This window comes from Pristiophorus japonicus, chromosome 10 (assembly GCF_044704955.1).
Source record: "Pristiophorus japonicus isolate sPriJap1 chromosome 10, sPriJap1.hap1, whole genome shotgun sequence".
NCBI lineage: Eukaryota > Metazoa > Chordata > Chondrichthyes > Pristiophoridae > Pristiophorus > Pristiophorus japonicus.
In genome coordinates, this window is record NC_091986.1 from 128,780,339 (window position 1) to 128,852,427 (window position 72,089).

General features: G+C 45.5%; 1 protein-coding gene across 2 annotated transcripts; it reads left to right on the forward strand.

Moving 5' to 3' along the window:
- Positions 1-13,524: 13,524 nt before the first annotated feature.
- LOC139275087 (neuromedin-S-like) lies at positions 13,525-37,991 on the forward strand. Of its 2 annotated transcripts, XM_070892075.1 has the most exons (10): positions 13,525-13,642; positions 16,249-16,304; positions 16,439-16,489; positions 16,678-16,737; positions 16,883-16,912; positions 17,004-17,051; positions 17,496-17,570; positions 35,645-35,680; positions 35,913-35,968; positions 37,906-37,991. In XM_070892075.1, the coding sequence occupies exons 1-9, from the start codon at positions 13,609-13,611 to the stop codon at positions 35,949-35,951; spliced, it is 429 nt and encodes a 142-aa protein (XP_070748176.1). In that variant the 5' UTR covers positions 13,525-13,608; the 3' UTR covers positions 35,952-35,968; positions 37,906-37,991. The 2 variants fall into 2 exon arrangements, with proteins under 2 accessions (XP_070748176.1, XP_070748177.1); XM_070892076.1 differs by lacking the exon at positions 17,496-17,570.
- Positions 37,992-72,089: the final 34,098 nt, after the last annotated feature.

Consider the following 72,089-nt stretch of genomic DNA (forward strand, 5'->3'; position numbering starts at 1 on the left):
CATCTAGTTTTAGGATTGTGTGATGCCATTAATTGATCTGATCTATCAAAACGCGAACGTTTATGAGAAAGTGGCGGATGCTTCATACGAGAGCAACAAAATATACTCATTTAAAATAAATTATACTTATTTTTAAAGCTGACTAGACCCTAAAACAGTTGTCGAAAACTTTAAATATATGTTTATAAGCTCTTTTAACTTCGTAACTGTTAGGTATTACCAATAATAATCCGTACACAATATTAGTTATTGACGGGGGAAATACTAACATTGACTAAAAGTGAGGGTGGGGGCTAAATTCAATAGCCCCTCGAAAATGAGCACGATTAACCCGCACCAGTTGCTTCCGATGCAGGTAACACGCCAACTTTGTGCTGCCTGGAGATGAACACGTTTGCAGGGTGCAGCCAGTGCTAACTATGCTGTTGATGGCACGCCTCAGCAGGGGGCCTAAAATCATACCTTGTTAGCACTACTTAAAGCTAGCCTGCAATGCTTAAAGCTAGTCTGCGCCACTTAACATGGAGGTGTTGGGAGACACAGTTGAAGAGATTCTAGCCTGGGAAAGAATGAGGAATGGCACAACAGGGGAGAGAGCTGCACTGGAGCCCTTTTTTAGAGGAGGTGGAAAGGAGAGATGTGCTGTATCTTCTCTGGTTTCAGCCCTGCTGCTGGCCACAGGGGACCAGGAGGCCCTCTAGACACACACACACAAAGCAGTGGGAGCAGATAGCTGTGGCAGCCATTGCCAAGAGTCAAGCCCTGAGGACCAAGATGCAGTGCTGCAAGAAGGTCAATGATCTCACACGAGTGGTCAAGGTCAGTGAATGCATCTTCAAATGCCATATCCTACCAGCTGCACCACTAGCCTCAGACACTGCTTAATGCACTATACTGCTAGCACTCACCTACCAACAATCTCTATTAATCAGGACTCGTACCGAACAGGCATAGCTTCACCACACCCTCACACACTTAGCACTGCTACAAGCCTCACACCCACATTGCACAGCTTGAACACGCTGCCACCTAATCAACCATGACAGCCACATCACCCAAACAGTTTGCACCACATTCACTGACAGACTTTGCTCTCTCTTGCTGGACAAGGTGGTACACAACCGGAGGAAGCAGGAGCTAATAGTCGGGGAACTAGTGTGCCTGCATGTCCTTGCACCGATGGAGATGCTGGTGCTTGTCATCATTGGAGCAGCCATTGCTGAGGCTGTGGCCAGCAGCAGGGCTGAAACCATAGAAGATGATGGTATCCTCATACCTAATCCTCCTTCTCACAACCCACTACCTCCCCCCCTGCCCCCCCATCCCACATAGAGGCTGGATCTGCATGTGTTGAGACACCAGGCACCTGCCCTGAATCTGATTTTGAGGGGCTGAGAATAGAACGAGGGAAAATAAAATGGGCAACAATATTGGCAAACAACGATGTAGAATAGCAAAGGGAAACATTTAAAATGGTGTTCAACAGAGTTCAGGAAAAATATATCCCGCTAAAAGGAAAGAACAAACTAAACACTAATTAGACTCCATGGTTGAATAAAGCCATAAGGGAACAATTGAGGTAAGGAAAGAGGTATACATAGACTGCAGGAGAGAGCATGATAAGCAATAATATGAAGAGATTAGGAGAGAAGTCAAAAAAACAATTAGGAAGGCAAAGAGGAACTATGAAAATTAACTTATTAAGGAGCATAAAACAAAATAGTAAAATATTTTACAGGCACATCAAATAAGAAAAGGAAGGTTGGGATGGGAATAGGACCATTAAGAGATAAACAGGATAATACGACAGATATAGAAAGATGGCAGAAATATTATTTAAAAATTATTTCACTTCTGTATTTAGGGAGATAAAACAGGTGGACATCACATTACATAAGTGCATTTAAAATTAAAAAAAGGGGATATATTGAAAAATAAATGAATCAAACTCAAAGGATAAAACCTCTGGTCCGGATGCATTACATCCACGTATTTTAAAATAATCTAAGGAAGAGAGCGCAGAGGCATTACTACACATTTTATAATTCATTCAAAAAAGGTGTAGTGTCAGAGGAATGGTGGATAGCTAACATAATGCCTATATTTAAGAAGTGATGATAGAATATCTCTAGGGAATTATAGACCAGTCAGCTAAATATCGGCGGTAGAAAAAAAATAATGGAATCCCTACTGAAGGAGAAAATAGAAGAACATCTAGAAACCAAAACCATAATATTGAATTTTTTGAAGAGCTAACAGAGAGTAGACAATGGTAATGCAGTAGATGTAATTTATCCAGATTTTCAAAACGACTTCGATAAGGTATCCCATAATAGACTGATGAACAAGTAACAGAATGGATAGCTAGCTGGCTTCAAGACAGAAAGCAGAGAGTAGGGGTAAAAGGTAGCTATTCACAGTGGCAGAAGGTGGATTGTGGTGTTCCACAAGGATCAGTTTTTGACCACTGCTGTTCACAATTTACATTAACGATTTAGACTTTGCAATCAAAAATGCAATTTCTAAATTTGTGGATGACACCAAATTGGGGGATAGTCAACACTGAGGACGACTGCAACAAATTACAGGAGGACATTAATAAACTTGCAGGACGGGCATAGAATTGGCAAATGAAGTTTAACACCGATAAATGTGAGGTATTGCATTTTGGTAGGAAGTATGGGGGAGTTACTTATTACTTGAAGGGTGTGAGTCTAGGTGGGGTAGAGGAACAAAGGGATCTCGAAGTACAAATACACAAATCGCTAAAAGCTGTGACCATAAAAAAGAAAACCAAGCACTATGGTTTATTTCCACAGATATAGAACTGAAAAGGAGGGAAGTTATGCTAAAACTGTATCGAACCTTGGTTATACTACACTTCGAATACTGAGTACAGTTCTGGTCGCCATATTATAAAAAGGTTATAGAGGCACTGGAGAGGGTACAGAGACGATTTACAAGGATGATACCACAAATGCGAGGGTATACATATCAGGAAAGGATCAATAGGCTGGATCTCTCTTCTCTTGAAAAAAGAAGGCTGAGGGATGACCTAAAAGAGGTCTTTAAAATTATGAAATGTTTCGATACGGTGGATGGAGAGAAAATGCACCAAAAATTGCGGCCTCGCCGGGTGCGTACGATGTGCACATACACCCGAAGAGGCCTCGCAAATGTCGGTTCTCGGTCGCATGCGCCGACAACCAGCTTTTGCGACCTGTCAAATTTTCTTTTGACAGTTCCAACCCATCCCCATAGGAAGGACATCTGCGGGGCAGAGATTGGACTATTTACTCAACTATTGCCCAACGAATGTCCTTCAGGCTCTAGCGCCTAGTAAAAGCAGGAGTATAGCCTGCTTTTACAAGCTTAAGAGTTTTAAAACATAGAAAAGTTAAATGTAATCCTCATTTTTATATTAATAATCCTGTATATAAAGGTAAGTTTATTTTTAACCCTATTAAAACACATTAAAACAAATTTTAAAAATATAGAATAGTTTTTCTAAAACATTTAATTTAATTACATTTAATTTCAATTAATTTTAAATATGTGAGGTGTATTTTGTCTATTGTGTTTTTCTTGTTTTTGGGCAGTATTCTCATTCATAGTAATGAGAGCTCGAACAAACAGAGCTCCCATTATTATCAATGAGAATACTAGATCGTGATTGGTGGTCCACGCCCATGTGATTCCAGGATACGAATACATACCTGGAAGACATCCTCCTGTACGCTGCACGCTGTCCGCAATCCTACATTCCTCCGGGACCACCAGATATTTTCGTGAAATAATTTCGGGTTGCAGGTGTTTGTTCGAAGGAAGCCTCCGACCGCAATTTGAGCCCAATGTTTCAACTTGTGGGGAAGTGTATAACTCAGGCCATCAATATAAGATAGTCACCAAGAAATCCAATAGGGAATTCAGAAGAAACTTCTTTACCCAAAGAGTGATGAGAATGTGGAACTTGCTACCATGGGGAGTGGTTGAAGTAAATAGTATAGATGCATTTAAGGGGAGGCTCGACAAGCATATGAGGGAGAAAGGAATAGAGGGTATGCTGATAGATTTAGATGAAGAAAGATGGGAAGAGGCTCGAGTAGAGCATAAACGCCGGCATAGACTGGATGGGCCGAATGGCCTGTTTCTGCGCCGTATATCCTATGTAAAGGCCAATGTCTCAGATTCCATTGCAGCACAAGCAGAAGCCACCCAATGTCTGGGTGCTGCAGTGGAAGCTCCGATGTCTGTCATGCAAGCTCTGCTTGTTGCCACGCAAGCTCAGATGGCGGCCATAATGGTTGTGGATACCAAAGCGGCTTACAGCAGCCCAGCAATCATTCCTCCAACAGATTACTAGGAATGCTGAGTCGCCGTCCTAGGGGAGTAGCAGTGGTTCCATGCAGCACGAACCTGTTGTCCTCTCTCAGGATGACAGTATTCGTCCTCCCACCAACCTGCTGCCATCCTTGAAAAAAATGGTGCAGTCCAAGAGCCAGGCCAAGACCATCTGCAGTCTTCCCCCATTGAAAATCGGCAGCCTTCCACCAGCCATGCTGCAGTCACCTGGGTAGCACTGCACATGAGCACCAGGACAGGCAAAGGCACATGGAAGACAGGCACTAAGAGAATGCAAAAGATAATTAGTTTACGTTTATATGCAATATTGCACACTTTGATTTATAAATTTGATTTGGAATCTTTATTTTGTGTTGGCTTTTATTTTTGCATTGTGGCCAAGTGGACTCTGTGATGGTCAGTGGCAGAGGGAAGTTAAGGTGGGACTGTTGGCGAATGGGGAATTGGGCTGGCATTTACTGGTATTGAAGTCGGATGAGTTGTTCACACAGCCCAGCCAGAAAGATGCTGTCTAGGTTGCCTCCTCCCTTGCTCTTCCTCCTCCTGCTCCTCAGCTGCTCGCCATATAGCTGGTGGCAAGGTCTGTGCCCTCATAATGGCGAGGTTCTGCAACATGCAGCAGACCTTCACAAATCTCGATACCTGTTCTGCTGCGTACTGCAGGGCTCCTTCAGAGTAGTCCAGGTAGCGGAAGCATTGTTTCAGCATGTCAATAGTCTGCTCTATCATGTTTTGTGTGCCAGCATAGCTTTCATTGTATGCATGCGGCCCACATGTTGCATGAGTTGCACACCAGAGTCATCAGCCATGTAGTCAGCAGATAGCCCTTGTTGGCCAGTAGCCACCCTTTGGTTTGCCGGGGTTGCTCAAATGCAGATGGCACAGTGGACTGCCGCAGAATGAAGGCATGACCAATGTTACCTGCAATTTTTTTTCCATCCACGGAACTTTTAACTGTCTGCGCAGCCCATTCAAATTTTCGGGCATGTGTGGTTATTCCCGTTGAAAATCCGCGAGTGGCTTATGCGGGACTGCCAGACTGCTGAGTGGCCGGGCAGCTAAACACGAACGTGGATCATGACTGCTGCCAGGATACCAGCCATTGATCTGCATGATTTGCTGCCTATGGTCACACACCAGCTGGACGTTAGGGAGTGGAATCCTTTTTGATTGTGGTACATCAGAGTTGACTCTGGGTCAATTGAGGTCGGGCCACTGCAGCCGGCGTGTACGTTCTGCCCTGTACATTTCTGCTCCAAACCGACGTTACTTTATGCACAGTACTGGCCGAAACTTCTTTGTTCTGCGAAATCTGCTTGGTGTTGTCGCTGGTGGACATAAATGCCTGGGCTATCGTTGTAGCTTTACTCAGATTCGGAGTTTTTACAGTCAACAGTTTGTGAAGGATTGTCTCATGTCCGATGCCCAGTACAAAAAAGTCTCTGAGCATTTGTTCTAGGAATCCCTCAAACTCGCAATGTCCTGCGAGGCACCTTAGTTCGGCGACAAAGCTCGCCACTTCTTGGCATTTCAATCACTGATACGTGTAGAACCAATATCTTGCCATCAAAACACTTTCTTTAGGATTTAAGTGCTCCCGGACCAGCACACAGTTCTTTGTATGATTTCTCTGTTGGTTTTGCTGGGGCCAGGAGATTCTTCATGAGGCCATAGGTTGTTGCCCCACAGACAGTTAGGGGGATCGCCCTTCTTTTGGTTGCGTTCTCGTCCCCTTCCAGCTCGTTGGCCACGAAGTATTGGTCGAGTCTCTCCACGAAGGCCTCCCAATCGTCCCCCTCTGAGAACTTCTCCAGGATGCCGACTGTTCTTTGCATTTTCGCGCAGTTGTTCGTTACCTCGTCACCAATTGTTACACTCATAATAAATGGTCAGACTGATTAGTGTGTGTAATGAGCAAGTGTGACCTTAGCTCCTTAAGGTTCCAGAGTGCAGGTATCTCATGAGTGGCCTGTTTATATACTGTGCTCCCAAGGGATGCTGGGATCCCTTGGGACTCCAACAGGTAGGCCCTCTGGTGGACAGGTGTGATGCAGGTTACAAGGAGTTAACTACATAACAATTTGGAGTTCAGCCTCCGAGTGTGCGCAGACGCAAGTGTCATCTGCATACTGTAATTCAATGATGGAGGATGGGACGACCATGTGTTCTAATCCTCTTAATATAAAGGCCAGCATTCCATTAGTCTTTTTAATCACTTTCTGTACATGTCCATGACATTTTAATGATTTATGTACATGGACCCGCAAGTCTCTTTGAACCTCCACTGTTTCTAGCTTTTCATTACGCTCACACTGCTGCCATACAATCTCACATGGCTGCACTTTGGCCAATGTCAGGGGCCTACAAACTGTCACATCATTCCCTCACTCTATTCTTGCGCACAGCTGTAAGAGTGCTGAGGTGCTATCCCAGGAGAGTGGCATTTATTCCATAAGCGAGGCTCCTGTTGTCTTCTCTCAGGATGATAGCATGCCTACTCCACCACTAGCCACTTGGCCAGTGCCCTTGAGTGCCACACACCAGCTGAGCCAAATTAACCTGGCCCATGCCAAGATACTACAATCTGCAGCTGGGCCCTCAAAATACAGAGGCGCTCGAGATTATCCGCCATAGCCATCTGAAGTGTCCTTGATAGAAGCACCGCAGTCTTCCACCTTTTTAAGCTGTAGCCATTGAGGCTAGGTACTAAGATAGATAAATGAGTACACAAGTACACTAAGATGTTTCACAAGGGTGATTCTTAATTATTCTTGTTAACTATTATGCATAAATGGAATAGAGTTGTTGGAGAATTATTTTTCTGCATACGACATTGGTGTTAATACTTAACCATAATCAGCTGAGAAATACACTTTGTGAATACCTGCTGGTCTCTTTTGAATTCACTTCTGCTTTTTTCTATTGTACCTAGCAATGTTGGATGCCCGTTTTATACAGCTGTGATTGGTGCTCAGCATAAATTGGGTAGTAACAATGGAAAATGAGATACATTACATCACTACTTCATTATCTCTCATTTAAATGTGGCTTCTGATTTATGGTGGAAGCTAAAGTGGATGGAGATCCAGCATTACAGATACTCACATTTCCAGGCCTCATCCATCTGAATACTATTGAAAAATCATAGGAAAATTCAGATAGATACTGCCTGTTGTATATGAACTATGCTTAATCTCTAATATTTTAAACAATTTGTGCAATGAGAAAGGGTTAATTAATAACCTTGTAGCAAAGGGGCCTTTAGGGAAGAATGACCATTGATATGAAAAAATGTTATATTGAGTTTGAAAGAGATTTAGTAACCTCCACTCTGAGGGACTGCCTAAGAAGAAAGTTAAATCTGAAACTAGGGTCTTAAATCAAAACAAAGCAAACTACGTAGGTATGAGGGGCGAGTTGGCTAAGCTAGATTGGGAAAATACATTTAAAAGGTGTGATGGTGGACAATCAATGTCCAACATTTAAAGAATTCAAACATAATTTACAACAAACAACAAACATACATTCCTTTGAGGCACAAATACCCCACAGGAAAAGTCACTCTATCATCATCATCATAGGCAGTCCCTCAAAACGAAGATGACTTGCTTCCATGCCAAAAAACGGATGAGTTCACAGGTGTTTCAATGAAGGACCTAATATTCCAGGTCCCGAACTACATCTTGAAGAATGGAAGATGCCGATGCGTGGATTTTTTTAATATGTGGTGGCCGTTGCACACCAGTCACCACACAGGCTTGACAGAGCAAGATCTTGGTCCAGTGGCAAGGGTTATCCAAGACGACTGGAGACCAGCTCTGCTGTACGGACCTAGTGTGTACACATAGTGTGGGCTGTCCCGTGCTGTCCCTCAGCCCCTGGCCCCGAACTCACGCCTCTCCTGGGCCCTGATCACGTCCCTCTACTGTCTCTCGTCGCTCCTTTGCCTCGACCTCGCCGCTCCTTCGCCCCGACCTCACCGCTCCTGCTGTATCTGCCCATGCTCCGATCACCAACCATTTATATAGCGACTTGCATTTATATAGCGCCTTTCACAACCACCGGATGTCTCAAAGCACTTTACAGCCAATGAAGTACTTTTGAAGTGTAGTCACTGTTGTAATGTGCTAATTACTGAGCGCTTAAAAATGGGACTCTCAACTGCAGAACTACATGAGCTATTATGTATGTTTTTTTTTTAATTTGCCGGTTTTTTTTCATTTGCAAGGCTTCTGGTTCATTGTCGGGAGTCATTCCGTAAAATAAATCACACCCCAAGGTGAATTCTGTGGGGGTTCTCCCAGTCTCCCGCCATAACTCCAGCAGCAGATTGGCGGAACGCCCAAGGGAAAAGGTTACTAACATGCTAAACGATACCTGGGTTGACTTGCTGCCTTGTCCTGACCAACATGGCTCCCTCCACGAAAAGCATTTAGCTTGTTGGATCTTGTTGCAGCGTTTGCCTCCAGGATACTCAGCACTTCAAATTGAGTCATTGCATGTGGAGGGATTTCAAATGTACGCACCAGGTGAAAATTGGATGGGCGGGCAGGCATTTAAAATGCTTACCCGCTGAAATGCCGATTTTTACGGCCGCCTCTGGACAGGTGGCTAAAAGCTTAATTCACATGTTAAATGGAGTCTGATGATGTAATTGGGCCTTGACAGCGATTGAACTTTGGCCTGCCAGGTGAAGGGCAACGTGCAGAGTGGTGAAGCTGGAGAGGCCCTCTGGGTAAGTTTTATCCTTTTCTTTATGGGGCCAGATGGATCAAGATTGCTCCTCTGAGCCCCACAGGTTTAGGTCTCCCCTGCCACGGACTCTGTACCCTTCTCTATTGTGAGACTCCCCTTCCCCACACTTCCCTTACTGCTGGCGGGTAGCAATTGGCTGCCCAATTTTCCGGAGACAGGCAGATACTTCTCATTGTTCCTGGCGGAAAGTGGGCTGGTGGCACATTGATGAGACTAAGGAGTGATGTATAAAAATGGCAATTTTTATTTTGATAAGCTATGATTAAAGCACTAATGTGTTCATTACATATTTGACTGACCATTTATTTTGCAAACTAAATAATTTTTACATACCTTATATTTGACAACATTTTGGGACTCAGTTATTTCAAGCACTCAGTAACATTACGTTAATGACTTCATAAGGAAATCTCATGAAATTACCTGCAACTTTATCTAGAATACTAACACAAGAAGCAGAAAATGACCAACGATCAACAGTGTTTTTCAGCTGCAAAAATGTATTTGTTGCATCTCTTCTGCTTTCCTTACGTATAGTCATTCATACCTTATGCTAGTCTTACAGTGAAGTCCAGGCCTAAAAATTGGAGTGCACAGTGCCCATTTTACAGGAGTAAAATGGATGCCTAAGGATCCAATATGGTGAGTGGCGTGCAAGTGCTCATTCCGTGTTGGAAGTGTGGTGCCCTGCATATTGGTAAAGACTCTTCCGTAGGTGTCGAAACAGTCATTAGGCCCCTTGCATATTCAAATAGGGGGCTTACCACCTGTTTGAGGCCCTTCTTGCACATTTTGTTTATGACCATCATGCAAGTTGCAGTTAGTTTCTTCAGGCATGAGATAGCCAAACCTGCAGTCCTTACAGGGACTGCTGGAGCCTGCCAGTTAAGTTAATGTAAGTTTGAACATTTTTACTGTTGTGTATGAATAAAAAGTCTGACTAGATCCTGTGAGCTCAAAGTAAAGTGTGATCTTAGTCTTTTATTGCAGATCTCCAGAGTGCCTCTCCAGCCTGTGAGGCCTCAAGTACAGGTGCTCCCAAGGGATTGTGGGATCCCTTGGGACTCCAGAGGGTGAGCCCTCTGGTGGTTACACAAGATATTTACAGGCTTACATATATAACATTGACTTACTTTGCATTAGTGCTCTACATTAAATCCACAGGTTACTAATGGCCACCGCTCTCTCCGTCCTGCTTCCCACCCCTCCCCACCCCACCCTTCTGATTGCCTCGCCAACTCCCCAGGACACTCGTAAGAACCTTGCCTGCTGTCTGTGCTGACTGCCCTCTGCAACCACCTCCGCCCCCCCCCCCCCCCCCCCAACCAGCCGCCCGGGCTGCCTCTGGGGTTGCCCAAAAGCAAATGAGGCCGGCAGACCATTTTGTCATTAGGCCACAATATGTGTTGCACCAGGATCGCAGCCCTATTCCAGCATGGTCCAATTAGTCTTTTATGGTATTGTCATTTTGTGGATTATCTGGGAGGCAGAAAAGGAGATTGGAGTGACGTAGAGAGGGTTGTTAGCTTCTCTCAAGTGGAAATCATCACCTCGATGCTGAAAAAGATCATCAAAGGGCATTGGGATGGAGTGCCAAGAATTACTACTTCAGCTGGAATTAGACATGTGGGGAGATACTCAAAATAGGACAAGGACTTAGCAGATGCTTTCATTGTAACACAACTATTATATTTATCTTGGTATTTTAGTAGTATTCAAATTTTCTTCAGTTATTATATTTTATCTTGGCAAGAATCTGGAATATGTTGGATCTGACAATTGAACATACCATCATTAAGTAATTAAGGATAAAGGAAACCTCTACACACCTATTTTATGAAAATTGGTTTAAGGGTTAAATGGCCCAGCTCTGTGTGCATTTATTTGGTCTTTGACTGCTTTGCCACAATTGTTTTAATAGAATTCAAATCTATATATTTTTCCCTTATTGAGGTTCCTCCCACACCATGCACCTTCACCGATAGAGAATGCAGATACAGGACCTCCTCCAGTGACCAAGGAGAAAGCAGCACAGCAAGACAGGCAAAGTGGTCCAACTGTGGCTAACAAGAGAAGTTAAAGATAGTATTAGATCAAAGGAAGAGGCTAATAATGTTGCCAAAAAGAGCAGTAAGCCTGAGGATTGGGAGGATTTTAGAATTCAACAAAGGAGAACCAAGAAATTGAAAAAGAAAGGGAAAATAGAATGAGAGTAAGCTAGCGAGAGACATAAAAACAGACTGTAAAAATGTATGTAAAATGGAAAAGATTAGCAAAAGTAAATGTGGGTCCCTTACAGGCTGAGACAGGAGAAATTATAATGGGAATAAGGACATGGCAGAGAAATTAAACAAATACTTTGTATCTGTCTTCACGGAAGAAGACGCAAAAAACCTCCCAGAAATAGTGGCGAACCAAGGGTCTATCAAGGATGAGGAACTGAAAGAAATTTGGTATTAGTCAAACAATAGTACTGGAGAAATTAATGGATTTTGAAAGAGGTTGGTACAGAGATAGTGGATGCATTGTGTGGTGTATGTAGCACTCAAATCACTGACTCCACATGGTCTGGTGTTGTAGTAACTGCTGTGACCTTGGTCCTTTATTGTGTAACTCCAGAGTGTGGTGGGCAGCCTTATATACGCTGTCTTGCAGGTACTTTCAGGTCTCCCACCACAGCGCCCTCTGTGGCGCACCATTGTACTTATACATTTAATGTACCTGGACAATACATAACATTTCACTCCTCCCCCCGCACCCCCCCCCCAGTTCCAAGAGCCATTGTCAGTAACCTCGGCCCTGTTCGTCCTGGTTGATTTGTGAGTGTGAGTCCATGACCATCCACTTCCCTCTTCTCCCCCATGTAAAGATTATGCTTGCGATCCGGTGCAAGCATGTGATATTAGCAGTCCTTACATGGGTGATGAAGTCACGAGTATAACCTCCAACAGAAAGCAGGTATACATAGACAGTGCATTTGTATGGTACATATATTGTATGGTACAGATGTTATGTCAAAAGGTTGCAGGTACACTGAACAGTTATTTAATCCCAGCTCACTGGATGAGGTACGGTGGCATTATGTAGCCCCTTTTTGCCCGAGGTAAAGGGCTGCGCTGAGACAGGGTATCGCAACTCGTGCGTTGCCTCTGTTCTCAGTAGTCGCCTTAGCGGCTCATATGCAGCCGCTGAACCATTGCATGAATCACGTAAAATCAAAAATCGCCTTGGTCCATTAGGCATGTTAGTCACGGACCCCTTAATCCTTTTACTTGTACCTCGTGGTATTAACTCTTTTCATAAATCATTCATATCCATCATTTTAAACACAGTACCCATATAGCATCAAAATATTAACTCTTATCCTAAATGATGTCATCATACAAATCACATTACTCAATTAGACTCGCTCTTGCCTTACAAAAGTCTCTTTGTGGGGACCGCCAACAGTGTAAGGCCCTTTTAAGGCTCCCGGGTGCATTTCCCTTTTAAGACGCCATCTTGTGGTTCCCACAAGGTTTCCACTGGGTGCTGCCATTTTAGTTGCTCTGCTTGCCTTTATTCTGCTGAACTCTGCTGCTCTTGAGCTCGCTGGCATGGCGTTTTAGGAAGAACTAGAAGGGGTAAAGAAGGAAGAAAGAAGAAAAACGGCCAAGAACGATTGAATCTTGAATCGTGGCAGAGATGGTTCTGTAGATTCGATTAGTCATAGTCCCTGTGGCCTCAGTAACTGCTGCCTAATCCGCCCCTCTGGCTCTTGTGCCCACCCGAGTAGCTGTCGCGTTCTCCCGGGTCATACCTGCCGCCGCTGTAACCTCCGGCGCCGCTGTAGCCTCCTTTCCTGCCGTTCCGGCCGCCGCCGTCCCGGCCTCCACAGTAGCCGCGTGGGACCCCCCCCGATTTGTCGTCCGTCGATGGATTTCCCGATCAACGCCTGCTCTTCCAGGGTCTGTTCATCTGAGGCTGAGGCTGCAGGATTGCTTGAGGTCAGGAGTTCTGGGCTGCTGTTGTCTGTGTGTGGATTTAGACTGCCGATGAACGGCTTCTTTCTCCTCCCGCTCAGTCGGCGCTGCTCTTTGGGAACCCGGGGAACAGCAGTCTGTGGAGGAATGAAGTCTTCCCAGCTCCCATGGACCTTCCCCATCCATCTCCTGCCGAGAAGCGTCGGCCCATCGCCTGCAATGACCCACAAAGGTAAACCGTGCGTCTCGCCCCCGTGAGATACCTGCACATCCGCTCTGCCGAGAACAGGTATCAGTTCCCTGGTGTAGGTGCGCAGCTTCATCGTGATCGGGACCAGCTTGTGTCGTGCAGCTGGGTTGACCCACAGTTTCTCAAACGTTCTCTGACTCATCAACGACGGACCCGATCCAGTGTCCACTTCCATACTCACTGGGACTCCGTTAATCTTGACTTACACTGGGGCCGAATCGTCGGTACACTTATACAGTCCAAACAACGCCTCATCTTCTTCTGCCTGCTCCTCGCTGGATGGTGGATCCTCTACCATCTCCTCAGCCACACGGTGAGTCAGGTTTCTTTTGCACATACGCTGAAGGTGGCCTTTCGTGTGGCAGGTATTGCACGTATACTCCGCAAACCTGCACTGGTGAACCCCATGGCTTCCTCCGCAGCACCAGCATGGTGCTACTCGACGGGCTCTGAGTTCCAAGACCCCGAGGTCCATGCTCCCTGCCCTGGGCAGAGCCACATTCTGCAGTTTTGTCCGTGGCGGGCACTATCCTGTGGACAGTGCCTGCCAGGTTTGAGACTGTGTGGATCATCTGCTTGGTGCTGCACATCGAGGTCATAAATGCCCTGCTGATGGTGATGGCTTGCTTCAGGGTAACTGTGGGTTCAGTGGATAGCAGCTTGTGAAGGAGACCCTCATGGCCAATCCCCATAACAAAAACATCTCGCAACGCGTCATCAAGGTGTGTGCCAAAATCACACGGCACCGCGAGTCTCCTGAGGTCCGCAGCATTATTGGTGACATCCTGGCCCTCAGGTCTGCAGTGGTGGTAGAATTTGTGCCGGGCCGTGAGGATGCTCTCCTTCGGTTTCAGTTGGTCACGAATGAGTGCGATCAGCTCCTCATATGACTTATCCCTGGTGCTCGCGGGTGCCAGCAAATCCCTGACGAGACAGTAAACCTCATCACCACAACTGGAAAGCAATATCGCCTTACGCTTCTCTCTGTGTGTCCGTGTGCCCTGTCAGGTCGCTTGCTGTGAAGTAGTTTCCGTAAAGGCCTCCCAATCATTGCCCACCGTAAAATCCTTTAGCGAGCCCAGAGTCGCCATGGTTGCATGAAGTCCGTCCGTGTCCTTGTCGCCAATGTGGTGTATGTAGCACTCAAATCACTGACTCCACACGGTCTGGTGTTGTAGTAACTGCTGTGATCTTAGTCCTTTATTGTGTAACTCCAGAGTGTCTCTCACGTGTGGTGGGCAGCCTTTTATACTCTGTCTTGCAGGTACTTTCAGGTCTCCCACCACAGCGCCCTCTGTGGCACACCATTGTACTTATACATTTAATGTACCTGGACAATACATAACACATTGGTTGTCATGTTCCAAGATTCTAGAACAGTTCCTGCAGATTGGAAGTTAGCTCATGTAACCCCGCTATTTAAGAAAGGTAGGGAGAGAGAAATGGGGAACTGCAGACCAGTCAGCCTGACATTAGTAGTAGGGAAAATGCTAGAATCTATTACTAAGGATGTGGTAACAGGGCGCTAAGAAAATAATAATCGGATTGGGCACAGTAACATAGGGAAATCATATTTGACAAATCTGTTAAGTTTTTTGAGGTTGTAACTAGTAGATTAGATAAGGGAGAACCAGTGGATGTAGTGTATTTGGATTTCCAGAAGGCATTTGATAAGGTGCCACACAAGAGGTTATGGGATTTGGGGGTACTATACCAGTATGGATTGAGGATTAGATAATGGACAGAAAACAGAGTCGGAATAAATGGATCATTTTTGAGTTGGCAGGCTGTAACAAGTGGGGTGTCGCAAGGATTGGTGCTTAGGCCCCAGCTATTCACAATCTCTATCAATGGTTTGGATGAGGGGACCAAATGTAATATATCCAAGTTGCTGATGATACAAAGCTTGGTGGGAATTTAAGTTTGTGAGGAGGATGCATAGAAGCATCAAGGGGATATAAACAGGCTAACTGGGCAAGAACATGGCAAATGGAATATAATATGAAGTTATCCACTTTGGATAGGAAAAATAGAAAAGCAGAGTATTTTTTAAATGATGAGAGATTGAAAAATGTTAGTGTTCAGAGGGACTTGGGTGTCCTTGTGCTCGAATCACTGAAAGTTAACATGCAGGTATAGCAAGTAATTAAGACAGCAAATGGTATGTTGGCCTTTATTACAACAGGATTTGAGTATGAGTAAAGACATCTTACTGCAATTATATAGGGCCCTGGTGAGATTGCACCTGGAGTGTTGTGTACAGTTTTGGTCTCCTTATCTAAGGAAGGAGATACTTGCCATTGATGGGGGTGCAATGAAGATTCACCAGATGGATTCCTGGGATGTGAGGATTGTCCTATGAGGAGAGATTGAGTAGGCAGGCCTATATTCTCTAGAGTTTAGAAGAATGAGAAGTGATCTCAGTGAAACATACAACATTCTTACAGGGTAGATGCAGCGAGGATGTTTCCTCTGGCTGTGGAGTCTAGAACAAGGGGTCACAGTCTCAGAATAAGGTGGTGGCCATTTAGGACTGAGATGAGGAGAAACATTTTCACTGAGGGTGGTGAATCTTTGGAATTCTCTATTCCAGAGAGCTGTGGAGGCTCAGTTTTTGAGTATATTCAAGAGAGATTGCTAGATTTTTGAATATTACGGGAATCAAGGGATATGGGCATAGTGTAGGAAAGTGGAGTTGAGGTAGAAGATCAGCCATGATCTTATTGAATAGCGAAGCGGGCTCAAGGGACCGAATGGCCTACTCCTGCTACTAATTCTTTTGTTATTTTCTTTACTAACTTGATTACACACTATCTCCATATCCACTTCCCATGCTCCTATGTGTTAATGTTATATTTATATTTAATGCATGTTTTTTGGTCATTTGCATCTGTCACACTTATTTGTCCCTGTTGGCAGGTTCCCCACATCACTTCCAAGACTATTCTGAAGAATGGGACAATAAGAGTGCAGAGGTAATATTAATGACTTAAATAAACGTTTCCTGAATGTTATTGTTGATACCGCCTAACTTCAGCAATAAATTACATTCTCCAGGGCTGTGCAACATCATTTAAATGTAATTGTGATCTTGCTTTCTCTAATACAGAATTTGGGTTTGTGTTTCACTCACTGGAGAGCACTTCAGACGCAGCCTCAGGTAAAATAACAATCTTTCTTTCTCCCTTGAAGAGATAGGTGGAAAACTAATATATTTATGTCTGAGCTGTTTGATAAATTATTTCCAGGAGATATTTTAATTGCGATAAAATAAGATTGTTCTATTTCTTGTTAGTACAGTCCATAATGTGTTTGTTAATTCAGATATATGAAATGTTTATATTTCAGCTCACTAACTTTGTTAAGGAGTTTTGCAATGCCATCCTACAAAATGTGCCAAGAGCTGAGGTGAGTGAGTATTTGGCATTAATCTATTGAAGTTATTTTATAGGTTTTCCTTCAAATTTGGATTAATTCTAATTTTTTAATTTTAAAAATCAAATATGTTACTGTTACAAATTCACTTACCAAATGTTGCATCATTATACCCTAGGGTGGTGATAGTGTGGGTATGTATAAAAGAGTAAGTATATTTTATTTTACTTGCAGATTAAAATTATTAAATTTGTTTGTCTCATTGTACATTAGTGAAGTCCTGTTTTTCTCTGATGCAGTTTTTATTTCATTACTCCAAAACGCAAACACCACATCTGAAAAATTCAGTAAGTATTTTCAGTTAACAGGAAACTATCCCAACACACAAATATGTATTGTTATTAATAGTGCTCAGGTTTCTGTGTTCTTGTATTGTCATAACGTTCTTCTAAAAGGAATTAAATCAGTTCATGTTCCAGTGCTACTTTATAATTATCAATAGTAAAGAAACATTTCCTAAATCCGTAACAAAAGAACAAATTCATTCATAAAAGTTTAAGAGCAAACATATTTTCCAGTAGTTTAAAGTTAAAATATTTAACTCCTAAGGCTGGAACTTTGACTGTTAAATAATATTGCTATATTAGATGCCAATAAATCTTAAAGGATCTGTCAATGGGATAAATCTGTTCAGTTTATTATGTGACAAAAAAGATACTGATACCTGGATTGTTTAATGTATTAATAGCCTGTTAATGTTTTCTGGTGTTTATCATATCTTTTTGTTGTAGTTGTCTGCTGTGCACCCCTTATTGCATCTTGCTCCAAAGCTTTCTGAAAGAAGAATGGACATATCTCTCGATTCAGTATGCATCTTTTCTTCCATTTTCTAATTAAACTGTTTACATTACTATGCATGCCTTGACCAACTGTACCCAAACCTGTCCATTGTATTATAAAATGCTGTCACAGGGTTTCTTAAAAAGAACACACCTTCTCTCATAAACTAAAAATGAAAATGTTATTAAATTATATGAAGTTTCTAATATTGCAACAAAGCTACTTTGTAGCGACTATGAACAAGAACAAAGTCCGATTTGACAATGCAGTGAGAGCGTAATGCTCAGTATGCCAACATTCAGAGCGGTCAGCAGTGGTTGAGTAGAGCCGCCTTAATATTTAGTGTTGATTTCAACTTATGAACTTGAGTATGCCTCTAAAGTCAAATAGAAAATGGGAAAAATCTGTACAAATTAAACCTTTTTTGTAAAATATATTTTATAGCCATGAAATCTCTTTACCCTTTAAATAGTTTCTCGACTTCATCTGCCTGCTTTGGACAGTGCTTTGTCGAAGCGCTGTTTCGGCCCCAAACTGCTTATGTCGGCTTTACCCTTCCATGGGACCTCTGACTTTGACCATAGACTCCCGACTATTGTCTCCAATCTATTCCCTGCTAGCTGGAAATATGTGTCCCATTAATTACTCCATTTAAACAGGTCTATGTAACCTGAGCTTTTCCCTGTGTCCATTCACGTACGGACTTTGGCATGCTTTCTCTCCTCTGAATTCACTAGCCTTCTATTCTCCATAATTTCTCCCTCCATATAGGGGGGAGAGGCAGAACAGCCAGAGGTCATGGTCCATATCGGTACCAATGACATAGGTAGAAAGAGGGATGAGGTCCTGCAGGCAGAGTTTAGGGAGCTAGGTTAAAAAGCAGGACCTCAAAGGTAGTAATCTCTGGATTACTGTTAGTGCCATGTGCTAGTGAGTACAGAAATAGGAGAATAGAGAAGATGAATGCATGGCTGGAGAGATGGTGCAGACGAGAGGGCTTTAGATTTCTGAGGCATTGGGAACGTTTCTGGGAGAAGTAGGACCTGTACAAGCCGGACAGGTTGCACCTCAACAGAGCCGGGACCAGTATCCTCACGGGAGGGTTTTCTCGTGCTGTTAGGGAGGATTTAACCTACCTTGGCAGGGGGATGGGAACCAGAGAATAGATTCAGTGGGGAGAGAAGCAAAGGTGGAATTGGGCAGCAGAAAAGTAGAAAGTGAATTTGGAAGACAGAGGGAACGAGAGCTGGAAAATAGACAACAGGGGTGTTTGGCACCACTAAATGGTATATACTTCATTGCAAGGAGTATAGGGAATATGACAGATGAGCTGAGAGCACAGATAGACGCTTGGGAGTACGATATAACTATTACTGAGACATGGCTGAAAGAAGGGCAGGTATGGCAGCTCAACATTCCTGGATACAGGGTTTTCATACGAGATAGCAAGGGGGATAAAAAATGAGGGGTCGCAGTATTAATTAAATAAACAATTACAGCTGTGAGAAGGGATGATATGTTAGAGGGGTTATCAAACGAAGCCATATAGGTTGAATTGAAGAACGAAAAAGGGGCGATCACACTACTGGGAGTGCATTATAGACCCCCAAACAGTCAGAGGGAGATAGAAGAACAAATGTGTGGGCAAATTGCTGCGAAGTGCAAAAACTATAGAGCTGAAATAGTAGGGGATTTCAACTACCCTAATATTAACTGGGAAAAAATTAGGTAAATGGGACAGAGGGTGCAGAATTTCTAAAATGCATTCAGGAGAACTTCTTTACAAGCCCAACAAGGGAGGGGGCAGTTCTGGACTTGGTTTTGGAAATGAAGAGGGACAGGTGGAAGGGGTATCAGTGGGAGAGCATTTTGGTGCTAGTGATCATAATTCAGTAAGATTTAAGGTAGTTATGGAAAAGGACAAAGGTGGACCAGGAAAAAAAGTTCTCGCTTGGGGTAAATCCAATTTTGCTGAGCTGAGGGATTTGGCCAAAGTGGACTGGAAACAGCTTCTTGATGGTAAATCAGAGCAGTGGGAGGCATTCAAGGAGGAGATCCTGAGGGTACAGAGCAAGTATGTTCCTTTTTTTTTTAAAAAGTGTGGGGCGAACAAATCTGGAGCCCCCTAGATGTCAAGGGACATGGTAAGATAAAGAAAAACAGGGAAACTTATGACCGATACCGAGAATTCAATACCGCAGAAACTCCAGAGGAGAATAAAATGTATAGGGATGCAATTAAAAAAGATATCAGGAAAGCAAAGAGACATCATGAAAGAATGTTAGCAAGTAAAATCAGGGGAAACCCAAATACGTTTGAAAATACATTAAGAGCAAGAGGATAACTAGAGAAAGAGTGGAGCCTATTAGAGGCCATAAAGGAAATCTGTGTGGAAGCAGAAATCATGGGTCTGATTTTTAATGAATATTTTCCATCTGTTTTCACAAAAGAGATGGGTGATGCAGATTCTGCAATGAGGGAGGAGTGTGAAATATTAGACAAGATAACCATAGTGAGAGGGGTTTAGCAGCTTTGAAAGTGGATAAATCTTCTGGTCCGGAAGAAATGTATCCCAGGCTGCTACGAGAAGCAAAAGAGGAAATAGCAGAGGCTCTGACCATCACTTTCCAATCCTCTCTGGCTACAGGTGTGGTGCCAGAGGACTGGAGGACTGCTAATGCTGTACCTTTGTTTAAAAAGGGAGAAAGGGATAGACCAAGTAATTACAGGCCAGTCAGCCTAACTTCAGTGGGAGGATAATTATTGGAAAAAATCCTGAGGGGCAGGATAAATCTTCATTTGGAAAGACATGGATTAATCAAGGACAGTCATCATGGATTTGTTACGGGAAGGCAAGTCTCATTCCCTTCATTGAATTTTTCGAGGAGGCAACCAGGAGGATTGATGAAGGCAGTGCCTATGATGTAGTGTTTATGAATTTTATCAAAGCTTTAGATAAGGTCCCATATGGCACACTGGTGAATGGTTCTCTCTCCTCACGTACTGTTACCCTCTCCCTCAAATCTGCCATCATCACCCCTCGCCTCAAAAACAACCCTTGACCCCTCCTTCCTTGCAAATGACAGCCCATCTCCAACCTCCCTTTCCTCAAGTCCTTGAACGTGTTGTCGCCTCCCAAATCCGTGCTCATCTTTCCGGCAACTCTATGTTTGAATCCCTCCAGTCAGGTTTCTGCCACTGCCACAGTACCGAAATGAATCTCGTGAAAGTCACAAATGTGACTGTGACATAGGCAAGCTATCCCTCCTCGTCCTTCTTGACTTGTTGACCACGCCATCCTTCTCCAATGCCTCTCCTCCATCGTGGAACTGCACTTGCCTGGTTCCATTCTTATCTATTTAATCATAGCCAGACAATCACCTGCAATGGCTTCTCTTCCTGCTCCCACATCGTTACCTCTGGTGTCCCCCAAGGATCTGTCATTGGCTCCCTCCTATTTCACATCTATCTGTTGCCCCTTGGCGACATCATCTGAAAACACAGCGCCTATTTCCACATGTACACTGATGACACCCAGCTCTACCTCACTACCACTTCTCTCGACCCCTCCACCATCTCTAAATTGACAGACAGCTTATCCAACATCCAATTCTGGATGAGCAGAAATTTTCTCCAATTAAGTATTGGGAAGACTGAAGACATTGTTTTCGTTCCCCGCCACAAACTCCGTTCCCTGGCCACTGACTCCATCCCACTCCCCAACATCTGTCTGAGGCTGAATGATAGTGTTCGCAACCTCGGTGTCATATTTGACCCTGAAATTTGCTTCCAACCCCATATCCGCAGCATAACTAAGACCGCCTATTTCCACCTCCGTAACATTGCCCGTCTCCACTCTTGCCTCAGGTCATCTGCTGCTGAAACCCTCATGCATGCCTTGTTGGCTCCAGACTTGACTATTCCAATGCACTCCTGGCTGGCCTCCCACATTCTACCTACATAAATATTATGTATGCAATAAAGGTACAAACTGAGTACTGTTTAACTGAACAAGGTACACACTTGGCTCTGCTTTATTACAGCCCAAAGTGCCTGACTCTCAAAATGGCTGGCCTTTTATACCAGAGCAGCACCATGTGTGTGCTGCTCAGTGATCTCCAACAATGACGCCATATGGTGGCTACAAACAGCATGTACATACATGACAATAAACTTGAGGTGATTTAAAACTTGGCTGCCCGTGTCCTACCTCGCACCAAGTCCCGCTCACCCATCACCCCTGTGCTCGCTGGCCTACATTGGATTAACATAGCAACATAGAAACACAGAAAATAGGTGCAGGAGTAGGCCATTCGGCCCTTCGAGTCTGCATCACCATTCAATAAGATCATGGCTGATCATTCACCTCAGTACCCCTTTCCTGCTTTCTCTCCATACCCCTTGATCCCTTTAGCCGTAAGGGCCATATCTAACACCCTCTTGAATATATCCAATGAACTGGCATCAACAACTCTCTGCGGTAGGGAATTCCACAGGTTAACAACTCTCTGAGTGAAGAAGTTTCTCCTCATCTCTGTCCTAAATGGCTTACCCTTTATTCTTAGACTATGTCCCCTGGTTCTGTACTTCCCCAACATCGGGAACATTCTTCCTGCATCTAACTTGTCCAGTCCCGTCAGAATTTTATATGTTTCTGAGATCCCCTCTCATCCTTCTAAACTCCAGTGAATACAGGTCCAGTCGATCCAGTCTCTCCTCATATGTCAGTCCTGCCAACCCTGGAATCAGTCTGGTGAACCTTCGCTGCACTCCCTCAATAGCAAGAACGTCCTTCCTCAGTTTAGGAGACCAAAACTGAACACAATATTCCAGGTGAGGCCTCACCAACACCCTGTACAGCTGCAGCAAGACCTCCTTGCTCCTATACTCAAATCCCCTAGTTATGAAGGCCAACATACCATTTGCCTTCTTTACCGCCTGCCGAACCTGCATGCCAACTTTCAATAACTGATGTACCATGGCACCCAGGTCTCGCTGCACCTCCCCTTTTCCTAATCTGTCACCATTCAGATAATATTCTGCCTTCATGTTTTGCCACCAAAGTGGATAATCTCACATTTATCCACATTATACTGCATCTGCCATACATTTGCCTACTCACCTAACCTGTCCAAGTCACCCTGCAGCCTTTTAGCGTCCTCCTCACAGCTCACACTGCCACCCAACTTAGTGTCAGCTGCAAACTTGGAGATATTACACTCAATTCCCTCATCCAAATCATTAATGTATATTGTAAATAGCTGGGGTCCCAGCACTGAGCCCTTCGGTGCCCCACTAGTCACTGCCTGCCATTCTGAAAAGGACCCATTTATCCCGACTCTCTGCTTCCTGTCTGCCAACCAGTTCTCTATCCACGTCAGTACATTACCCCCAATACCATGTGCTTTAATTTTGCACACTAATCTCTTGTGTGGAACCTTGTTAAAAGCCTTTTGAAAATCCAAATACACCACATCCACTGGTTCTTCCTTGTCCACTCTATGAGTTACATTTTCAAAAAATTCTCGAAGATTTATCAAGCAGGATTTCACTTTCATAAATCCATGCTGACTCGGACCAATCCCATCACTGCTTTCCAAATGTGCTGCTATTTCATCTTTAATAATTGATTCCAACATTTTCCCCACTACTGATGTCAGGCTAACCAGTCTATAATTAACCGTTTTCTCTCTCCCTCCTTTCTTAAAAAAGTGATGTTACATTAGCTACCCTCTAGTCCATAGGAACTCATCCAGAGTCGATAGACTGTTGGAAAATGGTCACCAATGCATCTACTATTTCTAGAGCTACCTCCTTAAGTACTCTGAGATGCAGACTATTAGGCCCCAGGGATTTATCGACCTTCAATCCCATCAATTTCCCGCCTAATAAGGATTTCCTTCAGTTCCTCCTTCTCATAAGACCCTCGGTTCCCTAGTATGTCCGGAAGGTTATTTGTGTCTTCCTTCGTGAAGACAGAGCCAAAGTATTTGTTTAACTGGTCCACCATTTCTTTGTTCCCCATTATAAATTCACCTGAATCTGACTGCAAGGGACCTACGTTTGTTTTGACTAATGTTTTTCTCTTCACATATCTATAGAAGCTTTTGCAGTCAGTTTTTATGTTCCCAGCAAGCTTCCTGTCATACTCTATTTTACCCCTTCCTAATTAAACCCTTTGTCCTCTTCTGTTGTATTATAAAATTCTCCTAGTCCTGAGGTTTGCTGCTTTTTCTGGCCAATTTATATGCCTGTTCCTTGGATTTAACACTATCCTTAATTTCTCTTGTTAGCCACGGTTGAGCCACCTTTCCCGTTTTATTTTTACTCCAGACAGGGATGTACAATTGTTGAAGTTCATCCATGTGATCTTTAAATGTTTGTCATTGCCTATCCACCGTCAACCCTTGAAGTATCACTCGCCAGTCTATTCTAGTCAATTCACGTCTCATACCATCGAAGTTACCTTTCCTTAAGTTAGGAGCCTAGTCTCTGAATTAACTGTGTCATTCTCCATCTTAATAAAGAATTCTACCATATTATGGTCACTCTTCCCCAAAGGGTCTCATACAACAAGATTGCTCATTAGTCCTTTCTCATTACACATCACCCAGTCTAGGATGGCCAGCCCTCTAGTTGGTTCCTCGACATACTGGTCTAAAAAAGCATCCCTAATACACTCCAGGAAATCCTCCTCCACCGCCTTGTTACCAGTTTGGTTAGCCCAATCAATATGTAGGTTAAAGTCACCCATGATAACTGCTGTACCTTTATTGCACGCATCCCTAATTTCTTGTTTGATGCTGTCCCCAAACTCACTACTACTGTTTGGTGGTCTGTACACAACTCCCACTTGCGTTTTCTGCCCTTTGATATTCCGTAGCTTCACCCATACCGATTCCACATCATCCAAGCTAATGTCCTTCCTTACTATTGCATTAATTTCCTCTTTAACTAGCACCGCCACCCCACCTCCTTTTTCTTTTCTGTCTATCCTTCCTAAATGTTGAATACCCCTGGATGTTGAGTTCCCAGCCTTGGTCACCCTGGAGTCATGTCTCCGTGATGCCATTTACATCATATCCGTTAACTGCTATCTGCGCAGTTAATTCTTCCACCTTATTCCGAATTCTCCTCACATTGAGGCACAGAGCCTTCAGCTTGTCTTTATAACACACTTTGCCCCTTTTTGCTTTTTGCCTTGCCTTTCTCTGCCCTCCACTTTTACTTTTCTTCTTTCTATCTTTTGCTTCTGCCCCCATTCTACTTCCCTCTGTCTCCTTGCTTAGGCTCCCATCCCCCTGCCATATTAGTTTAACCCCTCCACGGCAGCACTAGAAAACATTGGTTGCAGTCCTTCCCAGGTGCAGACCATCCGGTTTGTACTAGTCCCACCTCCCCCAGAACCGGTTCCAATGTCCCAGGAATTTGCATCCCTCCCTTCTGCACCACTCCTCATGCCACATATTCATTTGGGCTATTCTGTGATTCCTACTCTGACTAGCACGTGGCACTGGTAGCAATCCCGAGATTACTACTTTTGAGGTCCTACTTTTGAATTTAGCTCCTAGTTCCCTAAATTCATCTTGTAGGACCGCATCCCGTTTTTTACCTATATCGTTGGCACCTATATGCACCACGACAACTGGCTGTTCACCCTCTCTCTTCAAAATGTCCTGCACCCGCTCCGAGACATCCTTGACCCTTGAACCAGGGAGGCAACATACCATCCTGGAGTCTTGGTTGCGGCAGCAGAAACGCCTATCTATTCCCCTTACAATAGAATCCCCTACCACTATAGCTCTCCTACTCTTTTTCCTGCCCTCCTGTGCAGAAGAGCCACCCACGGTGCCCTGAACTTGGTTGCTGCTGCTCTCCCCTGATGAGTCATCCCCCTCAACAGTACCCAAAGCGGTGTATCTGTTTTGCAGGCGGTTGACCGCAGGGGACCCCTGGACTACCTTCCTTCCACTGCTCTTCCTGCTGGCCACCCATTCCCTATCTGTCTGTGGAACCTTTATCTGCGGTAAGACCAACTCACTAAACGTGCTATTCACGGTATCCTCAGCATCGTGTATGCTCCAGAGTAAATCCAGCCGCAGCTCCAGTGCCACAATGCGGTCTGTCAGGTACTGCAGGCAGATGCACTTCCCGCACATGTAGTCATCAGGGACACTGAAAGAGTTCCTGACTTCCCACGTAGCACAGGAGGAGCATACCACGTGCCCGAGCTCTCCTGCCATGACATAACCCTTAGATTAACTTAATTTGGCAACAACAATGCTAAAATGTTACTTACTGATAAAGAAAAAGAAAAACTACTCACCAATCACTTAACCACTTGGCTGTGACGTCACCCTTCGATTTCTTTGTACTTTTTTGCCTCCCTGCTGCAGCTGCACCGGCATGCCTTATGTAGGTCTCCCCACGCTGCCGCTCCGCCTCTCCGACGTCCCGCTGGCTCCCGACGCCTGGAGGTAACCAGGAGGGTCGATGAGGGCAGTGCGTATGATGTAGTGTATTTGGATTTTAGCAAAGCTTTTGATAAGGTCCCACATGGCAGACTGGCCATGAAAGTAATAGCCCATGGGATCCAGGGCAAAGTGGCAAGTTGGATCCAAAGTGGCTCGGAGGCAGGAAGCAAAGTGTAATGATTGATGGGTGTTTTTGTGACTGGAAGGCTGTATCCAGTGGAATTCTGCAGGGCTCAGTGCTGGGTCCCTTGCTTTTTGTGGTATCTATCAATGACCTGGATTTTAATGTTGGGGGTATGATTAAGAAATTTGCAGATGACACTAAAATAGGCTGTGTGGCTGATAATGAAGAAGAAAGCTGTGGACTGCAGGAAGATATCAATGTACTGGCCAGGTGGGCAGAGCAGTGGCAAATGGAATTCAATCTGGACAAGTGTGAGGTAATGTATTTGGAGAGGTCTAACAAGGCAATGGAATACACGTTAAATGGTACGACACTAAAAAATGTAGTGGAACAAAGGGACCTTGGAGTGCAGGCCCACGGATCCCTGAAGGTAGCAGGCCAGGTAGATAAGGTGGTTAAGAAGGTATATGCAATACTTGATTTATTAGTTGAGGCATGGAATACAAGAGCAAGGAGGTTATGCTTGAACTGTATAAAACTGGTTAGGCCACAGCTGGAGTACTGTGTACAGTTCTGGTCACCACATTACAAGAAAGATGAGATTGCACTGGAAAGGTTGCAGAGGAGATTTACAACTATGTTGCCTGGACTGGAGAAGTTTGGCTATGAGAAAAGATTGGAGATGCTGGGTCTGTTTTCTTTGGAACAAAGGAGACTAAGGGGAGACCTAATTGAGGTGCATAACATTGAGGGGCCTCGATAGAGTGTATAGAAAGGACATGCTTCCCTTGGCAGAGAGGTCAACAACCAGGGGACATAGATTTAAAGTAATTGGGGGGAGGTTTAGAGGAGATATGAGGGGAAATGTCTTCACCCAGAAGGTGGTGGGGGTCTGGAACTCACTGCCTGAAAGGGTGGTAGAGGCAGAAACCCTCACCACATTAAAAAGATACTTGGATTTGCACTTAAAGTGCCATAACCTACAGAGCTACAGACCAAGAGCTGGAAAGTGGGATTAGGCTGGATAGCTCTTGGTCGGCCGTCGCGGACACGATGGGTCGAAATGGCCTCCTTCCATGCTGTAAATTTCTATGATAAGCAATGCCTCGATTTCAAAATTCTCATCCTTGTTTTCAAATCCCTCCCTATCTCTGCAATCTCCTTCAGTCTCACAAACCCCATGGTTGGGGCTGGCATCAAACAGGAAATTAGTGACGCGTGCAATAAGGGTACAGCAGTTAATATGGGTGACTTTAATCTACATATTGATTGGGATAACCAAACTGGTAGCAATACTGTGGAGGAGGATTTCCTGGAGTGTATAAGGGATGGTTTTCTAGACCAATATGTCGAGGAACCAACTAGAGAGCTGGCCATCCTAGACTGGGTCTTGTGTAACAAGAGAGGATTAATTAGCAATCCCTTGGGGAAGAGTGAACATAATATGGTAGAATTCTTCATTTAAGATGGAGAGTGACACAGTTAATTCAGAGACTAGGGTCCTGATCTTAAAGAAAGGAAACTTCGATGGTATGAGACGTGAATTGGCTAGAATAAACTGGAGAATGATACTTAAAGGGTTGACAGTGGATAGGCAATGGCAGACATTTAAATATCACATGGATGAACTACAACAATTGTACATCCCTGTGTGGCGTAAGAATAAATAAGGGAAGGTGGCTCAACCGTGGCTAACAAGGAAAATTAGGGAAAATGTTAAATTCAAGGAAGAGGCATATAAATTGGCCAGAAAAGGCAGCAAACCTGAGGACTAGGAGAAATTTAGAATTCAGCAGAGGAGGACAAAGGGTTTAATTAGGAGGGGCAAAACAGAGTATGAGAGTAAACTTGCAGGGAACATAAAAACTGACTGCAAAAGCTTCTATAGATATGTGAAAAGAAAAAGATTAGTGTAGACTAATGTAGGTCCCTTGCAGTCAGAATCAGGTGAATTCATAATGGGGAACAAGGAAATGGCAGACCAGTTGAATAAATACATTGGTTCTGTCTTCACTAAGCAAGACACAAATAACCTCCCAAAAATACTAGGGGACAGAGGGTCTAGTGAAGGACGAACTGAAGGAAATCCTTATTAGTCAGGAAATGGTGTTAGGAAAATTGAAGGGACTGAAGGCCGATAAATCCCCAGGGCCTGATGGTCTGCATCCCAGAGTACTTAAAGAAGTGGCCCTAGGAATAGTCAATGCATTGGTGGTCATTTTCCGATATTCAATGGTCTTTGGTTCAGTACCTATGGATTGGAGGGTAGCTAATGTAACCCCACTTTTTAAAAAAAGGAGGGAGAGAGAAAACTGGGAATTATAGACCGGTTAGCCTGACATCGGTGGTGGGGAAAATGCTGGAATCAATTATTAAAGATGTAATAGCAGCGCATTTGGAAAGCAGTGACAGGATCGGTCCAAGTCAGTATGGATTTATGAAAGGGAAATCATGCTTTACAACAAATCTAGAGCTTTGAGGATATAACTAGTAGAGTGGATAAGGGAGAACCAGTGGATGTGGTGTATTTGGACTTTCAAAAGGCTTTTGACAAGGTCCCACACAAGAGATTAGTGTGCAAAATTAAAGCACATGGTATTGGGGGTAATATATTGACGTGGATAGAGAACTGGTTGGCCGACAGGAAGCAAAGAGTAGGAATAAACGGGTCCTTTTCAGAATGGCAGGCAGTGACTAGTGGGGTGCCACAGAGTTCAGTGCTGGGATCCCAGCTATTTACAATATACATTAATTTAGACAAAGGAATTGAATGTAATATCTCTAGGTTTGCAGATGACACTAAGTTGGGTGGCAGTGCGAGCTGCGAGGAGGATGCTAAGAGGCTGTAGGGGGACTTGGACAGATTCGGTGAATAGGCAAATGCATGGCAGGTGCAATATAATGTGGATAAATGTGAGGTTATCCACTTTGGTGGCAAAAACAGGAAGGCAGATTATTATCTGAATGGTGACAGATTACTAAAAGGGGAGGTGCAACGAGACCTGGGTGTCATGGTACATCAGTCATTGAAGGTAGGTATGCAGGTACAGCAGGCGGTTAAGAAAGCAAAAGGCATGTTGGCCTTCATAGCGAGGGGATTTGAGTATAGGAGCAGGGAAGTCTTACTGCAGTTGTACAGGGCCTTGGTGAGACCACACCTTCCGTATTCTGTGCAATTTTGGTCTCCTAATCTGAGGAAGGACGTTCTTGCTATTGAGGGAGTGCAGCGAAGGTTCACCAGATTGATTCCCGGGATGGCAGAACTGACATATGAAAGCCAATACACAATGTATCATAGACAAAATGCTTCATTTTGTTGCAGCGCAATAGAGCAGGAGAGTAATTCATAGGTCTGGAATTCCCAGCTAATTTAAACGACAAGTTGTTTTGACTATTATATGGGGATTGTTGAAATATTACACTCTAGAATAGAATACTGCATAGGTGAGTCCAAAATGTTACAACTGAATTCACAAATGTGGTAATGGTATGTGTTTCCTTAATATTACCACCAGCCAGACCGCACAAGCTTGAATTCCCTCCTCAAGTCTACCCTTGCATCCTCAGTTGTTAAGGTGATGCCAAATCTTTTTCTCTTCCCTCAAATTCAAATGCAGGTAATGGTACATTACATCCTCAGTTTACTGAATATTTGTTGAGCTACAAGAAATTCAAATTATGCCAGACTGAGGTGAAACTTGTGTGGCATAAAGTTCAGGTATGAATACCGATAGAGAAAATTTTTTCGTAAGATACTTACACACTGTCATACCACAATTTTACATAAAGACCTTTTGGCTTTCCTGCACCCTGATGATTCCTGTGGGCAGGATTTGACCTTGCAGGCACCCATATTGTACTTTGTCGGCCTAATTCAGATGTAGGTTTCTTTATAGGCAAAGTCACACCTGTGTATGATAGATACTAGGCCATAATATCCCAAGTATTTTTCCAAATTACTTTTAACAAGTAAGTGGCAGGTTTAAAAATAAACGGTTAGTGGTATTGAATGAGGAACCCATATTGGCCAGGACTTCAGGAGAAGTTCCTGTTCTTCGTCAAAAAGTGCCCTTGGATCTTTAACATCCACCTGAACCACTGGAATAGGACCTTTCTTTAATGTCTCATCCCATCCAGTAGTCAATCCTCTGGTCCTTTGCCAAATGTGTCTCTTGAAATGTCTGTGTCTTCCTGTCCACCCATGAGTCATCGTGCTGACTTGGTTGATATCTCTTTTCAAGCAAAGTTGTCTCCACCATATCTGTCAGATCATTTGCTCTTGGGATTCCAATGAGGCCATCTGAGTGTCCTTCCTAATGTCCTCAACATATGTGCTATCAAATCTGTTGCTGTCCCATGTCATCCCTTTATCCCTCCTATTAAGTCCACTTTTCCTTCTCATTGAAAATTTGTTGTGCTCAACCTATTTCTAAGAAAAGTGATCCTGCTTGCCCTTCCAGCTACTGCACTGTTATTCCCATATTCATACATAGAATTACATAGAAATTACAACATGGAAGCAGGCTATTTAGCCCAAGCAGTTAATGTTGGTCCACTGAGCAGTCGTCCTAATTCAATGTGCCCCGCCGCCCCCATTTCCATATGCCTTTGTTCCCTTTTCCTTCAACCACCTATCTGAACTATTGTTAAAAGTCGACACCGACTCTGCTCCAATCACTAATTACACAGCCTAATAACCCTTTGTTTAAACAGATTTTTCTAGCTCTATATACTAAATCTATTACAATTTATCTTATATCTATGTCTCATCATTATAGACCCTTCAACTATTGCAATCAGTGGGGTAGATTTTAACCCTCCCCCCCACCCCCGCCCCGCACCGCAACTTGAGGGGAACAGTGTGTGTACAGAAGGGTTAAATTCAACCTGAAGCTGCATCATTTCTTCCTGGTAACATTTTACCTTTACCGATTTTGAAGTTCAACAAGAATCCTGCTGTAAGCAGGGAGGGGCCTAATTTAAATCTAAAAGTCCCGGCCTGATAAAGTCATTTTTGCTGCAATGGCATTTTAACTTTAGTATTCGGGAGTCCATGGGGCCAATCCCAATCACTATGATGGAAGTCATAGACTGGCCAGAAGAGGAGACACGTTTTAAAATGTTACTTTTATGTGAAATCCTTGTGGGCCAGGAGTAGCAGATGTACTCCCCAGGCTTCGCAACGGATCCTTGGGCTTCCCCAGACCCAGCCTTGCCCCTCCCTCCTCCAACCGGCATTGGTGCAGCAACCACCCACCCCCTCCCCCAACACCCCCAGAACTTGCCTTGTGACAGGGATTGTTCTCCTGGGTCCGTCAATCTCCGGTTCCTGCCCCAATTCCTGCTCCCGCCCACCCGCCCTGACATCATTCCCGCCGCGGGAGATAGATTTTAAAACTTTAAAGGAGGTCCATTAGATGTCAAGTGATATATTTAGCAAAGGACCAGAAGGATTGACTGCTGGATGGGAGGAATCATGAAATAAAGGTCCTATTTTAGTGGTTCAGGTGGATGTTAAAGATCCAAGGGCACTTTTTGAAGAAGAACAGGAACTTCTCCTGAAGAATCAATTTGGGTGGAGCTAAGAAACAGCAAGGGGCAGAAAACATTGGTGGGAGTTATTTATAGGTCCCCAAACAGTCGCTGTAATATCGGGCAGAGTATAAATCAGGAAATTAGAGGCACATGTAACAAGAATAATACAGTAATCATGGGGGACTTTAATCTACATATAGACTGGGCAAACCAAATTTGCAGTAATACTGTGGAGGATGAATTCATGGAATGTGTACAAGATAGTTTTCTAGATCAGTATGATGGGAACCAACTAGGAAACAGGCTATTTTAGATCTAGTATTGTACGATGAAAAAGAGTTAATTAATAACCTTGTAGTAAAGGGGCTGTTAGGGAAGAGTGACCATAATATGAGAGAATATTATATGAATTTTGAAAGTGAATTAGTTAAATCTGAAACTAGGATCTTAAATTGAAACAAATCAAACTACGTAGGTATGAGGGGTGAGTTGGCTAAGGTAGATTGGGAAACTATATTACAAGATATGATGGTAGTCAAGCAATGGATAGCATTTAAAGAATTAATATATATTTTACAACAAATATACATTCCTTTAAGGCACAAAAACCCCCACAGGAAAAGTGGTCCAACCATGGTTAACGAGAGAAGTTAAAGATAGTATTAGATCAAAGGAAGAGGCTAATAATGTTGCCAAAAAGAGCAGTAAGCCTGACGATTGGGAGGATTTCAGAATTCAGCAAAGGAGAACCAAAAAATTGATAAAGAAAGGGAAAATGGAATGAGAGTAAACTCATGAGAGACATAAAAACAGACTGTAAAAGCTTCAATGGGTATGTAAAAAGGAAAAGATTAGCAAAAGTAAATGTGGGTCCCTTACAGGTTGAAACAGGAGAAATTATAATGGGGAATAAGGAAATGGCAGAAGAAGACACAAAAAACTCTTGGAAATAGTGGAGAACCAAGGGTCTAGAGAGAATGAGGAACTGAGAAATTATTATTAAGTAAAAAAAAATGGTACTGGAGATATTAATGGGACTAAAAGCCATTAGACCTGATGGCCTGGGGTCTTGAAAGAGGTGGCTGTAGAGATAGTGGATGCATTGATTGTCATCTTCCAAAATTCCATAGATTCTGGAATTGTTCCCGTGGATTGAAAGGTCGCAAATGTAACCTTACCACCTTACCATAAGAAAGGAGGGAGAGAGAACATGGAACGACAGACCCGTTAGCCTGACATAAGTAGTAAGGAAAATATTAGAATCAATTATTAAGGACTTGGAAATAATAGGATTGGGCAGAGTCAACACAGATTTATGAACGGAAAATCATGTTTGACAACTCTGTTAGAGTTTTTTGAGGTTGTAACTAGCAGAATAGATAAGGAGGAACAAGTGGATGTGGTGTATTTGGATTTTCAGAAGGCATTCGATAAGGTGCCACACAAGAGGTTATTAAACAAAATCAAGGCTCATGGGATTGGGGGGTAATATATTAGCATGGATTGGTTAACGGACAGAGAGTAGGAATAATTAACAGGTCATTTTCAGGTTGGCAGACTGTAATTAGTGGGATACCTCAAGGATCAGTGCTTGGGCTTCAGTTATTCACAATCTATATCAATGATTTGGATGAGGGGACCAAATATAATATATCCAAGTTTGCTGATGATACATTCCTACCTAACTTTAAGTTGTGAGGAGAATGCAAAGAGGCTTCAAGGGGATATAGACAGGCTCAGTGAGTGGGCAAGAACATGGCAAATGGAATATAATGTGGAGAAATGTGAAGTTATCCACTTTCATAGGAAAAATAGAAAAACAGAGCATTTTTTAACTGGTGAGAGATTGGGAAATATTGGAATTCAGAGGGATCTGGGTGTCCTCATACATGAATCACTGAATTTTAACATGCAGGTACAGCAAACAATTAAGAAAGCAAATGGTATGTTGGCATTTATTACAAGAGGATTTGAATATGAGTAAAATTGGGGCCGAAATTGCCCTGTTGGATCTCCTGTTAGCGCCTCTGGGGGCAGGAAACATTTCACCCTGGGGGGTGGGGGAGTGGCGCTATTGGCTCCCATAAAATTGTACGAAAGTTAATGGAGGCGCTGACATGGTAGCGCTGTGCCCCACTAGTAGTGCCCCGGGCCTCCATACAACCAGCAATGACATCAACGCCGTGCGCGGCAACCCCTTTCCGCCCCGCAGTGGAAATTGGCCAGCGCCCCGTGAGTGATGTTAATGCCAGCGTCACGGGTCGCAAACGGGGCCAACCTCTGCTCTGGGGGCGGAAGTTAAAGTGGGAAGTGTGCTGTGCTGTGCGCCGCCATTTTTCTTCCAGTTGACTTGCCCGTCGGCCCGTTCTTCTTTGCTGTCACATGATCCGGGCCACCGTCGTGCAGTCTTGCATTCCATTTGGGTATCGCGATGTGGCCACGGCACCATGCAGCCTTGGTGGCCCAGTGGAGGCCATCAAACAGACTGCAGAGTTTGCAGCGGCTCTCCCCTTTAACGGAAGGGGAGACGTGTTGAATCACGTCAGCGCTACACGGAGAAGCCATGTAACACTGCCGAACCCGCTCGAGTAGCACCCCTGAACCCGCCCCAACAGGAAATGGAGTGCATGACATTGCACTGCACTTCTTGTGAGGGGCGGTAACTGCAATTTCGCGGCCGGGGTGGGACTTCCGCAGCAGGTGCAGAAAGTTCCGTCCCGACTGAGTTACCACCCCCAAACGAGGCGCTGGTGGGGGGTGGGGGGGGGGGGGGGGCACTGGAGAATTTCGCACTCGAAATGTTTTAATGCAATTATCTAAGACCCATGTGAGACCACACCTGGACTATTGTGTACAGTTTTGGTCTCCTTACCTGAGGAAGGATATATTGCCATAGAGGGAGTGCAACAAAGGTTCACCAGAATGATTCCTGGAATAGGGGGATTGTCCTATGAGGAGAGATTGAGTAGACTTAGCCTATTTTCTCTAGAATTTAGAAGAGAGGTGATCTGATTGAAGCATACAAAATTTCTTGCAGGGCTTGACAGGGTAGACGCAGGGTGGATAAGGAGTCTAGAACCTCAGAATAAGGGGTTGGCCATTTAGGACTGAGATGAGGAGAAATTTCTTCACTCGGAGGGTGGTGAATCTTTACTAGAGGGCTGTGGAGGCTCAGTCATTGAGTATATTCAAGACAGAGATTGATAGACATTTGGATATTAAGGGAAACAAAAAGCCTGCAGAGTTTGCAGCAGCTTTTTCCTTTAACGGGGATAGTGCAGGAAAGTGGAGTTGAGATAGAAGATTAGCCATGATCTTATTGAATGGAGGAACAATCTTGAAGGGCCATATGGCCTACTCCTGTTCCTATTTCTTATGTTCTGTTCCTTCATGATTTCTGGGTGCACCGCCCGCTTCAAGCCCCCCATACCCCAATTCCGTCTCAAGTTATAATCGATACCAGTCTGTATCTATCTGTTTATCTCCATAAGTTTAAACACCTCTATTAAATCACTAATGAAAACAGCCCTTTTTTTTCAAATCTATTACTGTATTTGTATTTTCTCAACAGGCAGCAGCCTAGTGAATTTGTGCTGAACCCTCTACACTGGCTCAACTTCATTCCCCTCGTGTAGGTCCCAAAACTGCACACAACACTCCAACTTTGGACATACTAAAATTTTATTTACATACAACATTACATCTCGACTATTATCTTTCAAATGTCTTGCTATGAAACACAGTAGTCCATTATTTATTGTTTATAGCCTTATCCATTTCAGGTGCTGCTTTTAAGGTCTTATGAAGCTGAGTTCCATAAAACCTCTTCTCTTTCTTGTTACCTAGGAGGCGGAAAAAAACTGTATATGAAGTATACAAATAAAAGTTTGCTATATTGCATTGACAATTTCCAAAACAATAAAATCAGTCACAACTTCTATTGATTTAAAAAAGTCTTCCTTTTCAGAACCAACAGTCTGCACAAACAGGATTTAACAAAAAGGTAAGTCCACAATTTTCCTAAATGGTGTGTTGGATTTAATGGTTTTTTTCTATGTTGAAATAAGAGATTTCCTGTATAGACATGATTTTATTTTACAGGATTCTTTCTGTTTTATATATATCAAATATAGTAGTGACATTACACCTTGCTTGTGTCATTTTGAAATGAACTATGTTTCTTTTGTAATTCTGTTACATATTTTGCTCATAATATTTGATATTGTTAATTCCAGCCTCGTAATGGAAGAAATCTTGATGTGTATTCAAAATAAAAAAACACATCTGAAACGTATGTATATTTGTACTAATAACATTTCCTGGTAGAGTAGAAACAGAAAGTCAACTTATTGTAGTCTAATACTTTCATTTTATAATAAATTGGATATTGAGGGAATCAAAGGATTTGGGGGTAGTGCAGGAAAGTGGAGTGGAGGTAGAAGATCAGCCATGATCTTATTGAATGGTGCAGCAGGCTCGAGGAGCGGAATAGCCTACGCCTGCTCCTAATTATGTTTTTATGTAAATAAAAATGTATTTATAGGAGACTAGAGGGTGCAGTGCATTAACATACTATCCATTCAGCTCTGGGATTTGGGTTTGAATCCAATTCAGACTGATGGGATGAGATGGGATGAAAGCCTCATCTCTTAATTGTCTTTGAAATGACAAACTATGTGAAATGAGTTTGAGCAGTTCCTGGTGCATGTGGGTTCACATCACAGAAGCAGGTTGCAAATTGTCACGAAATTGCAGTCTCATCCAGGAAGGATATAATCCAGAATTTAATGTCGGAAGGAGGAAAGGTGTTCAGGTCTCCATATTTAGTCGCTCTTCAAGGAAACGTTACTCTGAATCTGGCCAAGTATGCTTTTCAAACCTGGGCTAGGGGGCACAATGCTTATACTAAGACTAAGATTCTCCTCTGCAATCCCTCCCGAAATTGGATGGGATAATGGTAGAGAATGAAGGAAAATGTAGGCAGTCAGGCCTACAGCTTCCTGAAAAGGTGACAGTGGGTTCCAGGAAGTGGCAATGAGGTATCCCCATGTATAGAGAAAGCCTTGTCGTAGCCTCAGTCCCTCCATTTGCCCCCAACTGTTACCTGCTGAAGGCTCCGGTCTCAGTTGGGGCCTTTACTGGGTCATTGATTCTGATCTTCAGAGTGCTTCTACCCCTTTAGAACCCTTGCTGGTTTTGCTGCATCCCGAGTGCAGCACTGTCAGGATTGTCCTCTTTGAACTGGCGGGGTCCCGCTTGGTGACAGAACTCCACCCCAAAGAGGAGAATCGTACCCAAGTATCAAAAGTGGAGATGTGTTCCATTACCTTGGTAAGCTTATAAACATTCCAAAACGAAAAGGTCCTCAAAATTCATGGGGAGGGGGCAACACATCCTGGGGAAAAAGTGCCAAAATATGCCTGCCCAGGACCACCTCCACCCATGTTTGTGGGGTGGGGAGATCTTGTGTTTTCCTTGCCAAAGGCTATTGGAAACAGGACAGAATGTCCAGTGGAGATCGTTAGGATGTAAAGCCCTTCTGTAAAGTAGCTGTAGGAGCCCTCCACAGCCTCTTTTATAAGGGAACCCCTTTAAAATTAACTTTGTTCAAAGAAATAAAACTTTTTTTTTAAAGATCCAGGCCACAATGCTGGCATGGACCCCCAGATGGGCTTCATTTCCACATTTTATCAGGCATACCTCCGGTAGGCTCCTCTGAGGACTGGGAATATGAGAAATCCCGATGTAAGGTGTCCCTATTTTGTCCCACTCCCTCCTGCCTTGTTTGGGGGCAGGCAGAGAGTCAACCCCAAACTGACAATACAGGAACTAAACTGTGGTTCTTCCTATGCATTCCCATTGAAGTTCCACTAGGATTGCACTGGATCAGCGGTGGATTTTCAGTCCTGTATTTTTCAAAAAAATCCCTAGAATACGCAGCACAATTGTATAATTATAAAATTAATGTTTTATTGATAAACTGAAGCAAATATTTGGTGTTTTCAATAATAAATTTGGTGATATAATGTATAATATCAAGTTTTATGGCCATAAACTCAGCAGCATAGAGTATAGCTGCAAAAATGCAATGAAATCTAGTGAAAATGGTTTGCATCACATTAATAACCTGATCTGAGGACCTACAGATAATATAAAATTGGCCTGCACTTTTGAAATATTATACAAAAGAGTAACAAGTGTATATATAAAATTTATTTTTATTTACAGATTTTTTTCAAATAACTACTTGGGAATTACTGAAAGATCTCAGAATAGTTACACACTACAATCGACCTCCATCTCTTGAAAGTGTCTAATAATCATCAACTTCAGGCAAACTGTAACTTTGGACAAATTGTGCTAAATCACAATGTTGTAATATGTGAATGAAACTTATGGTTGTGCTTTCTACTGTGAATAATAAATATTTCACACAGCATTTGTTGTCTATTTATGGTACTGATCTGGTTTTGGACCTTCATATTTTCATACAATAGGTTATAGGATCAGCAACACTCCCTGGTAGTGAAGTAACAGATAAGGAATGCTTCAGTCACATGGGTGTGCTCCCTATTTCCCAGTGGGGCACCAGTAAAAATGTAGCTAGGGCTGTATGATATCAGAACAGACATGGGCCGGAATCTTCCCAGCTCAGCAAGTGCAGGTTTGGAGCCAGGACCACTGTCAAAATGGCTCTGACTGGCAGCGGGGTGGAAGTCCGCTCTGAACCTGCCTCCTTGTCAGTTTACCAACTGTCAGGTCTGCGTGCGGATCGTAGACCCGACACCAAGCAGCGGGCCAGTCAATTAAGATGCTCGAGGTAATTGAAAGGATTTTACCCAGGCACTTAGCATTTTGCCAAGCTTTCAATGAGTTAACCGTTCCTCAGGTTTCACGCCAGATAAGTGTGTCGGGTTCTCAGTGACTCTCCATTGCTTTGGCTAGTTGACGGTTGCAGAAGTGGTATAAAAGCTACCATTTCACAGCTGTTCATTTTCCAATGTCAGAAGCTAAAGCCTTCAGGATTTGGAATAAACTTTTGAGCTGTATGCAGTTTGGAATTGTTTGCAGTCAATTCTATATTCATAGTTACTTCCTTGGAGCAGTCTCTCACCATTGACCGATCGTTTGTCATCTCAAACTTACCTGCCATCTATTCGATCAGCATCAGTGCCCTTGAAAAACTCTCATCTATTTACAATGTACAATAATGATTTAGATGAACAAATTGAGTGTAATATCTCCAACTTTGCAGATGACACTAAGCTGGGTGGTGGTGTAAGCTGTGAGGAGGACACTAAGAGGCTGCAGGGTGACTTGGATAGGTTAGGTGAGTGGGCAAATGCATGGCAGATGCAGTATAATGTGGTTAAATGTGAGGTTATCCACATTGGGGGCAAAAACAGGAAGGCAGAATATTATCTGAATGGCGGCAGATTAGGCAAAGGGGAGGTGCAACGAGACCTGGGTGTCGTGGTACATCAGTTATTGAAAGTTAGCATGCAGATACAGCAGGCGGTGAAGAAGGCAAATGGTATGTTGGCCTTCATAGCTAGGGCATTTGAGTATAGGAGCAGGAAGGTCTTACTGCAGTTGTACAGGGCCTTGGTGAAGCCTCACCTGGAATATTGTGTTCAGTTTTGGTCTCCTAATCTGAGGAAGGACGTTCTTGCTATTGAGGGAGTGCAGCGAAGGTTCACCAGACTGATTCCCGGGATGGCAGGACTGACATATGAGGAGAGACTGGATCGACTGGATCTGTATTCACTGGAGTTTAGAAGAATGAGGGGATCTCATAGAAACATATAAAATTCTGACGGGACTGGACAGGTTAGATACAGGAAGAATGTTCCTGATGTTGGGGAAGTCCAGAATCAGGCGACACAGTCGAAGGATAAGGGGTAAGCCATTTAGGACTGAGATGAGGAGAAACTTCTTCACTCAGTTGTTAACCTGTGGAATTCTCTAACGCAGAGAGTTGTTGATGCCAGTTCATTGGATATATTCAAGAGGGCGTTAGATACAGCCCTTACGGCTAAAGGGATCAAGGGGTATGGAGAGAAAGCAGGAAAGGGGTACTGAGATGAATGATCAGCCATGGTCTTATTGAATGGTGGTGCAGGCTTGAAGGGCCGAATGGCCTACTCCTGCACATATTTTCTATGTTTCTATGGTCCTCAGAATCCTGCAACAATCAGCCCCAACACCAACATCGCTAACCACAGCAGCATCACCAGCAACAACACCAACCTTCTCCGCAATCGCCTGATACTGCACAGGGCATCAACACCTGAACACATTGCTGCCAGGGATGGCCTCACCATGGCCACATTTATTTTACTTGATGCTGTGCACCCTGGTTGCCACATGATGCACCAAGTTGGCACCAGCTCCATAAAGCATCCTTGCAATGCCCAAGCTATTCCTTTCACACTCACCACCATTGTGCATGTCTGACCATTGACTACAACTCACTAAGCCACTTCCAAAGGTGCACACAAATCTGTTCAAGAACAAAGTGTTCAAAATAAAGATGTCAATGCTTGACAACACATTAGCAGAAACTCTAGATGAACATTGGCTACAACAGCCAAGTTCCTACCCTTTTGTGTTGTTAGTTGGTATGATTGGACAAGGATGAGGGTGAGTGTGAGGGGTGGCTAGTGAGATGGGGAAGTGATAATGTAGATAGAGAGGGATGGATGGAGGTGCAAGATAAGTTGGTGTAAGGATGTGCAGGAGTAGGGTAGGGAAGGCAGAGTGATGGGAATGTGATGGGTGGCACAGCAGGATGAAGTTGAGTGTGGCTTTGCAGTAACATTTTGTGATCATCTGAGCTTATTGAAAGGTTTACCCCACTGCAGCCTGGTCCTTCTAACAACATCCCTGCTTATGCTCTCCTGTACAATGTGCAATCCTGGGGAGGTCTTTTCTGTCCATTGGAAGGGAAGAGAGCCTCCCTGCATGCTGTGACTCGCTCCATAAGCATCCGAAGGGAGTCATGGGAGATCCTGGGTGCAGCTGTGCACCTTTTGCACAGCACCGCAATGCTGTAGAACACTGACAGAACAAGTGTAAAAAAAAATGTTGGCCATGGTCTCTTTGGAAACCAGCTGATGACACGTCATCAGACCCGCTTCCTGTTAATTGGCCGGGAATCTCGCAGGGCGGGCTTAACAAGCCCCACCAACGGAAAATTGTGTTGAGAGAGCGGGATGGAACCAGGAGTGCGTTCCTCACACATCACCAATGCCGGCCGCACCTGTCTCGCCACTGTTGGTGAAATCGTGACCATAGGTCCCAATCTCCTGCCTCTCCACTGCCTAACTTAATATACTGGTGGTAGGCATCCGCTCATGGCTGATCTGATCATATCTGAAGAAAGAACAATGTGTATCTATAAGGTGAGGAAATTCATCCTTATGGTTAACTATATTTTTTCTTCAGTACTATTTGGTGCTATTCATTCTTTGTTAGCGCACATAGCAGTAGTAGAATTACTGTGGAGCACTGCTCTAATGTTGCTCATTCTGTGAATAAACATTTGGAGTGATTATTTGCAACAGTTATTTGTGGGCACTTCTGCGGATGCGCACCTTGGACTCCACCCCGACATGCTATGCATGCATACAACCGCCCTGGACTCCGCCCTGCGCATGCGCTGACTCCCCAAACCTGAACCGGAAGTGGAGCCTGTATTGTGAGAACCCTGGTGCTGCTGCTGACCACGTTGCTTTGCTGATTTAGACTTGTACCTAAAATATTGCTGTGATTATCAACACAAACATTTTGCGGCCTTCTGCACAGGAGAAAAAAATCGGAGGTAGTGAGAGATTGGGGAGAGAGAGAGACAGAAACCTGGCCAGGGTGGGAGGTCGGCAGAGTGAGAGAGAGAATGGGGGCAGAGTGAGCGAGCTTGGGGGGAGAATGAGAGAGACTGAGGGGGGAGGGAGAGAAGGGGGAGAGAGAGAGAGACTGGGGTGGGAGAGAGAGAGAGAGAGAGACTTGGGGGGTGGGGTGGGGGGGAGGGGGAGAGAGAGAGAGAAAGATACTGGGGGGAGAATGTCTTGTGTGAATATTTTCCAGTACAGTATATGATGCAGTTTCATTCTGGAAACTTTGCTGTTGTGGTCCAGGTTGTTCTGTGGCAAGATAATACTTAGTTACTGTACAGGTAAAGTGTATGAAGGTCCGAAGTACTGTTGATGTGTACCTACTGCAAGGCAGGCAATATTTATAAAGAAGGTCACCTCTTAGTCTACACTTCTTATTCAGTATGGTGCACGGGAAAACACAAAAGAAGATCTTAAAGGAAGTGGTTGCAGAGATAGTGGATGCATTGGTTGTAATCTACCAAACTTCCCTGGATTGGAAAACCGCAAATATAATGCCCCTATTTAACAAAGGAGGCAGACAAAAAGCAGGAAACTATAGACCAGTTAGCCTAACATCTATGGTTGGGAAAATGCTGGAGTACATTATTATAGAACCAGTAGAGGGACATTTGGAAAAGCATGATTCAATCAAGCAGAGTCAGCATGGTTTTATGAAAGGGAAATCATGTTTGACAAATTTGCTGGAGTTCTTTGAGGATGTAATGAGCAGAGGGAACCAGTGGATGTGGTGTATTTGGATTTCCAGAAGGCATTTAATAAGGTGCCACATAAGAGGTTACTGCACAAGATAAAAGCTCACAGTGTTGGAGGTAATATATTAGCATGGATAGAGGATGGGCTAACTAGCAGAAAACAGAGAGTCAGGATAAATGGGTCATTTTCCAGTTGGCAAACAGTGACTAGTGGGGTGCCACAGGGATTGGTGCTGGGTCCTTAACTATTTACAATCTATATCAATGACTTGGATGAAGGGACTGAGTGTAATGTAGCCAAGTTTGCTGATGATGCAAAGATGGGTGGGAAAGCAAATTGTGAGGAGGACACAAATAATCTGCAAAGGGATATAGACAGGCTAACTGAGTGGGCAAAAATTTGGCAGATGGAGTATAATGTGGGAAAATGTGAGGTTATCCACTTTGGCAGAAATAATAGAAAAGCAAATTATAAATTAAATGGAGAAAAATTGCAAAGTGCTGCAGTACAGAGGGACCTGGGGGTCCTTGTGCATGAAACACAAAAAGTTAGTATGCAGGTACAGCAAGTAATCAGGAAGGCAAATGGAATGTTGGCCTTTATTGCAAGGGGGGTAGAGTATAAAAGCAGAGAAGTCCTGCTATAACTGTACAGGATATTGGTGAGGCCACACCTGGAGTACTGCATACAGTTTTGGAATTAAGTAAGGATATACTTGCATTGGAGGTTGTTCAGAGAAGGTTCATTAGGTTGATTCCTGAGATGAGGGAGTTGACTTATGAAGATAGGTTGAGTAGGTTGGGCCTATACACATTGGAGTTCAGAAGAAAGAGAGGTGATCTTATTGAAACAGCTGAAACATTAAGATAATGAGGGGGCTCAAGAAGGTGGATGCAGAGAGGATATTTCCACTCATAGGGGAAACTAAAACTACGGGAGCTAGGGCTAGATTTTACACTTTTGTGATTATCGCCAAAAATGGGCGTTATTTCTGGCGTGGGCAGTAAAAAAGGGTTTTCAGATCGCTGGCTTCTCGCCCATTCTAAAAGCACCTAGTCTCCATTTTTTAAAATGGGCGTTACTGTGAGCGATATGAAACCGGCGGTAGCGTTAAATTCTTTTGCCGTAAATTGTCGCCATCCTTAGCAACGGTGTGGCATCGCTCGATTCCTGTGATTCTGGAGGTCAAGGGTCACCATGACATGCACAGAAGAGGAGACAGAGAGAGAGGGAGCTCAGAGGGACTGAAGGCATGTGTGGGTGTGGTGTGGCTGCTTTGGGAGGAAGGAAGGAGACTTTAGAGCTTCGCAGCAAGTAGGGAAACAAAAATTAGATGTTACCAGCCACATATTTGCATGAATTTGGCCTCTCATGGAGAGAGAGGAGGAGGCATCACAGCACACTGTGGAGACTGACGCTGGAGAGAGCAGTGAGGTGGGAGAGGAGCACATTGGAGGGCGCAAAAGAGCGATGAGGTTCTCGGACGAGACAAATACCTCCCTCCTGCAGGAGGTCGAGTTACGCTGGGGTGATTTGACACAGGGAGGGCATGGGAAGCCCACCCCAAAGGCCTACCAGAAGATATGGACTGAGATAGCAGAGGTGATCTCGTTGGCGACCAACAAGGTTCGTGAGGGCAACCAATGCCGCAAACGATGGAACGCTCTTGTGGGATCCGCAAGAGTAAGTATTACATTGATTTACATGGACTTAAGTATTTATATAATTTGATTTGTAACAGTCATGAATGACTATCATCAAATGTAAGGTCTTTCACTTTTACGAGGAATGTTTTACTCAAAGCCTGAGGTCACAGTGCACGACTTTAAGTAAAGAATGATAATTTTCATAATAATCATGATTACATCTGTCGGTTATGTGTTGTATCAGTCTTTGTGACAGTACCTCGCAATGATATCACGCAATTCTGTCACCTTTTACAGAAGAAGCCATCAACGATGAGGTCCGTGCAGAGGCGAATGGGTGGGGGGCCACCAGTCCCCAGCGACATCACTGAGATGGAGGAGCGGGTGCTCGCACTCGTGGGGAAGCATCCCCGGACAGCCACGGACGCATCTGCAGACCCCGAAGTGATGCCACGTGCGTAAAGTTTACACCATTGCGTGATGCAAAGTCAATAGATGCCACACCCACTCATTTCCGAACAATAATATATGACAGATGATTTCTAAAATTGTCATAGAAATAATGATGGCCTAATGAAAATCATTGCAATGCACAATGTGTTGATAGTCATAAAATGTGATGCCTGTGATGATTTTGAGAGCGGTGGTGCCTTTGTCATTCATATGCTGTGTGTAGCGCTGGGCTCAGCTTGTGACCCTAGCACCCGCTTCTCCTCTCATAACCTCATTTGTGTTTTGCAGCTCAGCCAGCAGCGCGTCCCAAGAACATAAGAACATAAGAACATAAGAATTAGGAACAGGAGTAGGCCATCTAGCCCCTCGAGCCTGCTCCGCCATTCAATAAGATCATGGCTGATCTGGCCGTGGACTCAGCTCCACTTACCCGCCCACTCCCCGTAACCCTTAATTCCCTTATTGGTTAAAAATCTATCGATCTGTGACTTGAATACATTCAATGAGCTAGCCTCAACTGTTTCCTTGGGCAGAGAATTCCACAGATTCACAATCCTCTGGGAGAAGAAATTTCTTCTCAACTCGGTTTTAATTTGGCTCCCCCGTATTTTGAGGCTGTGCCCCCTAGTTCTAGTCTCCCCGACCAGTGGAAACAACCTCTCCGCCTCTATCTTGTCTATCCCTTTCATTATTTCAAATGTTTCTATAAGATCACCCCTCATCCTTCTGAACTCCAACGAGTAAAGACCCAGTCTACTCAATGTATCATCATAAGGTAACCCCCTCATCTCCGGAATCAGCCTCGTGAATCGTCTCTGTACCCCCTCCAAAGCCAGTATATCCTTCCTTAAGTAAGGTGACCAAAACTGCACGCAGTACTCCAGGTGCGGTCTTACCAATACCCTATACAGTTGCAGCAGGATCTCCCTGCTTTTGTACTCCATTCCTCTCGCAATGAAGGCCAACATTCCATTCGCCTTCCTGATTACCTGCTGCACCTGCAAACTAACTTTTTGGGATTCATGCACAAGGACCCCCAGGTCCCTCTGCACCTCAGCATGTTGTAATTTCTCCCCATTCAAATAATATTCCCTTTTACTGTTTTTTTTTCCCAAGGTAGATGACCTCACACTTTCCAACATTGTATTCCATCTGCCAAACCTTAGCCCATTCGCTTAACCTATCTAAATCTCTTTGCAGCCTCTCTGTGTCCTCTACACAACCCGCTTTCCCACTAATCTTTGTGTCATCTGCAAATTCTGTTACACTACACTCTGTCCCCTCTTCCAGGTCATCTATGTACATTGTAAACAGTTGCGGTTCCAGCACCGATCCCTGTGGCACACCACTAACCACCGATTTCCAACCCGAAAAGGTCCCGACTCTCTGCTTTCTGTTCGCCAGCCAATTCTCTATCCATGCTAATACATTTTCTCTGACTCCGCGTACCTCTATCTTCTGCAGTAACCTTTTGTGTGGCACTTTATCCAATGCCTTTTGGAAATCTAAATACACCACATCCATCGGTACACCTCTATCCACCATGCTCGTTATATCCTCAAAGAATTCCAGTAAATTAGTTAAACATGATTTCCTCTTCATGAATCCATGCTGCGTCTGCTTGATTGCACTATTCCTATCTAGATGTCCCGCTATTTCTTCCTTAATGATAGTTTCAAGCATTTTCCCCACTACAGATGTTAAACTAACCAGCCTATAGTTACCTGCCTTTTGTCTGCCCCCTTTTTTAAACAGAGGCGTTACATTAGCTGCTTTCCAATCCGCTGGTACCTCCCCAGAGTCCAGAGAATTTTGGTAGATCATAACGAGTGCATCTGCTATAACTTCCGCCATCTCTTTTAATACCCTGGGATGCATTTCATCAGGACCAGGGGACTTGTCTACCTTAAGTCCCATTAGCCTGTCCAGCACTACTCCCCTAGTGATAGTGATTGTCTCAAGGTCCTCCCTTCCCACATTTCTATGACCAGCAATTTTTGGCATGGTTTTTGTGTCTTCCACTGTGAAGACCGAAGCAAAATAATTGTTTAAAGTCTCATCCATTTCCACATTTCCCATTATTAAATACCCCTTCTCATCTTCTAAGGGACCAACATTTACTTTAGTCACTCTTTTCTGTTTTATATATCTGTAAAGACCACAGAGGCCAGAAGGTGGGGGTGTAGGACCTGACTCTCCGGACGATCCTACGTCTGGTGCTGAGGAGCTCCGATTCTCGCCCGTCAATCCACTGGGTCTGTTCTCCACGGATGAGAGCGCGGACTTCGAGGAACCTGCATCACCACGTTCCAGAAGTCATTCCACCCCAAGGCCATCAGTGGTCCTCCAGTCATTCCCGTCACCAGCCCCACGCACCTCTCCACAGGGCAGCCCATTTGTCCCCAGGACGGCGGCAACCCCGCGGAGGTGTCATGGACGCGGCAGATCTGTTCCACGAGCGCCACATGAGAGCGGAGAGATGGTACAGTTGTCCAGGAGGACTGTAGACATTGGTGACCAGCTCATCGAAGCATTGGGGGACATATCCCAGCTGGCCGCCATGACCGAGTACATTCCATGGATGGCGGAGGCATTGGATGCGATAGCCAGGAACACTGCTGGCACAGGCCTCCCAGTGGTCCCCGAGCGCGGCACTCCACCCCTAGGTTCCATACCACCACTGCGAACGACAGATGAGAGCAAGGACCAAGATCCTGCTTCTGCATCAGTGAATGTTACCACCTCGGCACCCCCCGCTCCCGTACCCGTGTAACCAACCCATCTGCCTTCATCCCCCCCTGCACCGCCTGAGGAGCTCCTCGACGACAAGGCGCCATGGAGCGAGGAGGGGAGGGGTGGAGGTGGGGAGAAGAAGGGGAGGGCGGAAGGAAAGTGAGGTGCATGTCCGCAGGTGATGGCTTTGTTATATCTCCATCTGGGTGTATGCAATTTGTTGTAAAGTATGAGGGCTGGGGACTACCCTCCTGCTTTGCCTTTGTATTCTGTGTTGCTGGACATGTTGAACATTTGATTGATGTCAATGGTGGAAAAGGTTTGGGGTGAGCGGGGATTGGGTGTTATTGCCTGTGATACTTATGATGTCAGACTAATGTTGGTATAATTTTTTTTTTATTGAACATAACCTTGTTGCATATTGTCTCAGATAGCTGGACCATTACACACTGGTGATTCTTTAACATGGAAGTGTTAAATAAAACTTAACTTCAATCAACGTAAATTTTAACTGGCACCAAGGTGATGGGCACCATTGATGTCTGAGCTGCACACACACAGCAGTGTGTCAGCATTGTCACTCACATCAACGCTCTTTCAGGCAAATCGTTCAGATATCAGCTCCTCACGTAAGAGTCTTGCAGCTATGTAGCCACCACGGGCCCTTTCCTGCGCTCCGGAAGATGTCTTGGGCATGGTTGCATAGCCAGCCTGATTGTCTGGCCCTAGATCAGTGTCCAGCCCCTCGTCATCCTCTTCCTCTCTCTCTTGAGGTGGAGCATCAGTGCCTTCTGGCAATTCTTGGCCCCTCCTGATAGCCAGGTTGTGCAGCATGGAGCACACGACCACGAATTTACCTACTTGCTCAGGGTTGTATTTTAGCTCCCCTCCGGAGTGGTCAAGACATCTGAAGCGCTGCTTAAGCACAGTTATTGTTTGCTGGCCCCATTGCATTGAAAGTATAATAGCGATTGATCAGAAGCAATGATTTTCTCACTAAAATACACCTACAGTATACCCCCAATAATCCAGAGTCTGAAAATATGTCTGTTGAGATGGTCACTTCACCTGAGAAGAACTCCAGAGTCAATGCAAACTCCCCCGAAGTTAAAGCAGCCTTTTGAATGAAGCGACCTGCGATTTAAAAAATGGCAGCCACACCGCTGGCGTTCATTCAGAACAGTTCCACTTTTTCTGGGTGGTTTTTTGGGCAAGCGATATTGTGGGTGATATGTGTGCGAGGTGGTGAAAGTGACGGTGGCCGATCTCCTGGGCGTTAGTTTCGCCAAATGTGCTCTTTCCGACAAAATAAGTAGGCGGGCGGCATTATTGAATCTCAGCGTTAATTCCGTGCAGAAAGTAGCGCTGGGTGATATTATGGCCATTGATTCCGCCCCAAAAAAGTGGGTGGGCGGTAATATGTTTTACTGGCGTTAAGCACATGGGGAAAGTAACGCTTGCCGATAAGTTTCCTAAAAATGTCCCTCAGTTTCCATTTTGTGCCAAAATGGGCGATATATGGGCATTAGATGTCATTTCAGCAGTAAAATGGGCGTTAAGTGGGCTTTAAGCATGCAAAAAAAGTGGAGGTTCTAGCCCTGAATCTCAGAATAAGGGGCCGCCCATTTAAAACTGAGATGAGGAGAAATTTCTTCTCTGAGGGTTGTAAATCTGTGGAATTCTCTTCACTAGAGAGCTGTGGAAGCTGGGTCATTGAATATATTGAAGGCGGAGATAGACAGATTTTTGAGTGATGAGGAAGTAAGGGGTTATGGGGAGCAGGCAGGAAAGTGGAGCTGAGTCCATGATCAGATCAGTCATGATATTAAATGGCGGAGCAGGCTCAAGGGGCCATATGGCCTACTCCTGTTCCTATTTCTTATGTTGTTATGTTCTGATGTTAAGAAAGGCACTAGCCACTGTCATTAGCAGATACACATATTTTGGCTTCTGTATCCCACTCCAGACTCTCTTATACACAGCTTCTTGGGATAATGTCAGCACAGTGATCTGCAGTACCTCACCACTGATAGCTTTGTGTACCTGATGATCGAATGTTGTTTGGTTTTCTTCTTGACATCAGAAAATCTGTTCTTCACTTTCTATTACCTGCCACCGGTGATGATTTCCTCCTCAGCTTATTTTCTCAAATTTAAATTACTGGTGTACATCAAGGCTGAATAAATTGCCCACCTAGCCATTATCTCTTACAGAATCAAATTCACCACTGTGTCAGGGAAACATGCAATTCTGCGTGTTTTCTCCATCCTGGCTCTATTTCCACTTTCACTCAACACATTTGTATTGGTGAAAAGTTTGTTTCTTGTAAGAGCGAAGAGGTTCATTTCCTGCTTATTAAGTTGCTGAACTGTGATAATCAAAACTGTTATTGGGATAATGATGAGAAATACATTGTACATAGTATTCCCATCATGTTCCCTTTATTTCAATTTACCTGCTTGTATTTGGATGGATATATTAATTGCCTGGTCACTTTTGGTGGAAAACCCCAGAAGTGGCAATGGTGTTAAACTCGTTCTTTTCTGGACTTTGAGACACTTTCTAAAGTAAAATTAAAAATCATCCTCAGAAATACTCATATTTTTAAAAAATTGAAATAAAAATGAAATACTAAAAGAAAAAAGGCCACTGATTTATGTTTTCACAGAAAAATGGACACTCATAGAATTAGCTCCCCAAAATTGTAAATGAGTAGTTCTGTAATACAATGCATGGAACATGACATAACAGTCCTACTACAACATAGTGTTTTCTCCAACTCACCATAAGTAATACAATGGAAGATTTGCTAATACTACAACAACTACTTGTATTTATATCATCATCATCATAGGCAGTCCCTCGGAATCGAGGAAGACTTGCTTCCACTCCTGAAGTGAGTTCTTTGGTGACTGAACAGTCCAATACGAGAGCCACAGACTCTGTCACAGGTGGGACAGATAGTCGTTGAGGGAAGAGGTGGGTGGGACTGGTTTGCCACACGCTCTTTCCATTGCCTGTGCTTGATTTGTGCACGCTCTCGGCATTGAGACTCGAGGTGCTCAGCGCCCTCCCGGATGCATTTTCTCCACTTAGGGCGGTCTTTGGCCAGGGACTCCCAGGTGTCAGTGGGGATGTCGTACTTTATCAGGGAGGCTTTGAGGGTGTCCTTGTAACGTTTCTACTGCCCACCTTTGGCTCGTTTGCCGTGAAGGAGCTCCGCATAGGGTACTTGCTTTGGGAGTCTCATGTCTGGCATGCGAACTAGGTGGCCTGCCCAGCGGAGCTGATTGAGTGTGGTCAGTGCTTCAATGCTGGGGATGTTAGCCTGAATGAGGACACTGATGTTGGTGCGCTGGTCCTCCCAGGGGATTTGTAGGATCTTGTGGAGACACCGTTGGTGATATTTCTCCAGCGACTTGAGGTGTCTACTGTACATGGTCCATGTCTCTGAGCCATACAGGAGGGCAGGTATTACTACAGCCCTGTAGACCATGAGCTTGGTGGCAGTTTTGAGGGCCTGGTCTTCAAACACTCTTTTCTTCAGGTAGCCGAAGGCTGCACTGGTGCACTGGAGGCGGTGTTGGATCTCGTCGTCGATGCCTGCTCTTGTTGATAGGAGGCTCCCAAGATATGGGAAGTGGTCCACGGTGTCCAGGGCCACGCCGTGGATCTTGATGACTGGGGGGCAGTGCTGTGTGGCGAGGACAGGTTGGTGGAGGATCTTTGTCTTACGGATGTTTAGCCTAAGGCCCATGCTTTCGTACACCTCAGTAAATACGTCGACTATGTCCTGGAGTTCAGCCTCTGTATGTGCGCAGACGCAGGTGTCATCCACGCACATACAGAGGCCTAGAGGCCCAAGAGTCCTCCTCAACCGTCTTCTTCCCATGGCCGAGAAACACCTCCTGGAGCCACAGTGCGGATTTTGTCCCCTACATGATTTTGCAGTGCGACAGCTACAGGAAAAATGCAGGAAGCAGCGCCAGCCCTTACACATGGCCTTCTTCGACCTTACAAAGGCCTTTGACACTGTCAACCGCGAGGGTCTATGGACCATCCTCCTCCATTTCGGATGCCCCTAAAAGTTCATCACCATCCTCCGCCTGCTCCACGACGACATGCAGGCCGTGATCCTTACCAACGGGTCCATCTCAGATCCAATCCACATACGGACCGGGGTCAAACAGGGCTGTGTCATCGCCCCAACCCTCTTCTCAATCTTTCTCGCTGCCATGCTCCACCTCACAGTCAACAAGCTCCCCGCTGGAGTGGAACTAAACTATAGAACCAGTGGGAACCTGTTCAAGCTGCGCCGTCGCCAGGCCAGTTCCAAGCCCGCCCCAACCTCTGTCGTCGAGTATTTATATACCACCTTTAATGGAGTAAAATGTCCCAAGGTGCCTCACAGGAGTGTTCAAAGACAAAACAAATAATAAGTTTGACACCGAACCACATTAGACGAAATTACGGCAGGTGACCAAAAGCTTTGTCAAATGGTAGGTATTAAGGAGCATCTTAAAGGTGGAAAGAGAGGTAGAGAGGCGGAGAGATTTAGAAAGGAACTTCCAGAGCTTTGGGCTCAGGCAGTTGAAAGCACGGCCACTGATCGTTGAGCAGTTATAATCAGGAATGTTCAAGAGAGCAGAATTTGAGAAGCACAGATATCTCAGGGGTTTATGAGGCTGAAGGAGATTACAGAGATAGGGAGGGGCGAGGCCATGGAGAGATTTGCAAACAAGGATGAGAATATTGAAATCAAGGTGTTGCTTAATCGGGAGCCAATGTAGGTCAGCGAGCACAGGGGTGATGGGTGAATAGGGACTTGATGCAACTTAGGACACGGACTGCCGAGTTTTGGATGACACCAAGTTTACATAGGGTAGAATGTGGGAGGCCAGGCAGAAGTGCATTGGAGTAGTCAAATCTAGAGGTAACAAAGGCATGGATGAGGATTTCAGCAGCAGATGAGCTGAGGCAGGGTTGAAGACGGGAAATGTTTCGCAGGTGAAATTAGACGGTTTAGTTATGCCGCGGATTTGTGGCTGGTAATTTCAGGGTCAAATATGACACCTAAGTTGTGAAAAGTGTGGTTCAGCCTCAGACAGATGCTAGGGAGAGGGATTGAGTCAGTGGCTAGGGAATGCAGTTTGTGGCAAGGACCAAAGACAATGGCTTCGGTCTTCCCAATAATTAATTGGAGAAAGCTTCTGGTCATCCAATACTGGATGTCAGACAAGCAGTCTGACAATTTAGAGACTGGAGGGGTCGAGAAAAATGGCGGTGAGCTAGAGCTGGGTGTCGTCAGCGTACATGTGGAAACTGATGCCGTGTTTTCAGAAGATGTTGCCAAGGGGCAGCATATAGATGACAAATACGAGAGGGCCAGGAATAGATCCTTGGGGGACACCAGAGGTAATGATGCGGGAATGGGAAGAGAAGCCATTGCAGGTGATTTTCTGGCTATTATTAGATTGATAAGAATGGAACCAGGCGAGTGCAGTCCCGTCCAGCTGGATGATAGCGGAAAGACGTTGGAGGAGGATGGAGAGGTCAACCGTGTCAAAGGCTGCAGACAGGTCGAGAAGGACGAGGAAGGATAGTTTACCTTTGTCACAGTCACAAAGGATGTCAAAAGCGGAAACCGATTGATTGGATTGAAACATGGAGTTACGGAAAAGATGGGCACGGATTTGGGAGGCGACAACACATTCAAGGACTTTGGAGACGAAAGGGAGGTTGGAGACGGGGCGGTAGTTTGCAAGGACGGAAGGGTCGAGGGTTGTTTTTTTGAGGAGAGAGGTGATGACAGTAGATTTGAAGGAGAGGGGGACAGTACCTGAGGACAGAGAGCCGCTAACAATGTTAGTTAACATAGGAGCCAGATAAGAAGTTGGGCGATCAGCAGATTAGGGGCATAGGGTCAAGGCAGCAGGAAGTGGGTCTTGTTTTATATATATAAACTTGTATTTACTCTGTACAGCCACCAGAGGGCTCATCCCCTGGAGTCTCAAGGGATCCCATAATCCCTTGGGAGCACAGGTATTTAAGGAGGCCTCACAGGTTGGAGAGGCGCTCTGGAGACCTGCAACAAAAGACTAAGGTCACACATACTTTGAGCTCACAGTGTTCAATCTGACTCTTTCTCCATACATAACAGGTCTCATGGAGAAGATGAGCATGGAGAAGTCAAGTGGGAGATCAGAGAGAAACTGGAGAAATATGCGAGTTTAGGGCTAGGGCAGGGGGGAACCTCAGAGGAAGTTTGGCCCGGTGGGCTAGGGGAAGGAAGGGAACTTGCAGAGGCAGCTGATCGGATGGTCTCAATCTTTGAGACAAAGAAGTCCATGAGCTCCTCGCACTTATTGTTGGAGGTGAGTGTGGTGGAGACAGGGGAGAGGGGTTTAAGGAGATGATTAGCGGTAGAGAATAGTAGCCGGGGGTTATCTTTGCATTCCAGAATGATCCTATAATATTGAGCAGTTTTGGCAGACAAGGTTAAGACCTGATAATGCTTTATATGGTCAAGGCAGACCTGGCGGTGAATGGCTAAACCAGTTGTCCGCCACATCCATTCACATCTGTGCCCCTTGGACTTGAGGGAGCGAAGGTGAGGGCTGTACCACGGGGAACAGCCAGGGTGAGAGAGAGTAATGGTTTTAATAGAGACTAGGGCATCAAAGGTGGTGGTGAGGGTGACGCCCTCAAAGGTGGCGCCCCCTTGCGGAATTGGGTGGGGGTTTTGCGGAGCCACTACGAGGTAGCACCTCCCTCCTGCCACACGCGTCCCGCTCGGCTGCATGCGGCGATGATGATGACATCGCCATGCGTAGCACTCAAATATAGCACCGGAAGTGCATTTTATCCACACACCCTCACTTAGCGCCTGGTGGTGACAACAACAACTTCAGCTGTCGAGTTGGAGTCAGGAGTCAGCCTGAGCAGCACTAATTAAAGGCGTCATCTTGAAAAAAAAAATTCCGACTATTACTCTGCAGCTTGCTAACATATAGGCAGAGTGGCTGGTGGACAGATCACAGTGATTTTGACTTCAAGGACTGTTCTGCCTCCTAACTATTCCCCTGTATCATTCAGGGCAGATTTCAAATCACAACATTTATCTCTGTTGGGGCTGTGTTGGTACTCAATCATCTGCTTCGACGTCATCGTCGGAGATTACTTAGGCGAAGAAAAAGGCGGAGACAAATGCAGAGACAAAGGCATAGAGAAAGGCATAGAGAAAGACAGAGAGAAGGACATGGGGCAAGACAGGGAGAGGCACAGGGAGCAGCACATGGAGAGGCACATGGAGAGGCGCGGGGAGGGGCGTGGGGAGGGGCGTGGGGAGGGGCGTGGGGAGAGGCACGGGGACAGGCGCGGGGAGAGGCTCAGGGAGAAAGACAGGGAGAAAGGCAGCAAAATGTGGCCAGAGGGAGAAGGCCAAACAGGGCTGGCAACAGGAGACCTTACCCTCTCAGGATATTCCAGCAGCAGTTCTTGTTGTGTATGCAATAACTGTTAGACTGAGTACTGTTTAACTCCAAGAGGTATGACCTTGGCTCTGTTTTATGAAGTCCCAAAGTGAATAATATACAAAATGGCTGGCCTTTTATACTTGGGCTGCACACACGTGCGGGCAGCCCAATGGCCTCCAACAGTGACGCCATCTAGTGGCTAGTGATCCCAAAAGCACATACATGACAATACCCCCTTCTGAGATAGTAACACAGTGTTTACAAATTGAGATGGTCAGGTATTTTATGCTCCCAGGTTGACCGTCTCAGTTCAACTCAAGCCTTGGATGAGTATTCAGTCTGTTGTGACCGGTGGCTGGGTGGCTGACCTGGTGGGAGTGGCAGTGGACATGTCGGGGATTGAAAGTCCATGTTCACTGATGACTACTGAGTCCTCTGATGACTGGGGATAGGTTGGTTGGTCGCCGATTGTCTCTTCCTCCGATTGTTTCAGTTCGTCTGTGTCACAGCTTTGTCTGATCCAGATGTTTCCTGCATGTTTGCCCATTTTTGAGCTTGACAATAAATACTCTGTTGCCCTCTTTGGCCATGACAGTACCAGTGATCCACTTGGGACCTTGACCATAATTCAGAACCTATACAGGATCATTTACAGAAATATCGCGTGACACAGCTGCGCGATCATAGAAAGATATAAACATAGAAAATAGGTGCATGAGTAGGCCATTCGGCCCTTCGAGCCTGCACCACCATTCAATAAGATCATGGCTGATCATTCACCTCAGTACCCCTTTCCTGCTTTCTCTCCATACCCCTTGATCCCTTTAGCCTTAAGAGCCATATCCAACTCCCTCTTGAATATATCTAGCGAACTGGCATCAACAACTCTCTGCGGAAGAGAATTCCACAGGTTAACAACTCTCTGAGTGAAGAAGTTTCTCCTCATCTCGGTCCTAAATGGCTTACCCCTTATCCTTAGACTATGACCCCTGGTTCTGGACTCCCCCAACATCGGGGACGTTCTTCCTGCATCTAACCTGTCCAGTCCCGTCAGAATTTTATATATTTCTATGAGATCCCCTCTCATTCTTCTAAACTCCAGTGAATACAGGCCCAGCTGATCCAGTCTCATCTCATATGTCAGTCCTACCATCCCGGGAATTGGTCTGGTGAACCTTCGCTGCACTCCCTCAATAGCAAGAACGTCCTTCCTCAGGACCAAAACTGAACACAATATTCCAGGTGAGGCCTCACCAAGGCCCTGTAGAGCTGCAGTAAGACCTCCCTGCTCCTATACTCAAATCCCCTAGCTATGAAGGCCAACATACCATTTGCCTTCTTCTTCGCCTGCTGCACCTGCATGCCAACTTTCAATGACTGATGTACCATGACACCCAGGTCGTGTTGCACCTCCCCTTTTCCTAATCTGCCGCCATTCAGATAATATTCTACCTTCGTGTTTTTGCCACCAAAGTGGATAACCTCACATTTATCCACATTATACTGCATCTGCCATACATTTGCCCACTCACCTAACCTGTCCAAGTCACCCTGCAGCCTCTTAGCATCCTCCTCACAGCTCACACCACCACCCAGCTTAGTGTCATCTGCAAACTTGGAGATATTACTCTCAATTTCTTCATCCAAATCGTTAATGTATATTGTAAATAGCTGGGGTCCCAGCACTGAGCCCTGCGGCACCCCACTAGTCACTGCCTGCCATTCTGAAAAGGACCCGTTTATCCCGACTCTCTGCTTCCTGTCTGCCAACCAGTTCTCTATCCACATCAATACATTACCCCCAATACCATGTGTTTTAATTTTGCACACCAATCTCATGTGTAGGACCTTGTCAAAAGCCTTTTGAAAGTCCAAATACACCACATCCACTGGTTCTCCCTTGTCCACTCTACGAGTTACATCCTCAAAATATTCTAGAAGATTTGTCAAACACGATTTCCCTTTCATAAATCCATGCTGACTTGGACCGATCCTGTCACTGCTTTCCAAATGTGCTGCGATTTCATCTTTAACAATTAATTCCAACATTCTCCCCACGACTGATGTCTGGCTAACCGGTCTATAATTTGCTGTTTTCTCTCTCCCTTTTTAAAAAAGTGGTGTTACATTAGCTGCCCTCCAATCCATAGGAATTGATCCAGAGTCGATAGACTGTTGGAAAATGATCAGCAATGCATCCACTATTTCTAGGGCCATTTCCTTAAGTACTCTGGGATGCAGACTATCAGGCCCTGGGGATTTATCGGCCTTCAATCCCATCAATTTCCAAACACCATTTCCTGACTAATAAGGATTTCCTTCAGTTCCTCCTTCTCGCTAGACCCTCGGTCCCCTAGTATTTCCAAAACATTATTTGTGTCTTCCTTCGTGAAGACGGAACCAAAGTATTTGTTCAATTGGTCTACCATTTCTTTGTTTCCTATTATAAATTCACCTGATTCTGACTGCAAGGGACCTATGTTTGTCTTCACTAATCTTTTTCTCTTCACATATCTACAGAAGCTTTTGCAGACAGTTTTTATGTTCCCAGCAAGCTTCCTCTCATATTCTATTTTCCCCCTACTAATTAAATCCTTGCTGACTTTGTCTTCTATATGCAAAATGATCATTCAAGTCAGGGTGTACAAGAGATAGCTTGGTCTTAAGACTTCTCTTCATCAGTAGTTCAGCAGCCGAGACCCTGATAAGCGTGTGTGGTCTTGTCCTGTAACTCAGCAGTATGCATGACAGGTGGGTCTGCAGTGACCCTTGGGTTACTCATTTCATACTCTGCTTTATGATTTGGACAGCACATTCTGTTTGCCCATTGGATGCAGGTTTGAATGGTGCTGATCTTACATGTTTGATACCATTGTGTTTCATGAACTCTTGAAATTCCTGACTGGTGAAGCACGATCCGTTGTCGCTAACAACGATGTCAGGCAGACCATGTGTCGCGAACATGACACTGAGATTCTCAATGGTAGCTGTGGATGTGCTGGATGACATGATGATACACTCTATCCACTTCGAATATACATCCATCACAACTAAAAACATCTTCCCCAGGAAGGGACCTGAAAAGTCTATGTGGATCCTGGATAATGGTTTGGACGGCCACGACCACAGACTCAGCGGCGATTCCGCTGGTGCTTTGCTGAGCTGCATGCAAGTGTTGCACTGATGCACACATGATTCCAGCTCAGAGTCAATTCCCGGCCCCAGTATATGAGACCTGGCGATGGCCTTCATCATTGCAATGCTGGGATGTGTGCTATGTAGCTCACATACAAGTTTCTCTCTCCCTTTCTTGGGCATAACAACACGATTGCCCCAGAGTATACAATCCGACTGAATAGATAGTTCGTCTTTGCGACGAATGTAAGGTTTGGTCTCCTCGCACATGTGCTTGGGTATGGCAGACCAATCACCTTTGAGGATGTAACTCTTCACCACTGATAAAATCAGGTTCTGGCTGGTCCAGGTCTTAACTTGTTGAGCCGTGACAGGGGTTCCTTCACTCTCAAAAACATCCATAACTAACAATAGATCCACCGGTTGTGGCGTTTCCACCTCCGGTGTGACAACGGCAGATGGCTCAAAGCATCGGCACAATCCTCGGTGCCAGGTCTATGGCGAATGACATAATCATAAGCGGATAATGTCAGCGCCCACCTCTGGATGCGGGATGAAGCATTGGTATTGATACCTTTGTTTTCAGAGAACAGTGAAATGAGCGGCTTGTGATCTGTCTCCAGTTCAAACTGAAGACCAATCAGGTACTGATGCATCTTTTTAATCCCATACACACAGGCTAGTGCTTCTTTCTCTACCATGCTATAGGCTCTTTCCGCTTTAGACAAACTTTTTGTAGCATACACGACTGGTTGAAGTTTACCCGACTCATTAGCTTTTTGGAGTACGCAACCAATTCCATATGACGAAACATCACAGGCCAATACTAAACATTTATGTGGGTCATAATGTACCAGCAGCTTGTTAGAGCAAAGCAGATTAGTGGCTTTCTCAAAAGCTCTGTCTTGAGACGCACCCCACACCTAGTTGTCGCCTTTTCTTAGCAGCATGTGCTGTGGTTCTAATAAGGTGCTCAATTTAGGTAGGAAGTTACCGAAGTTGTTGAGTAGACCCAGGAACGGACATAGCTCCGTCACATTCTGCAGCTTGAGTGCATTCTTGATGGCCTTGGTTTTCGCGTCCATGGGCCTGATGCCGTCAGCAGCAATTTTCCTCCCCTGGAATTTGACCTCTGGTGCCATGAAGACACACTTCAGTCTGAGTCCTACTTTGTCCAGACGATGTAGAACCTCTTCCAGGTTGTTCAGATGTTCCTTGTAGTCACGACCTGTGATCAGGATGTTATCTTGAACCACGACGGTTCTGGGAACGGGCTTCAGTAGACTCTCCATGTTCCTCTGAAATATTGCTGCAGCCGAGCAGATTCCAAAAGGCCACCTGTGATAAACAGTCCTTTATTCGCGTTAATGCACGTAATCTCTTCGACGTCTCGACCAGCTCTTGTGTCATGTAAGCTGATGACAAGTCCAGTTTGGTGAACGACTTCCCCCTCCCCCCGGCTAGCATTGCAAACAAGTCATCAGCCTTCAGTAACGGGTACTGATCCTGTTTCGAAACCCTGTTGATCATAACCTTGTAGTCTCCACAGATTCTGACTGTGCCATCACTTTTCATCACAGGAACAATGGGGCTGGCCCATTCATTAAATTCAACCGGTAATATGATATCTTCACGCTGGAGTCTGTCCAGTTCGATTTTGACCTTCTCCCTCATCATATATGGAACTGCCCGAGCTTTATGATGGACGAGTCTTGCATCCGAGTCCACGTGGATCTGCACCTTGGCTCTCGTGAAGTTGCCGATGCCTGGTTCAAACAGCGAGGGGAACTTGCTCAGTATTTGGACACATGTATCTTTCGCCGACGACAATGCTTTGATGTCGTTCCAATCGCATCTGATTTTTTTTCAAGCCAGTTCCTGCCGAACAGTGTTGGGCCGTTGCCTGGGACAATCTATATCGGTAACTCGTGACCATCATACAACACTTTAATTGTGGCACTGCCAATCACCGTTATGAGTTCTTTGGTAACGTGCGCAACTTGGCACAACTGGGTTCAGCCTGGGCCTCACAGCATTAGTATTCCACAACTTGTCGAATGCCCTCTGGCTCATTGTCGATTGACTCGCCCTCGTGTCCAGTTCCACCGCAGGTAAAGGGTACACAGCCAGATAGGGAATGGGTGACCAACAGGAAGAGCAGTGGTAGGGAGGTAGTGCAGGGGTCCCCTATGGTCAACCCCCTGCAAAACAGATACACCACTTTGGGTACTGTTGAGGGGGGTGACTCATCAGGGGAACACAGCAGCAGCCAAGTCCATGGCACCGTGGGTGACCCTGCTGCACAGGAAGGCAGGAAAAAGAGTGGGAGAGCTATAGTGGTAGGGGATTCTATTGTAAGGGGAATAGATAGACGTTTCTGCGGCTGCAACCGAGACTCCAGGATGATACGTTGCCTCCCTGGTGCAAGGGTCAAGGATGTCTCGGAGCGGGTGCAGGATATTTTGAAGAGGGAGGGTGAACAGCCAGTTGTCGTGGTGCATATAGGTACCAGCGATATAGGTAAAAAAATGGGATGAGGTCCTACAAGACGAATTAAGGAGCTAGGAGCTAAATTAAAAAGTGGGACCTCAAAAGTAGTAATTTCAGGATTGCTACCAATGCCACATGCTAATCAGAATAGGAGTTGCAGGATAGCTCAGATGAATAGCTTGAGGAGTGGTGCAGAAGGGAGGGATTCAAATTCCTAGGACATTGGAACCGGTTCTGGGGGAGGTGGGACCAGTACAAACCGCATGGTCTGCACCTGGGCAGGACCGGAACCAATGTCCTAGGGAAAGTGTTTGCTAGTGCTGTTGGGGAGGGGTTAAATTAATATGGCAGGGGGATGGGAACCTATGCAGGGGGACAGAGGGATGTAGAAAGAGGGCAGAAGCAAAAGATAGAAAGAAGAAAAGTAAAAGTGGAGGGCAGAGAAAGGCAAGGCAAAAAGCAAAAAGGGCCACATTAAAGCAAAATTCTAAAGGGGCAAAGTGTGTTAAAAAGACAAGCCTGAAGGCTCTGTGCCTCAATGCGAGGAGTATTCAGAATAAGGTGGACGAATTAACTGCGCAGATAGTAGTTAATGGATATGATGTAATTGGCATCACGGAGACATGGCTCCAGGGTGACCAAGGCTGAGAACTCAACATCCAGGGGTATTCAATATTTAGGAAGGATAGACAGAAAGGAAAAGGAGGTGGGGTGGCATTGCTGGTGAAAGAGGAAATTGACACAATAGTAAGGAAGGACATTAGCTTGGATGATGTGGAAATGTGGAATCTGTATGGATGGAGCTACGGAATACCAAAGGGCAGAAAATGCTAGTGGGAGTCGTGTACAGACCACCAAACAGTAGTAGTGAGGTTGGGGACAGCATCAAACAAGAAATTAGGGATGCGTGCAATAAAAGTACAACTTTAATTTACATATTGATTGGGCTAACCAAACTGGTAGCATGCGGTGGAGTAGGATTTCCTGGAGTGTATTCGGGCTGCTTTTCTAGACCAATATGTCGAGGAACCAACTAGAGGGCTGGCCATCCTAGACTGGGTGATGTGTAATGAGAAAGGACTAATTAACAATCTTGTTGTGCGAGGCCCCTTGGGCAAGAGTGACCATAATATGGTAGAATTCTTTATTAAAATGGAGAGTGACACAGTTAATTCAGAGGCTAGGGTCCTGAACTTAAGGAAAGATAACTTCGATGGTATGAGACGTGAATTGGCTAGAATAGACTGGCGAGTGATACTTGGAGGGTTGACGGTGGATAGGCAATGGCAAACATTTAAAGATCAATTGTACATCCCTGTCTGGAGTAAAACTAAAATGGGGAAGGTGGCTCAACTGTGGCTAACAAGGGAAATTAAGGATAGTGTTAAATACAAGGAAGAGGCATATAAATTGGCCAGAAAAAGCAGCAAACCTGAGGACTGGGAGAACTTTATAATACAGCAGAGGAGGACAAAGGGTTTAATTAGGAGGGGTAAATAGAATATGAGAGGAAGCTTGCTGGGAACATAAAAACTGACTGCAAAAAGCTTCTCTAGATATGTGAAGGGAAAAACATTAGTCAAAACAAACGTAGGTCCCTTGCAGTCAGATTCAGGTGAATTTATAACTGGGAACAAAGAAATAGCGGACCAGTTAAACAAATACTTTGGTTCTGTCTTCACGAAAGAAGACACAAATAACCTTCTGGAAGTACGAGAGGACCGAGGGTCTAGTGAGAAGGAGGAACTGAAGGAAATCCTTATTAGGCGGGAAATGGTGTTAGGGAAATTGATGGGATTGAAGGCCGATAAATCCCCAGGGCCTGATAGTCTGCATCCCAGAGTACTTAAGGAAGTGGTCCAATGGATTGGAGGGTAGCTAAGAAATGAGGGAGAGAGAAAACGGTTAATTATAGATCGGTTAGCCTGACATTAGTCGTGGGGAAAATGTTGGAATCAATTATTAAAGATCTAATAGCAGCACATTTGGAAAGCAGTGACAGGATCAGTCCAAGTCAGCATGGGTTTGTGAAAAAGAAATGCTTGACAAATCTTCCAGAATTTTTTGAGGATGTAACTAGTAGAGTGGACAAGGGAGAACCAGTGGATATGATATATTTGGACTTTCAAAAGGCTTTTGACAAGGTCCCACACTAGAGATTGGTGTGCAAAATTAAAGCACATGGTATTGGGGGTAATGTACTGACGTGGATAGAGAACTGGTTGGCAGACAGGTAGCAGAGAGTCGGGATAAACGGGTCCCTTTCAGAATGGTAGGCAGTGACTAGTGGGGTGCTGCAGAGCTCATTGTTGGGACCCCAGGTATTTACAATATACATTAATGATTTGGATGTGGGAATTGAGTGTAATATCTCCAAGTTTGCAGATGACACTAAGCTGGTTGGCAGTGTGAGCGTGAGGAGGAGGCTAAGAGGCAGCATGGTGACTTGGACAGGTTAGGTGAGTGGGCAAGTGTATGACAGATGCAGTATAATGTGGATAAATGTAAGGTTATCCACTTTGGTGGCAAAAACACGAAGGCAGAATATTATCTGAATGGTGACAGATTAGGAAAAGGGGAGGCGCAATGAGACCTGGGTGTCATGGTACATCAGTCATTGAAAGTTGGCATGCAGGTACAGCAGGCGGTGAAGAAGGCAAATTGTATGTTGGCCTTCATAGCTAGGGGATTTGAGTGTAGGAGCAGGGAGGTCTTACTGCAGTTGTACAGTGCCTTAGTGAGGCCTCACCTGGAATATTGTGTTCAGTTTTTGTCTCTTAATCTGAGGAAGGACATTCTTGCTATTGCTATAAAGGTTCGCCAGACTGATTCCCGGGTTGGCAGGACTGACATATGAGATGAGACTGGATCGACTGGGCCTGTATTCACTGGAGTTTAGAAGGATGAGAGGGGATCTCTAGAAACATATAGAATTCTGATGGGACTGGACAGGTTAGATGCTTGAAGAATGTTCCTGATGTTGGGGAAGTCCAGAACCAGGGGACATAGTCTAAGGATAAGGGGTAAGCCATTTAGGACTGAGATGAGGAGAAACTTCTTCACTCAGAGAGTTGGTAACCTGTGAAATTCCGTGCCGCAGAGAATTGTTGAGGCCAGTTCATTGGATATATTCAAGAGGGAGTTAGATATGGCCCTTACAGCTAAAGGGATCAAGGGGTATGGAGAGAAAGCAGGAAAGGGATACTGAGGTGAATGATCAGCCATGATCTTATTGAATGGTGGTGCAGGCTCGAAGGGCCGAATGGCCTACTCCTGCACCTATTTTCTATGTTTCTCTGTTTCTATGATACCGGCACCCCATTTAATTTCATGTCGATCATTATCGGTTTGCTCTTAGTTAGGAACAAATACAGTCCATACACTTCCTCCTCTGGTATCTTGGATTGCGAATCCGGATACGCGCTAGTCTGACCAACTTCCTCCACATGGTGTGCCGCAGCACGCTTGCTCATCTGCGGACACTTGCGCACTCTCAGACAGCCTTTGCAACAATATTGCTTAAATCAGCACTGCTGGTACCAGTGATTTCCCCCACTACGCCAACACGGAGCAATTGGATGCATTCCCGCTGGCAGTCTTTGGGAATCCACAGGTTTCGCTTATGCAGTCGGGTAGGCCCTGCCATGCGCCGCTCTGCCGAACGCCAAATCAATCATATTTACAGTACATGCCAAGTTTCGATTTTTCACTGATATCTGCTTTAGACTTCTATCCGTCGTCATGTATGACTGAGCGATCATGATGGCTCTGTTCAAGTGCAACGTCTCCTCCGCCAATAGTAGAGGATCACCTAGTGATTGATGCCGATTACAAAGAAGTCCCACAGCATGTCTGCCAACACAGCTCAGAACTTACACGGTCCCGCTAGACATCTCAGGTCGGCAACGAATTCCGCCTCCGCCACATTCTGGCCCTCTGAGCGAACATGCGTGTAAAATCTGTATCTCGAGATGATGATGCCTTCGTCTGGCTTAAGGTGGTCCTGTACCAGTGTACACAATTCTTCACACATCTTCTCTGTTGGACTCACAGGCAGGAGTAGATTCTTTATCAGACCATAAATTTTTGGACCACAAACCGTGAGGAACACCGCCCGGCGCCGATCTGCGTCACTGACCTCCTCCATTTTGTTGGGCACGAAGAACTGGCTCAAACGGCTCATAAAGTCTGCCCAATCTTCTCCTTCCACGAATCGCTCCAACAATCCAATTGTGCTCATTTTTGCATGCAAGTGTTCTTGTTGCGTGGTCGCTGAGGCATGAGTCCGGGGATCGGCAGAGGCCTATAAAGGCCGCAAGAGGCAGCGGGAGTTCGTGGTCGCTGAGGCGTGAGTCCGGGGATCGTCAGAGGCCTATAAATGCCGCGAGAGGCAGCGGTAATTCGTGGTCGCTGAGGCGTGAATCCGGGGATCGGCAGAGGCCTATAAAGGCCGCGAGAGGCAGCGGGATTTCGTGGTCACTGAGGCGTGAGTCAGGGGATCGGCAGAGGCCTATGAAGGCCACGAGAGGCAGCGGGAGTTCATGGTCGCTGAGGCGTGAGTCCGGGGATCGGCAGAGGCATAGAATGGCTGCGAGAGGCAGCGGGAGTTCGTGGTCGCTGAGGCATGAGTCAGGGGATCGGCAGAGGCCTATGAAGGCTGCGAGAGGCAGCGGGAGTTTGTGGTCGCTGAGGCGTGAGTCCGGGGATTGGCAGAGGCCTATAAAGGCCGTGAGAGGCAGCGGGTGTTCATGGTCGCTGAGGCGTAAGTCTGGGGATTGGCAGAGGCCTATAAAGGCTGCGAGAGGCAGCGGGAGTTCGTGGTCGCTGAGGCATGAGTCCGGGGATCGGCAGAGGCCTATAAAGGCCGCGAGAGGCAGCGGGAGTTCGTGGTCGCAAAGGCATGAGTCTGGGGATTGGCAGAGGCCTATAAAGGCCGCGAGAGGCAGCGGGAATTCGTGGTCGCTGAGGCATGAGTCCAGGGATCGGCAGAGGCCTATAAAGGCCAGCTTGTGCAGCTACAGGGAGAAGGCAAAAAAGAAGTAGAAAGAAAACGAAAGGTGAAGTCACAGCCAAGGGAGTAAGTGATTGGCTGGTGATTGGTAAGTAGTTTTTCTTTTTCTTTTTATATCAGTAAGTAACCTTTTAATATTTTTGTTGCCAATTTAAGTGTATCTAAGGGTTAACTCATGGCAGGAGAGCTCGGACACATGTTATGCTCCTCCTGTACTATGTGGGAAGTCAGGGACGCTTCCGGTGTCCCTGATGACTACGTGTGCGGGAAGTGCATCCGCCTCCAGCTCCTAACGGACCGCATTGCGGCACTGGAGCTGCGGGTGGATGAACTCTGAGGCAGGCATCCACGATGCTGAGAATGACGTGAATAGCACATTTAGTGAGTTGGTCACACTGCAGGTAAAGGGTACACAGCCAGATAGGGAATGTGTGACCAACAGGAAGAGTAGAGCAAGGAAGGTAGTGCATGAGTCCCCTGCGGTCATCCCCCTGCAAAACAGATACACCACTTTGGGTACTGTTGAGGGGGATGACTCATCAGGGGAGAGCAGCATCAGCCAAGTTCATGGCACCGTGGGTGGCTCTGCTGCACAGGAGGGCAGAAAAAAGAGTGGGAGAGTGAGCGCGAGAGGAGATTCAATTGTAAGGGGAATGATAGGCGTTTCTGCGGCCGCAATCGAGACTCCAGGATGGTATGTTGCCTCCCTGGTGCAAGGGTCAAGGATGTCTCAGAGCGGGTGCAGGACATTCTGAAAAGGGAGGGTGAACAGCCAGTTGTCATGGTGCATATAGGTACCAACGATATAGGTAAAAAAATGGGATGAGGTCCTACGAAACGAATTTAGGGAACTAGGAGCTAAATTAAAAAGTAGGACCTCAAAAGTAGTAATCTCAGGATTGCTACCAGTGCCACGTGCTAGTCAGAGTAGGAATCGCAGGATAGCTCAGCTGAATACGTGGCTTGAGGAGTGGTGCAGAAGGGAGGGATTCAAATTCCTGGGACATTGGAACCGATTCTGGGGGAGATGGAACCAGTACAAACCGGACGGTCTGCACCTGGGCAGGACCGGAACCAATGTCCTAGGGGGAGTGTTTGCTAGTGCTGTTGGGGAGGAGTTAAACTAATATGGCAGGGGGATGGGAACCTATGCAGGGAGGCAGAGGGAAATAAAAGGGAGACAGAGGCAAAAGATAGAAAGGAGAAGAGTAAAAGTGGAGGGCAGAGAAACCCAAGGCAAAATACAAAAAGGGCCACATTGCAGCAAAATTCTAAAGGGGCAAAGTGTGTTAAAAAGACAAGCATGAAGGCTCTATGCCTCAATGTGAGGAGTATTCGGAATAAGGTGGACGAATTAACTGCGCAGATAGCAGTTAATGGATATGATGCAATTGGCATCACAGAGACATGGCTCCAGGGTGACCAAGGCTGGGAACTCAACATCCACAGGTATTCAACATTTAGGAAAGATAGACAGAAAGGAAAAGGAGGCAGGGTGGCATTGCTGGTTAAAGAGGAAATTAACGCAATAGTAAGGAAGGACATTAGCTTGGATGATGTGGAATTGGTATGGGTGGGGCTACGGAATACCAAAGGGCAGAAAACGCTAGTGGGAGTTGTGTACAGACCATCAAACAGTAGTAGTGAGGTTGGGGACAGCATCAAACAAGAAATAAGGGATGTGTGCAATAAAGGTACAGCAGTTATCATTGGCGACTTTAATTTACATATAGATTGGGCTAACCAAACTGGTAGCAATGCGGTGGAGGAGGATTTCCTGGAGTTTATTAGGGATGGTTTTCTTGACCAATATGTTGAGGAACCAACCAGAGATCTGGCTATCCTAGACTGGGTGATGTGTAATGACAAGGGACTAATTAGCAATCATGTTGTGCGAGACCCCTTGGGGAAGAGTGACCATAATATGGTAGAATTCTTTATTCAGATGGAGAGTGACACAGTTAATTCAGAAACTAAGTTCCTGAACTTAAGGAAAGATAACTTCGACGGTATGAGGCGTGAATTGGCTAAAATAGACTGGCAAAGGATACTTAAAGGGTTGATGGTGGATAGGCAATGACAAACATTTATAGATCACATGGATGAACTTCAACAAGTGTACATCCCTGTCTGGAGTAAAAACAAAACAGGGAAGTTAGCTCAGCCGTGGCTAACAAGGGAAATTAAGGATAGTGTTAGATCCCAGGAAGAGACATATAAATTGGCCAAAAAAAGAAGCAAACATGAGGACTGGGAGAAATTTAGAATTCAGCAGAAGAGGACAAAGGGTTTAATTATGAGGGGGAAAATAGAGTACGAGAGGAAGCTTGCCGGGAACATAAAAACTGACTGCAAAAGCGTCTATAGATATGTGAAGAGAAAAAGATTAGTGAAGGCAAACATAGGTCCCTTGCAGTCGGACTCAGGTGAAATTATAATGGGGAACAAATAAATGGAGTGGACAAGGGAGAACCAGTGGATGTGGTGTATTTGGACTTTCAAAAGGCTTTTGACAAGGTCCCACACAAGAGATTGATGTGCAAAATTAAAGCACCTGGTATTGGGGGTAATGTACTGGCGTGGATAGAGAATTGGTTGGCAGACAGGAAGCAGAGAGTCTGGATAAATGGGTCCTTTTCGGAATGGGAGGCAGTGACTAGTGGAGTGCCGCAGGGATCAGTGCTGGGACCCCAGATCTTTACAATATATATTAATGATTTGGATGAAGGAATTGAGTGTAATATCTCCAAGTTTGCAGATGACACTAAACTGGGTGGCGGTGTGGGCTGTGAGGAGGATGCTAAGAGGCTGCAGGGTGATTTGGATAGGTTAGGTGAGTGGGCAAATGCATGGCAGATGCAGTATAATGTGGATAAATGTGAGGTTATCCACTTTGGTGGCAAAAACACGAAGGCAGAATATTATCTGAATGGCGGCAGATTAGGAAAAGGGGAGGTGCAATGAGACCTGGGTGTCATGGTTCATCAGTCATTGAAAGTTGGCATGCAGGTGCAGCAAGCGGTGAAGAAGGCAAATGGAATGTTGGCCTTCATAGCTAGGGGTTTTGAGTATAGGAGCAGGGAGGTCTTACTGCAATTGTACAGGGCCTTGGTGAGGCCTCACCTGGAATATTGTGTTCAGTTTTGATCTCCTAATCTGAGGAAGGACGTTTTTGCTATAGAGGGAGTGCAGCGAAGGTTCACCAGACTGATTCCAGCGATGGCTGGACTGACATATGAGGAGAGACTGGATCAACTGGGCCTTTATACACTGGAGTTTAGAAGGATGAGAGGGGACCTCATAGAAACGTGTAAGATTCTGACGGGACGAAACAGGTTAGATGCGGGAAGAATGTTCCCAATGTTGGGGAAGTCCAGAACCAGGGGACACAGTCTTAGGATAAGGGGTAGGCCATTTAGGACTGAGATGAGGAGAAACTTCTTCACACAGAGAGTTGTTAACCTGTGGAATTCCCTGCCGCAGAGAGTTGTTGATGCCAGTTCTTTGGATATATTCAAGAGGGAGTTAGATATGGCCCTTACGGTTAAAGGGATCAAGGGGTATGGAGAGAAAGCAGGAAAGGGGTACTGAGGGAATGATCAGCCATGATCTTATTGAATGGTGGTGCAGGCTCGAAGGGCCGAATGGCCTACTCCTGCAACTATTTTCTATGTTTCTATGTTTCTATTGCCTCGCCGCCAAATGTTGTGTATGCAATAACTGTTAGACTGAGTATTGTTTAACTCCAAGAGGTATGAACTTGTCTCATCTTTATTAAGGCTCAAAGTGACTAATATACAAAATGGCTGGCCGTTTATACCTGGGCTGCACACACGTGCGTGCAGCCCAATGGCCTCCAACTAGCCATCTAGTGGCTAGTGATCCAAAAGCACATATATGACAGTTCTCCGACATCAATTTCACTGAAGTTTCAAAGACTGCGCTTCAGCAAGGACATAGTCACAGAGTTTTGCCTTCTTCAGCAATCAGATCTCCTTCCTCAGACCAGGGTGAGGGCGGCTCTCTTAGTGGCAGTCAAGATCACCATCGCACTCAATTTCTGCGCCATTGGTTCCTTCCAGGGAACGAAAGGAGACATCTCCAACATCTTCCAGTTTGGCGTCCATCGCTCCATCCGCGAGGTCACAGATGCTCTGTACAGAAGGAAGAGAGACTATATCTTCTTCCCCCATGACCAGAGAGAAGCAGCACGAGTGTATATGTGGGTTCGTCAGGATAGTGGGATTCCCCATGGTGCAGGGTGCCATTGACTGCACCCGCGTCGTTTTACGGGCACCAAATCTCAATCCTGAGGTCTTCCGTAACTGCAAACGCTTCCGCTCACTGAATGTGCAGCTGATCTGCAACACACACACCGAATCCTCATTGTCAATGCTCGCAGCAGCCATGATGTCTTCATCCTGCACCAGACCAGTGTGCCATCTTTGTTGCAGCTAGCACATTCAGCATTCAGCTCGCGGCTAGCTGCTCGGAGACAAAGGCTATCCCCTGTCCACCTGGCTCATGACTCCCCTCCGCAACCCCAGCACTCATTCAAAGAGAGCTGTGCCGCCACCAGGAACATTATTGAGCAGACCATTGGAGTGCTGAAGCAACAGTTCTGCTGTCTTGACCGCTTGGGAGGAGTTCTCCAGTACTCGCCTAAGCGGGTGTCCCTATTCGTCATTGGCTGCTGCATGCTGCAGAACCTCACTCTCATGAGAGCATATCCATTGCCACCTGGCATAGCTGCACCACCTGAGGAGGAGGAGGAGGAGGAGGAGGATGAGGAGGAAGAGGAGCAGGAACAATAGCGACGGAGGAGGCAGCGAGTCCATCGCGATTCTGCAAGGGAGGTCCGCGACCGTCTCATCAGAGTTCAGATCCAGTGAATTCCATCCCACTTCCCTGGCCCTCTGGATGCCCCTATGACCATATCCATTTTCCCTTCCACTCCAAAGCGCCAAAACTGAAATGAGAGGCAACAGCAAACAATAAAATTACCAATCTAAATATATATCAGAACAACAAACACTTACATAATGTATTTACTAATCACCCTTGTGCATTTCCTTATATTCCCTATTTGCTTTAACTAATCTAGTGCTCCACCACAGTGTGTCCCCTGTGACTGCAGCATGGCTGGTGGAAGGCTGCTGTGTGATAGGGCCAGAGACTACAGATGGCCTTGCAGGACGCCCTCGACCAGCTGTAGGCTGCACTACCTCAGGCTGGGCAGTGGCAGTCTGGGCTGGCTGCATGACGGCCAGCGACATGTGCAATGGCAGAGTGGCAGTGGTGGGCTCAGGAGTACTGTCATCCTGAGAGAGGACAGCAGGTTCCTGCTCCACTGACCCAGTGTCATTCTCCCGGGACAGCACCTCAGCATCCCCAACAGTCTGCTGGAGCACAGTGCGGTGGGCTGCTGCGACACCGTGAGTTCCTCGGTGGACTGTGGTGGACCCAGCAGCGATGGCAGTAGGCAAAGCATGTGTGGCATTCAGCTGAGACTGCATGAGAACAGTCTGAGAATCTATGTCAGCACTCACTGACTGCATGACAGCACTAAGACGTTGAGTTGCTTCCGCCTGTGATGCAATGGAAGCTGCCACATCGCCCATCACATGCGTCATGAGGTCTGGATCCGCACAGTCTCTGGGAGTCCACCATCGTCTGCAGACTGGCAACGATGGACTCCATGGTGAGCGCAGAGCGCTCTGCAATGCTGAAGGCGGATTCCTCCACACTCCGTACCACTGCCGCCAATCTCAGGCATGCTTGACATTGCATGTCAGAGTGCATGGACATCATCCTTTATGTGAATGCCTCCCCATCGAAGTCCTCATCTGAGTCCTGTAGAGCAGAACTCTCCCTCCGGGGAGAGGGCTCCCAAGGTACCCTTTCCCCTTGGTCTTGCTGCAGCCCTGTAGGCCCCAGTGCATCTCACAGTGCAGACCCCTCTACTAGCATAACCTTTAAGGAACGCATAGTGCCAGTATCTGAGCTGGTGCCTGTGGGTGATAGAAGCAATGATGCAGTGCTTGGCTCCTCCTCCTCCTCCTGCTCTTCATCCTCTTCCTCTCCCTCCAGAATGGGTAGGGGTAGGGGTGGGGCAGGGTGCGGCGGGCTCAGGTGCAGGATGGACAGCTCCTGCCTGGTTATCTGAAAGCAGAAATGGCACAAGACTCGCATTAATGTGAGGGTAGTGGGGCAGGAATGGAGCAAGGAATGCAGGCAGTCTCAGGAACTGGAATGTGATAAAGCATTCTGGTGTGAGGGGGAAGTGGTATGAGAGAAGGAGAGGGGATTGGAAAGTGATAAAGCCTTCTGCAGTGCGGGGGGGGGGGGTGGGTGGTGCAGGGGGATGGTGGGGAAGTAGTATGAGAGAAGGAGAAGGGATAAAGATAACATTGTTGCCCCCAACAGGGTCAACGCCTCCGCCGGCTACAGCACCCACCACCTGCGGGCCCATGAGCCACAACACTCGCTCCTCCACGTCAAAGAGGTTCCCCTCCTCCAGTCCTCTGCTGTTCCCATCTGATATGTGTCACTCCAGCCTGCAAAAGAAAGGAATTTGTGTGAGTAAGAGTCCAGCTATGTATGTGGAATATATGCCTGCCATGGTTGAATAGCTGTGAATGTAGGCACGACATGAGATGAGGATGTGAGTGTGACTCTCTGCAGATGCTTGGTGGATGAATGGTGTGGAAGTGCCGGTTTGCACAGTGTGCGCAGACAGAAGTTAAGAGGCTGGTATGGAGGAGGTGCAGCAGCTTGTACTTTCCTTTACCACCCGACTGAGGTCGTTGAATTTCTTGCACACGTGGTGAGTGTTAGCGTTAGTGTTTTCTCAGAAGAATCACTCAACACTCAGAGTCGG

Bases quoted from the DNA above. Each gene is read 5' to 3' on its own strand.
- LOC139275087 (XM_070892075.1), top strand. From the start codon at position 13,609: ATGGTGGATCCTCTACCATCTCCTCAGCCACACG. The intron at 13,643-16,248 runs GTGAGTCAGGTT...CCCTGTTGGCAG, and splicing joins ACCATCTCCTCAGCCACACG to GTTCCCCACATCACTTCCAA. The intron at 16,490-16,677 runs GTAAAATAACAA...TTTATATTTCAG, and splicing joins CACTTCAGACGCAGCCTCAG to CTCACTAACTTTGTTAAGGA.